This window comes from Cervus canadensis, chromosome X (genome assembly GCF_019320065.1).
Source record: "Cervus canadensis isolate Bull #8, Minnesota chromosome X, ASM1932006v1, whole genome shotgun sequence".
In the NCBI taxonomy this organism is placed as follows: domain Eukaryota; kingdom Metazoa; phylum Chordata; class Mammalia; order Artiodactyla; family Cervidae; genus Cervus; species Cervus canadensis.
This window is the reverse complement of record NC_057419.1, coordinates 32,599,100-32,654,535: the sequence shown is the minus strand read 5'-3', so window position 1 is coordinate 32,654,535 and position 55,436 is coordinate 32,599,100. Positions and strand designations below refer to the sequence as shown.

Genomic DNA, 55,436 nt, shown 5'->3' with positions numbered 1-55,436 from the left:
ACAAAGCAGAGACATAACTTTGCCAACAAAGATCCATCTAGTCAAAGCTATGGTTTCTCCAGTAGTCATGTATGGATGTGAGTTGAACTATAAAGAAAGTTGAGCACCGAAGAATTGATGCTTTTGAACTGTGGTGTTGGAGAAGATTCTTGAGAGTCCCTTGGACAGCAAGGAGATCCAGCTGACTCAATGGACATGAGTTTGAGTAAACTTCGGGAGTTGGTGATGGTGCATTCCATGGGGTCACAAAGAGTCGGACACGACTGAGCGACTGAACTGAACTGAACAGAAAAGCATTTCCAAAACGTTGATTTAAATCTACATCCACTTACTGGGCTTGATAGTGTCTCTTTCAAATGATTCAGAGTATTTGACAAGGTTAATTTTTTTTTTTATTGCTAAACAAGAGAATGATTATGCTTCACAAATATAGCTTTGATCTGTGCGAATAATTACATCAATTAGTAAAAAGTATATTGCCATAGCAAGGGGCTTCCCTGATAGTTCAGTTGGTAAAAAATCCACCTGCAATGCAGGAGATTCCCAGTTCAGTTCCTGAGTCGGGAAGATCCTCTGGAGAAGGGATAGGCTACCCACTGTAGTATTCTGGCCTGGAGAATTCCATGCACTATATAGTCTGAGGGGTCGCAAAGAGCTGGACAAGACTGTGCAACTTTCACTTCACTTTCAAATTGCCACAGCAAAATATATTGTGTATCTGAAGATTCTTCTCTAGTGTATCAGTACAGGGTTTTCATTGTGATGGTTTTTGAAGTAACTTTATATGTAAAAGGTTAATTGGAAGCCTTGATATTCCTAGTGGTAATGTTTTCTTGACAGGAAATTATTTATTTGAGACTGTTTAAGGGAATTGATGAGATCTGTAGAGAAGATGACAGATGAAGCTTAGAATGAATAATGAACCAGAATCAGTAATGGTTAGAAAACATTTTCTCCTTTTGCATTGCAGTCAGTCACACATAGTGCTTTATCCTCACAGGTAAGATTTTGAAAGAAAATCTTTAAAATTTTCTTTGAAAATCTTACTAGGCCTCAGGTTGAGGGAACAAGATTCTTTATGGCATAAGAATGAAGGTAACTATTCCATACCCATAAGACAAAAAGGCACACATACATGTTTTAATAGCAGAGTCATCTAGCTGAATTGCTCTTGCTGGCCTCGGCTGGTGTTTGCTAGGTGTTTTTAGGGAAACAGATCTATTTACAGATGTTCTCATCTCTTTCTCACTCTCTGAAGTTGAGGAAATTGAGGAATAATCACTTCTATTTTTGCTTGATCACATTCAGTTATGTTTGATGGACCTTTGCCAAAATTTCCATTGATGAGTCTCCTAATCCTCCATTTTGAAATAAAGTACTCAGCCATTATTGGATCCCAGGATAAATAGAAGAAATACTTATTGGTCCCTAAGATTTTCCTCCACATATTCGCATAAATACCTCATTTACCAGAGTGGTTATAATGGTGGAAATAAAAGATGAAGCATCAGTTTATAATGGGTGAAAGGAGGTGGGGAGCAGCTGGGTTCAGTGGATTGATTGCTATTCATAACCTTGGGCATTTTCCAGACAGGCCTTTCATATTTACTCTTATCATGTTTCAGAGGCATGGACCCTAAGGGATTGGCACTTAATGTCTCTAGCTGGGAAACTATAGACCAGTTTTCTTGGATGCTCACTGGGATGGACATCCCAGATTTTAGGTCTTAAACTACTAATAACCTATTTACAGTTTCTTTTATTTTGCTTCAGCTGATCTTAGTATATTAAAAAGAGTTCTGCCATCACTAATGTAGTGACTGGTATATAGTAAGGGCAGAGTAAATATTTATTACAGGTAAAATGAATGAGAAGCTTTTGTTTCTTCTTTAAAAAAAAATTGAAATGCAATTCAAGATAAACTTTTAAGCATAAAGCTATTTAAGGTAAAAACCAGTTATTTCTCTTAGTGCTTGTGTATCGCTAATAAATTTTATCATTTTGGCGTCATGCTCCCTGAGTTTTCATCTATCCTAGGAGTTACCCTTTGTGTCTTTTTTTTTAAATTAGCTTAAAAAAAATTTTTTTTGATCCTAGTGTTTCAGGATATTTCATTTTATCACTTTCTTCATACACTTGTTTGTTTGAATCTAATTTTCAGAACCTCTGATATTTTAAAACTAAGATCACAGGCCAAGAATCTTTTTGTCACTTTTAAGTAAACATCCTGATTTTAAATACATGTTATCTAAACATCAATCAATTGAGAAAAGAATAAAAAGCCAATGAGGTCAATTATCCCTCTGCCCAAACTCTAGATTGATACTCTTCAGTTCTGATATTGTTGTTGTCCAGTCACTAAGTTGTGTCCGACTCTTTGCGATCCCATGGACTGCAGCACATCAGGATTCCCGGTCCTTCACCATCTCCCAGTTTGCTCAAACTCATGTCCATTGAGTCAGTGATGCCTTCCAACCAGTTCATACTCTGTTGCCCCCTTTTCCTTTTGCCTTCAATCTTTCCCAGCATTAGGGTCTTTCAGTTCAGTTCAGTCGCTCAGTCATGTCCGACTCTGTGGCCCCATGGACTGCAGCATGCCAGGCTTCCCTGTCCATCACCAACGCCCAGAGCTTGCTTAGACTCATATCCATCGAGTGGGTGATGCCTTCCAACCACCTCATACTCTGTCATCCCCTTCTCCTCCTGCCTTCAATCTTTCCCAGCATCAGGGTCTTTTCCAGTGAGTCAGCTCCTCACACCAGGTGGCCGAAATACTGGAGTTTTGGCATCAGTCCTTCCAATGAATATTCAGGACTGATTTCCTTTAGGATTGACTGGTTGGATCTCCTTGCAGTCCAAGGGACTCTCAAGAGTCTTCTCCAACACCACAGTGCAAAAGCATCAATGCTTTGGCACTCAGTCTTCTCTATGGTCCAACTCTTACATCCATACATGACCACTGGAAAAACCATAGCTTTGATTAGATGGATCTTTGTTGGCAGAGTAATGTCTCTGCTTTTTAACATGCTGCCTAGGTTTGTCATAGCTTTTCTTCCAAGGTGCAAGAGCCTTTTAACTTCATGGCTGCAGTCACCATCCACAATGATTTTGGAGCCCAAGAAAATAAAGTCGGTTTTGTCTAATTATTTAACCTTTTGGCAAAAGTTTTCACAGGAAAGTTGATATTAAGTAATTGTTTTTCTCCCTCCCTCCCTCTCTTCCTTTCCTCCCTCTCTCTTTTTCTTTCTCTTTCCGTCTTCCTTCATTCTTTCTCCCTTCTTTCCTTCCCTCATTTCATTCTTCATTTCACAAGGATTTTAGAGATTCATTTCTTCCAACATCGCAATGCATCAAAGCTTCAGTGTTTCTTAAATGCGTAAAACACTAGCCATCTAAGGCATTTCCATTTAAAATGATGAGACAAAAAGTAGTTTGCTCTAAAGTCCACATTCGTTTTGAAATAAGAATTGTGCCTCCAGAGTGGGAAAAAAACCTATGGATAAGCTTTGGCACAGTGATTATACTCTCAGCCTGTGTGGGTATTTGGCAAAGGCAGTGGTGTTCAGGAGCTGGTGTTCAGGTGGGTGGCTCTTCCGCTCACCTAGTATTATTACTTCCTCACTTTAAAGTCACCTGCTTGACTCCTTGATCTTTAAAGCCACCCAATCTTTCTCTTACACATCACTTAATACTAATTCTCTATGTAGCCCTTATCACTGACTACTTGATATTTTTCTTATTTGTTTCTTGTGACTGTGATCCTCCCAGAATTTAAGCTTCAGAGACTTTATGTCTTTTTCTTTGCTAAATACCTAGCCTCTAGAAGAGAAGCAGGAATATACCTATCTCACCAAATCTAGCGTGATGTCAATTATAAGATACACCATCATTTTACATATGTATGAAAAAAATGCCACCATTTAAGCTATGGCACAATGTCTTCTTGTCACTTCAGATTTTTAATCTCAAAATATTGAAAAGCTCTTTTAGATTTATTTAGAAAGACCATAAATTTATCATACATCTTACTGTACACTTGAAAGATGAGAACATAAGCAAAAATAAATTGGCTAACCTATTCCTGAAACAACTTCTCACTCAGAATCCAACTCTCCAGTATCAATGAAAAGTTGCCAGTACACACAATTTTCCACACAGTATTATTGTCTTTGTCATCAAGAGCATTAGCAAAGCAGTGTTTCTTAAAAGATTGAGCCATTATTGTCTTTGTGATTTTCTTCCCAGAGGGTGACATTTGCTCTGCAAATTTTGATGCTTGTGGACAGTCAATGCCTGGCAGATAGCAACTCTAAAAGTCACCCAGATTTCAGAGATGTCAAAATATGAAAAACTGTACATCCATGAATTGCACCAATAGGGTTATAGATACTCAATAAATAAATGCGGTTTGAATACTTGAAGAAATGAAGCTCTCTGTCCTTGGGCAAGCCAGTTTATTCCTTGAGTCTTGTTTTCTAATATAGAAAATTAAACAGGGAGACTAGTAGCCCTCTAAGATCATTTTTTACTAAAAGAAAAATTCTCTGTTCTTTGTGAGTGGCTTGAGTTGTATAAGGAGAAGGAAATGGCAACCCACTCCAGTATTCTTGCCTGGAGAATCCCAGGGACAGAGGAGCCTGGTGGCCTGCCGTCTATGGGGTCACACAGAGTCGGACATGACTAAAGCAACTTAGGAGGAGGAGGAGAGTTGTATAAATGTAAGACAGTGTAGAACTATTTAAAAAAAAAATCCCCTGGCCAATTCTGGTCTTTAGCATTCAATATTCCAGGTTAGACAGTAAGAATCCCACCCAGCTATTTCTTCAGGAAATTGACGGAAGGTGCAAGAGTTCAGCTCAAAAGATGTAAGTTATGTGGAGGGTGGGGATTCTCATCACACTTAACTGGCCCCTTTGCCTAGCTGCCCGGTTGCAGATGATGAGTGTACAGCACCCAGAACACTGCCATCAGAGAGAGAAAAACATCATTGAGCGTGTTTCCAGACAGGAACAAATATATGCTTAACCTCTATATGGCTCAGGATGTAAAGAAGGGATGACCTGACCAAGACTCAGGTTTCAGACATTGTAAAAGGACTATCTAGTCTGACTGCTGGTGACCCAATGGGCAGAAGTTAAAATATCTTGTCTGTCCAATTTTGTCTTGATTCTGTCTGCACACAGCCCTCAGGGTCTTATATCTCTAGACATGGCTGAATGGCTACTTTGTGAATACAGAATTGCTCCTTCATAAGCTTGAAGGTAGTGCCTACAAATTTGGGGAGCAACTCCATGAACCACCAGATACCCCGTGTATGTACGCACACCATCCAGCTAAATATGTCTATAGGCGCTGCCCAGAATGGCGACCTACACCAAGTAATCTCTATGGCCTTGAAGTTGCTATAAACCTCGCTATGTTTCAGGAGGCCATATCTCAGACAGAGTGACCTCCTGCACATCAGTGAGACGATTGAAAATAGAATAAGGAAAACTTGGATTGGTTTCTCCTTTGTTTTTGTTATTACTGACAGTATCTGACTATTGTAAGTAATTGCTTCCTGCCTGTTTCTTTCTCTAGGTTATGAGATACTCCCCAGAGAACTGGGGAAGAACAATGGAGTACATTATTAACTAAAATCGGCACATTCCTTTCTTTTTTTAATGCCATCCTGGAATAGATAATTTATGGTAGTTTTGGTGCCCCAGGAAACATTCCATTTTTGTTACATGCTGCAGAGAGAAGTTGTCTTAAACTTGCCTCCCAGACCCCTTCTTATATCTGTCATGGTGCTAACACCTCCCACTACCTTGGGACTCTTTCTTTCTCAGCATAATTTGAAATTCTACTTCCAAGTCAAAATCAAAGAAAGATTAGAAAGAAGCCCATTTCAATATTTAAAGACAAGTTCAGGAATACTTATAATATCCCACCAGTTGTGAATGTATTGCATTTACCAAAAATTATTAAGTACCCTGCTAATTTTTTTGTTAATATTATCATCAAAAATATTTAGTTATTGATATTTCTGCAGCCACTGAAAATATCAAGTAATGATATACAGAATATATTTTCTCCTTTGAAACTGCAAAACCCTAGAGGCTCAGACTGATGGCCAAGCTCTTTCAGATACATTATTCATTATATACTAGCTTTCAAGAATCCTACATAATGGAAAGCTAATTACCTGCCACATTTCAAACCACATGTATGCTAATTTACACTATTAGCATTTTGAACAATCACTCTTGGTCAACTGTTTTCTTTTTTTTTAATAATAAAGGCACTAAATTATTATTATTTTTTTTTGGTAAAGCTTAAAGAAAAATAACAAGTTAGGGAAATTTGACTAGCAAAGACATTGACAGAATTCATTATTAGATGCAGGATAAACAAATACAATGAAAGATGGGTAAGAGATTTATGTTCTGGGCCAACTGTTTAAATATGTCTTTTATTGTTTATGGTTCTGTGCAGATGCTAAGGCCTGAAATGGAGGTGATAAGAGATGTCTCCCAACTGAGGATGTGGAAAACATCACTTATCCATTTGCAGCTAACACCTTGGAAAAGATAAGATAAGATGCTTTTTCTAGGTGACTTTCTCCCCATTCTTGGAAGCTTCCCAATGATTGTATACGGAATAATATGCCTGATAAATTTAGGTTTACCAAGACCTATCTGCTGTCCATTAAGTTTATTCTTTTCTACGTTTTTTTTTTTTTTAACTTTTTATTTTGTATTGGAGTATAGCCAATTAACAATGTTGCAATAGTTTCAAGTGAATACCTAAGTGACTCAGCCATACATATACATGTATCCATTCTCCCCCAAACTCCCCTCCCATCCAGGCTGCCACATAACACTGAGCAGCCTTCCCTATGCTATACAGTAGGTCCTTGTCACTTATCCATTTTAAAATATTTTGCTACAGTTTTTAGTGAAGGATATTGAAAAGCATATTAAAATGCAGAGACATTATTTTGCCTATAAAGCTCCATATAGGCAAAGCTATGATTTTTCCAGTAGTCATGTGAGAACTGGACAATAAAAAAAAAGGCTGAGCAAGGAAGAATTGATGCCTTTGAACTGTGGTGCTGGAGAAAACTCTTGGAAAGCAAGTGCCTTGGACAGCAAGGAGATCAAACCAGTCAATCATAAAGGATATCAACCCTGAATATTCACTGGAAGGACTAATGCTGAAGCTGAAGCAAAGATAATCAAGGGAGGAGAGAGTGAGACATATGTATGTATGACTTCTCCTCCCCTGATCTTCTTCACCTGATGGGAAGAGCTGACTTCATTGGAAAAGACCTTGATGCTGGGAAAGATTGAGAAAGGTTGAGGGCAGGAGGACAAGAGGATGACAGAGGATGAAATGGTGGGCTGGCATCACTGACTCAATGGACCTGAGTTTGAACAAACTCTGGGATATGGTGCAGGACAGGGAAACCTGGCGTGCTGCAGTTCATAGGGTCACAGAGTCAGACACGACTGAGCAACTGAGCAGCAAATTAAAAACTCATCTCACATGTAAGTGTTCAAAAACCCTGAAAAGGCCTGAAATATTATCACATATAGAATAAATATAGAGAATAGTTAAACAATAACAACAAACCAGGTATAACTGTATTAGTGAACCTGAACACAGAGTTTTCAAGTCATACTCTCCCCCACTAACCCCTTTACCCTGCTTTTAAGTCTCATTCATTTAGAATGCAATTAAAATCCTGCAAGATCCTACGAGAATTGTCCCCAGGCACCCACTCTGACAGCAGCTCCCAGCCATCTTGGTTTCCTCTGCTTTAAGGTGTCTCTTGTTCATCACTGCATCCCTTACATAGTTGTTCAGTTGCTAAGTCATGTCCAACCCCTTGCAACACTATGGACTGCAGCACACCAGGCCTCCCTGTCCATCACCAACTCCCAGAGTTTACCCAAACTCACGTCCATTGAGTCGGTGATGCCATCCAAACATCTCATCCTCTGTCGGCCCCTTCTCCTCCTGCCCTCAATCTTTCCCAGCATCAGGGTCTTTTCAAAGGAGTCAGCTCTTCACATCAGGTGGCCAAAGTATTGGAGTTTCAGCTTCAACATCAGTCTTTCCAATGAACTCTCAGGACTGATCTCTTTTAGGATGGACTGGTTGGATCTCCTTGCAGTCCAAGGGACTCTCAAGAGTCTTCCCCAACACCACAGTTCAAAAGCATCGATTCTTCGGCGCTCAGCTTTCTTTATAGTCCAACTCTCATATCCATACATACTGGAAAAACCATAGCCTTGACTAGACGGACCTTTGTTGGCAAAGTAATGTCTCTGCTTTTTAATATGCTGTCTAGGTTGGTCATAACTTTCCTTCCAAGGAGTAAGCGTCTTTTAGTTTCATGGCTGCAGTCACCATCTGCAGTGATTTTGGAGCCCAGAAAAATAAAGTCTGCCACTGTTTCCACTGTTTCCACCATGTATTATTGCATGTAAGTTAAATGCGGACTGGATGGCGCATTGATCTGTATTTCTGAAATGTTGAGCTTTAAGTCAACTTTTTGCAGCTCTCGTCTTTCACTTTTCATCTAGGGTTCTTTAGTTCTTCTCACTTTCTGCCATAAGGTTGTGTCATCTGCATATCTGAGTTATTGATGTTCTCCCGGGCAATCTTGATTCCAGTTTGTTGCTTCCTCAGCCCAGCGTTTCTCATGATGTAACTCTGGCATGCAAGTAAATAAGCAGGGCTTGACAATATACAGCCTTAGATGTTACTCCTTTCCTATTAGACCCCAGCGGTCCCTCCAAATGTTGCTGTCTAGGCCAGTTGCTGAACTGTGCTTCCTGATCCTGCATACAATTTCCAAAGAGGCAGGTCAGGTGTCTGGTATTCCCCATCTCTTTCAGAATTTTCCAGTTTGTTGTGATCCACACAGTCCAAAGGCTTTGGCATAATTCAATAAAGCAGAAATAGATGTTTTTCTGGAACTCTCTTGCTTTTTTGATGATCCAGTGGATGTTGGCAATTTGATCTTTGGTTCCTCTGTCTTTTCTAAAACCAGCTTGAACATCTGGAAGTTCACGGTTCACATATTGCTGAAGCCTGGCTTGGAGAATTTTGAGCATCACTTTACTAGCATGTGAGATGAGTGCAATTGTGCGATAGTTTGAGCATTCTTTGGCATTGCCTTTCTTAGGGATTGGAATGAAAACTGACCTTTTCCAGTCCTTGTTTCATTAATATTTACACAGGTCTACAAAAAAAGGTAGAGACATATATACACATATATAAATAATATATTTGGGTGCACATGTATATGTAATTATTTCTTTGTTTTTAATTTGTTTCTTCATTAGGCTGCAATGGGCCTTAGTTGCAGCACACAGGCATCTCTCCAGTTGTGGCAGGAGGACTCTAGAGTGCATGGGCTCAGCAGCCCTGTGGCTTATGAGATCTTAGATCCCCCAACAGAGATCAAACCCCCTTCCCCCGCACTGGAAGGCAGATTCTTAACCACTGGACCCCCAAGGAAGTCCTTGTGTAATTATTTAAATTGCAGTGCTTTATACTTTTCAAATTACCTTTACTTTTCCCCCTTTGATCTCTATCTTGTTTCCAGAAACTTTCTATCAGTTTCTACCAGTTTTCTAAAAACTCACCTATTCTTGATATTAGATTATTAAGAGGTTAGCAGTCAGTAGAAGTAATTCATAAAATAAAGGAGCCAATCCATGTGGCATGCTGGTGCCTTTGAAAAAACAAACTAGTACAAAAATAGATGGGGAAAAGTGTGTTTATTTTCCATTAGGAAATACATGAAAAAGTCAATGGCTTGTTAGAGAAGGCAGACTGGATGAGAGAATTTTAGCCCAGTCTTCCCAGAAACAAGGCAGCATAAAGTGCACAGATGCAGAATGCAGTGACTCAGAGAGCTGGTATTCAATTCGTCTAAAGGAGCTGCATTTAGGGGCTCCTTTAGGCTGTTGCCTGTGATTCTCCTTTGTGAATCACAGACAGCAGTCTCAAATCAGAGCAATAAGTCACACATCCTTAGATTGGAAAATCTGTCTTGTCTTTAAGCCTCTCTTGTATGGATGATGGTTTTATCCATCATGGTGCCATTTAATGAGATTGAAAACCTGGGTCCTTGTGCCCTCAATAGGAAGAATAATTAACACATGGCTTCAGATTCTGTTTAAGCTTCTGCTGTGAATGGAAGTCATTTTCTAGGTTGGATGAAAACAACCTTTATTTTTTAAATTGACGTGTAGTTGCTATACAATATTATACAAGTTACAAGTATGCAATAGAGTGACTCACAATTTTAAAGATTATACTCCATTTACTGTTATAAAATATTGGCTATATTCTTTCTGTTGTACAATACATCCTTGTAACTTATTTTATATCTAATAGTTTTGTGCCTCTTCTTCTTAACCCCTATATTGCCCCCTCCCTTCTCTCAAACTACTAGTTTGCTGTCCATATCTGTGGGTCTGCTTCCTCTTTTTGGTTATATTCACTAGTTTGTTTTATTTTTCTAGATTATCCATAGAGGTGATATCATACAATATTTGTCCTTCTCTCTCTGATTTATTTCATGTAATATAATGCCCTCTAATTCCATTCATGTTTCTGCAAATGGAAAATTTCATTCTTTTTTAAGGCTGAGTAAATGCGAATGATGGCTTCCCTGGTGACTCAGTGATAAAGAGCCTGCAACGCAGGAGACATAGGAGACGCAGGTTTGATCCCAGGGTTGGGAAGATCCCCTGGAGGAGGAAATGGCTGCCCACTCCTGTATTCTTGCCGGGAGAATCCCAAGGACAGAGGAGCCTGACAGGCTACAGTCCATGCGGTCACAAATAGTCAGACGTGACTGAAGCAACTAAGCATGGAAATGTGAATGATGTGAATGGTTTGAGGTAAAGAGGATGAGCCAGTAGTTTTCCTGAAGACCAAACAGGAAGAAATACACTGAAATCAAAGGAGAGGGTAGGACACCGGCTCCATCTGTGTTCTTCATTCCCACCTGAACAAACCACCACAAAAACAGCTGACATTTATATCGTGCTTCTTATATACAGCTACTTCAAAAGCTTTACATCTATTAAATTTTTAACTTTCATGCAGCAGTTCAGGGAGGGATGAATTTTACTCTCCTCATTTTTTATTTTGTGGGCTCCATGAAACACAGAGTAATGAACTCTTTTCCCCAAAGTCACACAGCTAGCAGAGGCAAAACTTGTCATTTCAATTTAAACTCTGAGTCCAACACTGCAATAAAACCTGGACAAAGCGCTCTAAATCTATTTCCCAAACATGAGTGACCACAGCTGCTTCTATTTTTAACACCTTTTTATATGGCTTCCTCTTCTGCCACAAGAGAGGAACAAAAAAGGGCAACTGATACTCTAGAACAACAAGTGTTTCTCCCCTTGGGGTATTTCTTATGCTCCCCAAAGACAGTAAGAACAAGAAATTCCTGTTGCTACTCCAGGGACATGAAGGAGGTGCCTGAATACTGGGTGGTTGCTGGCCTGGGAGCTGGAGGAGGGACGTGTGAGAGGGTTAGAGTGTTTTGAGTGCTTCTTCTGAGTCATCGGTGTTTTGGATATTTACAAATTTTTTAAAAGATTTTTTTTACATAGACCATTTTCATTTATGGTGAAAGTCGCTCAGTCGTGTCTGACTCTTTGAGTCCAGTCCATGGAATTCTCCAGGCCAGAACACTGGAGTGGGTAGCCGTTCCCTTCTCCAGGGGATCTTCCCAAGCTGGGATCGAACCCAGATCTCCTGCACTGCAGGCAGATTCTTTATAGCTGAGTCATCAGGGAAGTCCAATTTTTAAAAAAATCTTTTAAAATTTAAAGTTAAATTTAAAAAATTTTTAATTTATTTTTTAAGTCTTTATTGAATTTGTTTCAATATTGCTTCTGTCTTACGTTTTGATCTTTTGGCCCTGAGGTATGTGGGATTTTAGCTTCCTGGCCAGGGATTGAACCTGCACCCCCTACAAGTGAAGTCTTAACCAATGGACCACCAGGGAAGTCACAGGATATTTATAGTTCTTAGAAAAAACAAAAACAAAAGCAGTGCACATAGGCTTTAATTCCACTCTGGATCACTGGAAGCGCCTAAAATAGAAATTATTGCAAATGCTTGGCAAATGTGGGAAAAGAATCTTCAGTTGGCCTTTTACTGGCTTACACATAAAAGTCATGTCTTGCTGATACTCTTTGTGGAGCATGAGATGTTTTGATATTTATGTTGTTGAAGTTATAAAAAGAGAGAAGTGGATAAATTGTAGAAGTAAATCAACAAGAACCGCTTCCTAATCCTGAAGATACACCCATTCTTACAGACAAAATCTTTTTTTCTGAATGACATGATTTTTCTTCTGTAAATCCAAATCCCTATTTTGTCTTTTTGTTCTTTGTACTGTAGAGCTTGGAAAAGGCGAATCTATTTTCACATTTCAATAATAAGCCTCAACAGCCTCTGTTTAAATACTTCCTGTGATAAGAATCAAACAACTCAGAGGACAGATTTTCCATTTTAAGAAATACAACTTGGAGTATGAGAACATTGATATTGACAGTTGGCAATTGTCAGAGCATGTTTTCATGGTGTGTAAGGACAAAATATTCCTCATGACCTGTGGCTGAGGAAACGTCCATCTGACAAAAGTATATGGAGGATATTGTTTGGGGTCTTAACCACCAGGACTCCACAACCTCTTCTCCCTGCAACCTGTGTCTGGCCCCATATTTAGCCCCTTGGTTGCCCCAATACTAGTGTTCATCCTCTATGCTCACCCCAAACTGGAACCTGAATCTAGGGGCATGTTTAATTATAGTCACTTACTCCATGACACCACTCTGCTGAGTTCTGGCCTAGAGTGATTCTTCTGGTAGAATGTTTAGAATCGCAAACCTCTGTAATTCTATTTCCTAATTTTCTTTTCTTAGAACTGTTATTTATTTACTTGGCTGTGCTGAGTCATGTGCTTCCCTGGTAACTCAGAGGAAGAAAGTGCCTGCAATGGAGGAGACTTAGGAGATGCAGATTCGAACCCTGAGTGGGGAAGATCCCCTGGAGAAGGGCATGGCAACCTATTGCAGTATTCTTGCCTGGAGAATCCCATGGACAGAGGAGCTATAGTCCATTGGGTTGCAAAGACTCAGATATGACTGAAGACTTAGCACGCATGCACGCTGTCTTAGTTGCAGCACGTGGGATCTAGTTCTCTGACCAGGGATTGAACCCAGGCATTAAGAGTATGGAGTCTAAAAAAAAAAAAAAAAAGAGTATGGAGTCTTAGCCACTAGACCACCAGGGAAGTCCTATCTATTTCCTAATTTTCTGCTTGAGACAGTTTTTAATTTTTCTGACCTGAGGAGCCAGGCCTCTAGCACAAAAAGCAAACTTGTTTCGAAATCACATTGAAAAACTGTACTGGTAAACAAGAAAACTTCCTCTTTTAATTATAAAAGTGATATGAACACTGAAAACTCAAATGAGACAAGGGCTGCCTTTTAAAAAATAAAATAGCCATACTTTAGTTCCAAGTGTGGTTCTAAGACAATGGGTACTACTCAACACTCATGTGGGAAAAAGAGCTAAAGAAGTAACAGTTGGAAGTAGATTGTGTAACACTGGATTTGAAAGTCATCCAAGATGTGAGTGTTGTCCTGGAAGGCAAAGTTATGATAGCCCCAAACACCACAAGATAATACTTATTGCAAGTGGTGCTGGAAGAATATGTATGGGAAGAAAACATTATCCATATTTTTAGTTGTTTTCCTTCAAGGGTGAGAGTGTAACAGATACCTACTTGAAAGAGTGATGTATTTTTCTTCCCTTTAAAGTGTGGTGTCCTGGGACTCTCCACTGAATGAACCAGTGGGCTTCAGTGCTTCAGAAGAAGGATGTGTGTGCTGTGTTCAGTTGCTTCCGTTCCGTCAAACTCTGTGCAACTCTGTAGCCCACCAGGTTCCTCTGTCCATGGGATTTCCCAGGCAAGAATACTAGAGTGGGTGGCTATGCCCTCCTCCAGGGTATCTTCCCAATCCAGGGATTGAACCCGAGTCTCTCATGTCCCCAGCATTGGCAGGTGGGTTCTTTTTTTTTTTTTTCAATTATTTTTATTAGTTGGAGGCTAATTACTTCACAACATTGCAGTGGGTTTTGTCATACATTGACATGAATCAGCCATGGAGTTACATGTATTCCCCATCCCGCTCCCCGCTCCCACCTCCCTCTCCACCCGATTCCCCTGGGTCCTCCCAGTGCACCAGGCCCGAGCACATGTATCATGCATCCCACCTGGGCCAGTGGTCTGTTTCACCATAGATAGTATACATGCTGTTCTCTCGAAACATCCCACCCTCGCCTTCTCCCACAGAGTCCAATGGCAGGTGGGTTCTTTACCACTAGCACCATCTGGGAAGCCCCTCAGCGGAAGGCTAGGACACACTACTTAATTGCTTGGATATTTATAGGACTCTTGCAAAAAGCAGGCTCCTGGGAGGCAAGGTTTGATGACAGAGGAAGGCTTTCTACATTTTCAAACTCCTTAAAGATTGGTGGCCTGAACTTCAGCTTTCACTAGGGATTGCAGGAAGAGGGAGCAGATGGGCTGAGATCTAGGAAGGATATTGATTGTGCAGGGAAGAACCAGAGATCCCCAGGGGTGAGTGGAGAAGAGGAAGACAGAGGACATGGTCAGATCCATGACTCCTTCCTCCCCGTTTCACGTCTAGGCCTGAAGTGAGGTATTAAAAACAACCAGGTAGGGGAGGAGCCAAGATGGCGGAGGAGTAGGACGGGGAGACCACTTTCTCTCCTACAAATTCATCAAAAGAATAACTGAATGCAGAGCAAACTTCACAAAACAACTTCTGATCGCTAGCTGAGGTCATCAGGCGCCCAGAAAAGCAGACCACTGTCTTCAAAAGGAGGTAGGACAAAATATAAAAGATAAAAAGTGAGACAAAAGAGCTAAGGACGGAGACCCGTCCCGGGAAGGGAGTCTTAGGCGGCCTTGCTTGGGCTAGGGTCCGGGCCTGAGTGCCCTGAGGACAATCGGAGGGAGCTTCTGTGAGGTACCAACTTGAACTGTGGGAGACCAAAAGAGAGAGAGAGAAAATTAACCGGTCCGAACACACTGCCGGCCGTTAGCAGAACAAAGGGACGGAGAAAGTCCCGAGAAGAGCTCGCAGGCTGCGGACCGGCCCAGCCCCGCCGGAGGCAGGAGGCAGGGGGGAGGGGAAGGTCGCGGCGAGACACAGGGCGCAGGCACCCAACCGGCGCGGGCGGGGACTGGGGCTGGGGACGCAGAGGGCGGAAGGCGCGCGCACCCGACTGGCGCCAGCGGAAACTGAGACTGGGTCCGCGGAAGGGAGTGAGTGCGCCACACCTGGGGATAGTGCGCCCATCAAGCCCCTCGCTGCCTGGACCGATCTGACGGGGAAGGCACAGAGAGCAGGCGCAGCTTTTCCTTCCGCGCTTTAGTGTAACACCCGAGGGCTGGAACCTAGCGCAGGGCGGGGCGCGCTCCATATAGAACAGCCGGGAGCCTGAGCAGCGCAGACGGAGAAAGCAGCGTCAGCCCCTCCCGGCAGCGCCATCCCGCCCCCGCAGGGCCAGCCCCTCCCCGCAGCGTCAGCCCCGCCCCGCAGCGCCAGCCCATCCCCGCAGCGTCAGCCCCTCCCAGCAGCGCAACGGCACTAGCTACCTGAATAAGAGTCCACCTCCGCCCGCCTGTGTCAGGGCGGAAATGAGGCTCTGAAGAGACCGGCAAACAGAAGCCAAATAAACAAAGGGAACCGCTTCAGAAGGGACTGGTGCAACAGATTAAAATCCCTGTAGAAAACACGGACTTCACCGGAAGGGCCCTGTAGATATCGAGAAGTGTAAGCTGGAACGAGGAGCTATCTGAAACTGAGCCGAACCCACACTGACCGCAACAGCTCCAGAGAAACTCCTAGATATATTTTTACTTTTTTTTTTCTAAGTAAGGAAAAAAAAAAAAAAAAATTTTTTCTTTTTATATTTTTTCTTTTTTCTCTTTTATTTTCCTTTAAAATTCCCTATTACTCCCCCATTACTCCTTAACTTTCATTTACATAGATTTTTACGATTTTTTTAATTAGGGGGAAAAAAAATTTTTTTTTTCTTTCTTTTTTTTTATTTTTTTTATTTTTTTTCTTTTTCTTTTTTTTCTTTTTTCTTCTTTTTTTTCCTTTCCGTTTTCTCTTTTATTTTCTATTTTTCTTTTTCTCTTATTTCTTTTAAAGTCCTCTAGTACTCCTCTACTACTCTTCATTTTCATTTTCACTACACTATAACCTTACAAAAAAAAAAAAAAGAGAAGCCCTATCTTTAAACCGAAGATTATTCTCTCCCAATCTTGACTCTCTGTTTTCTACCTCAGAACACCTCTATTTCCTCCTTTCCCCTTCTCTTCCCAATCCAATTCTGTGAATCCTTGTAGGTGTCTGAGATACGGAGAACACTCTGGGAACAGACAGCTGCGTAGCTCTGTCTCTCTCCTCTTGAGTCCCCCTTTTTCTCCTCCTGCTCATCTCTATCTCCCTCCTCCCTTTTCTCCTGTTCATGTAACTCTGTGAACCTCTCTGGGTGTCCCTAACGGGGGAGAATCTTTTCGCCATTAACCTAGAAGTTTTATTATCAGGGCTGTATAGTTGGAGAAGTCCTGAGACTACAGGAAGAATAAAACTGAAATCCAGAGGCAGGAAACTTAAGCCCAAAACCTGAGAACACCAGAAAACTCCTGACTACATGGAACTTTAAGTAATAAGTGACCGTCCAAAAGCCTCCATACCTACACTGAAACCAACCACCACCCAAGAGCCAATAAGTTTTAGAGCAAAACATACCACGCAAATTCTCCAGCAACACAGGAACATAGCCCCGCATGTCAACATACAGGCTGCCCAAGGTCACACCTAACACATAGACCCATCTCAAAACTCATAACTGGGCACTCCATTGCTCTCCAAAAAGAAGAAATCAAGTTCCACGCACCAGTACACTGACACAAGCTTCCCTAACTGGGAAACCTTGACAAGCCAATCGTCTAACCCCACCCACTGGGTAAATCCTCCACAATAAAAAGGAACCACAGACCTCCAGAATACAGAAAGCCCACTCCAGACACAGCAATCTAAACAAGATGAAAAGGCAAAGAAATACCCAACAGGTAAAAGGAACATGAAAAAATGCCACCCAAGTCAACAAAAGAGGAGGAGATAGGGAATCTACCTGAAAAAGAATTTAGAATTAATGATAATAATAAATGATACCATAATCTTGAATAACAAAATGGAGTTACAGATAAATAGCCTGGAGACAAAGATTGAAAAGATACAAGAAATGTTTAATAAAGACTAGAAGAATAAAAAAGAAGTCAATTAAAAATGAACAATGAAATGAATGAGATCAAAAACACTTTGGAGGGAACAAGAGTAGAATAACGGAGGCAGAAATAGGATTGTGAGTAGAAGATAAAATGGTGGAAATAAATGAAGCAGAGAGGAAAAAAGAAAAAAGGATCAAAGAAATGAGGACAACCTCAGGGACCTCTGGGACACTGTGAAACGCCCCAACATTCGAATCATAGGAGTTCCAGAAGAAAAAGACAAAAAGAAAGGCCATGAGAAAATACTCGAGGAGATAATAGCTGAAAACTTCCCTAAAATGGGGAAGGAAATAGCCACCCAAATCCAAGAAACCCAGAGAGTCCCAAACAGGATAAACCAAAGGCGAAACACCCCAAGACACATATTAATCAAATTAACAAAGATCAAACACAAAGAACAAATATTAAAAGCAGCAAGGGAAAAACAACAAATAACACACAAAGGGATTCCCATAAGGATAACAGCTGATCTATCAATAGAAACCCTCCAGGCCAGAAGGGAATGGCAGGACGTCCTGAAAGTAATGAAAGAGAATAACCTACAACCTAGATTACTGTATCCAGCAAGGAATCTCATTCAGATATGAAGGAGAATTCAAAAGCTTTACAGATAAGCAAAAGCTGAGAGAATTCAGCACCACCAAACCAGCTCTTCAACAAATGCTAAAGGATCTTCTCTAGACAGGAAATGCAGAAAGGTTGTATAAACGTGAACCCAAAACAACAAAGTAAATGGCAACGGGACCACACCTATCAATAATTACCTTAAATGTAAATGGGTTGAATGCCCCAACCAAAAGACAAAGATTGGCTGAATGGATACAAAAACAAGACCCCTATATATGCTGTCTACAAGAACCACACCTCAAAAACAAGAGACACATAACAGACTAAAATGAAGGGCTGGAAAAAATATTTCATGCAAACGGAGACCAAAAGAAAGCAGGAGTTGCAATACTCATATCAGATAAAATAGACTTTCAAATAAAGGATGTGAAAAGAGACAAAGAAGGACACTACATAATGATCAAAGGATCAATCAAAGAAGAAGATATAACAATTATAAATATATATGCACCCAACATAGGAGCACCGCAATATGTACGGCAAACGCTAACGAGTATGAAAGAGGAAATTAATAGTAACACAATAATAGTGGGAGACTTTAATACCCCACTCACAACTATGGATAGATCAACCAAACAGAAAATTAACAAGGAAACACAAACCTTAAATGACACAATGGACCAGCTAGACCTAATTGATATCTATAGGACATTTCACCCCAAAACAATCAACTTCACCTTTTTCTCAAGTGCACACGGAACCTTCTCCAGAATAGATCACATTCTGGGCCATAAATCAGTCTTGGAAAACTCAAAAAAATTGAAATCATTCCAGTCATCTTTTCTTGACACAGTGCAAGTAGATTAATCTCAATTCGGAAAAAAAATTGTTAAAATTCAAACACCTGGAGGCTAATAACACGCTCTGAATAACCAAATCAAAATCAAATAGAAGAAATCAAAAAAGAAATCAAAATATGTAAAGAAATGAATGAAAATGAAAACACAACAACCCAAAACCTATGGGACACTGTAAAAGCAGTGCTAAGGGGAAGGTTCATAGCATTACAGGCTTACATCAAGAAACAAGAAAAAAGCCAAATAAATAACCTAACTCTACACCTAAAGCAATTAGAGAAGGAAGAAATGAAGAACCCCAGGGTTAGTAGAAGGAAAGAAATCTTAAAAATTAGGGCAGAAATAAATGCAAAAGAAACTAAAGAGACCATAGCAAAAATCAACAAAGCTAAAAGCTGGTTTTTTGAAAAAATAAACAAAATTGACAAACCATTAGCAAGACTCATTAAGAAACAAAGGGAGAAGAACCAAATTAACAAAATTAGAAATGAAAATGGAGAGATCACAACAGACAACACTGAAATACAAAGGATCATAAGAGACTACTACCAGCAGCTCTATGCCAATAAAATGGACAACTTGGATGAAATGGACAAATTCTTAGAAAAGTATAACTTTCCAAAACTGAACCAGGAAGAAATAGAAGATCTTAACAGACCCATCACAAGCAAGGAAATCGAAACTGTCATCAAAAATCTTCCAGCAAACAAAAGCCCAGGACCAGATGGCTTCACAGCTGAATTCTACCAAAAATTTAGAGAAGAGCTAACACCTGTCTTACTCAAACTCTTCCAGAAAATTGCAGAAGAAGGCAAACTTCCAAACTCATTCTATGGGGCCACCATCACCCTAATACCAAAACCAGACAAAGATGCCACAAAAAAAGAAAACTACAGGCCAATATCACTGATGAACATAGATGCAAAAATCCTTAAAAAAAATCCTAGCAAACAGAATCCAAGAACATATTTAAAAGATCATACATCATACATACATGCTTTATCCCAGGAATGCAAAGATTCTTTAATATCCACAAATCAAACAATATAATACACCACATTAACAAATTGAAAGATAAAAACCATACGATTATCTCAATAGATGCAGAAAAAGCTTTTGACAAAATTCAACATCCATTTATGATAAAAACTCTCCAGAAAGCAGGAATAGAAGGAACATACCTCAACATAAAAAAAGCTATATATGACAAACCCACAGCAAACATTATACTCAATGGTGAAAAACTGAAAGCATTTCCCTTAAAATCAGGAACAAGACAAGGGTGCCCACTCTCACCACTACTATTCAACATAGTGTTGGAAGTTTTGGCCACAGCAATCGGAGCAGAAAAAGAAATAAAAGGAATCCAGATAGGAAAAGAAGAAGTAAAACTCTCACTGTTTGCAGACGACATGATCCTCTACATAGAAAACCCTAAAGACTCTACCAGAGAATTATTAGCGCTAATCAATGAATACAGTAATGTTGCAGGATATGAAATTAACACACAGAAATCCCTTGCATTCCTATACACTAACAGCGAGAAAACAGAAAGATAAATTAAGGAAACAATCCCATTCACCATTACAATGAAAGGAATAAAATACTTAGGAGTATATCTACCTAAAGAAACGAAAGACCTATATATACAAAACTATAAAACACTGATGAAAGAAATCAAACAGGACACAAATAGATGGAGAAACATACAGTGTTCATGAATTGAAAGAATCAATATTGTGAAAATGACTATACTACCCAAAGCAATCTATAGATTCAATGCAATCCCTATCAAGCTACCAACGGTATTTTTCACAGAACTAGAACAAATAATTTCACAATTTGTATGGAAATACAAAAAAACCTCAAATAGCCAAAGCAATCTTGAGAAAGAAGAATGGAACTGGAGGAATCAACCTGCCTGACTTCAGGCTCTACTACAAAGCCACAGTCATCAAGACAGTATGGTACTGGCACAAAACAGAAATATAGATCGCTGGAACAAAATAGAAAGCCCAGAGATAAATCCATGTACCTATGGACACCTTATATTTGACAGAGGAGGCAAGGATATACAATGGAAAAAAAGACAATCTCTTTAACAAGTGGTGCTGGGAAAAGCAGTCAACCACTTGTAAAAGAATGAAACTAGAATACTTTATAACACCATACACAAAAATAAACTCAAAACAGATTAAAGATCTAAATGTAAAACCAGAAACTATAAAACTCCTAGAGGAGAACATAGGCAAAACATTCTCTGACATAAATCACAGCAGGATCCTCTATGACCCACCTCCCAGAATATTGGAAATAAAAGCAAAAATAAACAAATGGGACCTAATTAAACTTAAAAGGTTTTGCACAACGAAGGAAACTATAAGCAAGGTGAAAAGGCAGCCTTCAGAATGGGAGAAAATGATAGCAAACTAAGCAACAGACAAAGGATTAATCTCAAAAATATACAAGCAACTCCTGCAGCTCAATTCCAGAAAAATAAATGACCCAATCAAAAAGTGGGTCAAATAACTAAACAGACATTTCTCCAAAGAAGACATACAGATGGCTAACAAACACATGAAAAGATGCTCAACATCACTCATTAGAGAAATGCAAATCAAAACCACAATGAGGTACCACTACACGCCAGTCAGGATGGCTGCTATCCAAAAGTATACAAGCAATAAATGCTGGAGAGGGTGTGGAGAAAAGGGAACCCTCTTACACTGTTGGTGGGAATGCAAACTAGTACAGCCACTATGGAGAACAGTGTGGAGATTCCTTAAAAAACTGGAAAATAGAACTGCCATATGACCCAGTAATCCCACTCCTGGGCAGACACACTGAGGAAACCAGATCTGAAAGAGACACGTGCACCCCAATGTTCATCGCAGCACTGTTTATAATTGCCAGGACATGGAAGCAACCTAGATGCCCATCAGCAGATGAATGGATAAGGAAGCTATGGTACATATACACAATGGAATATTACTCAGCCATTAAAAAGAATACATTTGAATCAGTTCTAATGAGATGGATGAAACTGGAGCCCATTATACAGAGTGAAGTAACCCAGAAAGATAAACACCAATACAGTATACTAACGCATACATATGGAATTTAAAAAGATGGTAATGATAACCCTATATACAAAACATAAAGAGAGACACAGATGTACAGAACAGACTTTTGGACTCTGGGGGAGAAGGCGAGGGTGGGATGTTCTGAGAGAATAGCATTGAAACAAGTATACTATCAAGGGTGAAAAAGATCACCAGCCCAGGCTGGATGCATGAGACAAGTGCTCAGGGCTGGTGCACTGGGAAGACCCGGAGGGATGGGATGGGGAAGGGGGCAGGAGCAGGGATTGGGATGGGGAACACGTGTGGATCCATGGTTGATTCATGTCAATGTATGGCAAAAACCACTACAATATTGTAAAGTGATAATCCTCCAACTAATAAAAATAAATGAAATATAAAGCAAATTTTTTTAAATGAAAAAAAAATAAGATGAGTAAGTACTAGAGACCTAATGTACAACATGGTAATTATAGCTAGTAATAAAGTATTATACACTTAAAAATTGCTAAAAGAGGAGATCTCAAGTGAACCCATGATAAACACACAAAATTATAATGATGGGAGGTGATGCATGTGCTAATTAATCTGATTGCCATAATCATTTCGCAATGTATACACATATCAAAACATCACATTGCATACCTTAAATATATACAATTTTATTTGTCAAAAAAATAAGAAAAAGAGAAGCTGTTGGGGAGGGGTAAACAGAAGCTCTCCACACTATAGGCTCAACTTTTCTATAAACCTAAATCTGTTCTAAAAATAGTCTATTGGTTACAAAGAAGAGAACAAATGTAGGGGAATTCCCTGACTGCTTTCACTGCCATGGCCTAGGTTCAATCCCTGGTCAGGGAACCAACAGCCTGCAAGCCACAGGACCAAAAAAAAAAAAAAAAAAAAAAACAGATGTGAAAAAGAGAGAGAGGGAACTGTTGTAGACTTGTATTGATAGCTAACTCCCAATGAACCACTCTTCCCAGTGTTTATGCCCTTGGGTAGTTCTCAGTATTAACTCTGGGCTTAACTACATGATTTGTTTTTGCCAATAGAATATTAGCAAGCATGATGCAAATAGAGGCTTGTCTTCTCGGAATGCTCCTTCCTGGAGCCCAGCCTGTACCAAAGCCTGGGCTAATCCTACTGGAGAAAGAAAGAGGCTATTTAGAAAGGCCCTGAGGGACTTCCCTGGTGGTCCAGTGGTTAATACCCCGAGTTTCCACTGCAGGGGACACAAGAGGCCTTAAAAGATAAGACATCACATAAAGAGAGAAAAAACATGAAGGAGAACCTCCCAACTTGAACACCAGCTGAACTCAGACATGAGAACAATTCCAACAAATATCACTGGGAAAGAACCACCCAGACAACCCACAATATCATAAGTAGAATAAATTGTTGCTTTTTAAAACCACCAAGTTTTGGGGTACTATGTAGTATAGATAACTAAAGCAGGAAGCTTTTCTTTAAAAAAAAAAAAAAGCTTTTAGAAAACTGAGGTATTGATAGCACTTACAAAACAATAGTATGGTGGATGTAAGCACAGAGTTGTGTTTTAGACGTCTTCCCTGTGTGAAACTAACTTCAATGAACAAGGAAGAAAGCAAGATATTGGCCTCATTAGCAAGCAATATTTTTAACAGAAATTCCTTACATTGATATAAATAAATGACTTACAGATAGCAAGGTAATTTCCTATAAATTCTGTATTCTAACAGTGAAGCCTTGGAGACCAGAATAAGAATTTTGGAATTGAGGCAATATAAGGCCATAACTTATTCTTGAGTAAGAATGATATGATGAAAATCACATTTGAAAATAATTCTTCTAGTATCAATATATAGGATCATTTGGAGCAAAGAATCTTGGAGTCCATGAAGCAAACCAAGTTGTATAGCAAGTGGAAAATTTCAAGATAAGTTATGACAAGAATCTGAGAGATGTGGCTGAAAAGAGATTCATAAGATGTATCATTTAGTTAGATATGATAAAAGAAAAAAGTCAAAATTGGTTTTGTGTTATTGCTGCTATAAGAAATGACCAGAAACTTGATCAATTAAAACAACATATATTTATTATCTTACAGTTGTGTAGGTCAAAATTCTGGTGTTGTTCTCACTGGGTTAAAATCAAGATATAAACCAGCTGCCTTTCTTTTTGGAGGTTCTAGGTGAGAATTCTTTTCCTTGCCCTTTCCACCTTTTAGAAGCTACCCACATTCCTTGCCTGATGACCCTCTTCCTCCACCTTCAAAGCCAGCAGCATTGCTTCTCTCTGAACCTCTAGTCCCACTTGCCTGTAACTCTCCCCCTGCCTTCCTCTTCCACTTTTAAGGACACTTGTGATTACATTGGGCCCACCAGATAATCCGGAAGACTCTCTCCATCTAAAGGCCAGCTGAATAGAAATCGTAATTCCTTAACTCCAGCAACCTTAATTCTTTTTCATGTATCTTAACATATTCAAAGCTTCTGAGATTAGGGAACAAACATCTACAGGGGTTTGGAGGAACTATTCTACTTAACAGGAGCTTCAGGGGTTAGAACTTGGGAGGTCACAAGGATGGTAAATGCCACTGATGATAACAGAGATGATGAGAGGAATCCATTTTGATGGGAATACAACAAAGTTGTGCCAAGTTAAGTGGAGTGTCCAAATAGTAATGGCACCCAGAGTTGTTCCTCTTAAGGATCTAGATCCCAAAAAACACATCATGATTAGGGACATGAGCTTAGGGAGACTTACACCTGGAGGTAAATTCTGAAAGCCCTTGAGCCACTGATCCCTTCATCATTTTAGAAAGAGAATAAATAACACAAGGATGAGAAGCTTAAAAAGGAAGTGCCCTCATCATCTCTTATCTAGGCTCAACACTGGGTAAACACTCATCTTATGAAGACCTGAAAGGAAACAAGGGAAGTCCTAGAGGGGCCTGAAGATGGTTCCACAAAATTCCAGAGGGGACAATTTAGCTGGTCCCCTCAACCACATCTGTAGCCCAGATGTTCCATGTAACCAGAGTACATGCCCACACCAAAAAGCCAACATTATATACTCCACAAGGTCTGTGGCCAGTGTAAAAGTATGGAGGAACCTGTCCACATGGCAAACCAACTTTGTTATTTGTATCACATCAAAGCCAGAGCCTCAACAAATTACTACTCTCTGAGGTCATTTAATTATGATTAAGTGAACTATGAACCAGTATAAATGACATTTTATACTCTAGTGAATTAAGATATGAGATGTAGCCGAAGTGAATAAGATTTATGGCCCAAACTCATGCAACCTTACAGTAATTTCATGACACTTTTACTATGAGGCAAGCAATGCCAGCTCTTGAAATAATTAAAAGTACATACCAATTCCAAGACTGGGCTTCAGTCATTTATGGGAAGCCAGGAGACAGAACGAGAAGCAGGTTTCTTTGTGACTAATTTACTCTGGATAGCAGGAGCTGTTTCTTTTACCTGCAGCAAAAGTCTTAATTAGGGTGAGAAGACTGCCCCTGAGCAGGCCATGCAGGCTCCAGGGGGTCAAACCACACCACACATCCCCAGAAGCCAGATTCCTCCCCAAATGAATCAGTCCCTCTTCAAATGAGAAATGCTTCGTAGACAAGTAGCTTTTCAAATCCCTAGGCTCATACACCACTACCCTCTGCAGATCCCTTTGTGACCTTGAGATTACCTTAGTCTCGGTTACCATCCACAGAAGCAAGGAATCACTGTCCACAGATCTCAAGGGAACTGGCAGAGCAGAAGAGGAGTCAACCAGAATATGTCTCATTTATCTTGGGTACTTTTTCCCCATTGCCAGCTATCTCTTGTGCTCTGGCACTTCTGCTTCTTCAGGTTTATGCACCAATTGACATTTTCCTGAATTCTGATTTTGTGTTCTATCTCAGGTATTCTGATCCTACCTCTCCCATTCAATGAAGGGGTTCCCGTGGACAGAACCCAGAGCCAATCATAAGGGAAGACCTCCATTACCTTCAGTTTCTCATATTTCTAATTTAAGAAACTTTAGGTGTGAGGGTGAACGTTTGCCATTGTAATCAATTAAATTCAAATATGAAAAAAAATTCAAATGTGAAACAAAATCTTCTCCTTGCAGCTCCTGACATTCAGGACAGTGCCTCATTTTATCAGGCATAGAGAAAATAGAGGGATAAGGAAAGCGTCACTAACCTCTAACTCTTGAATAAAACAACGTATTTTTATTTATCAAGCCAGATGAGTTGAAGAATTTACTATTGCAATATTCTCCTAACAAATCTCCCCGTTTTCAATCTTGCCCCTGCTCTAATCCAGTCTCTTGTAAACTGAATAATTTTTCTAAACAACAAATCAGTTCAAGTCACTTTCTTCCTAAAACATTTCAGTGGATCATTGCCTATTAGACAAAATCTGCACTCCTTTTCATAGTCAACAGCAGAGCTTCCCAATCAGTGTGCCCGAAATGAATTATAAGTGTACCCAGATATTGATCACCTCAGCCTAGCAGAGAGACCTAGGGCAACTGAGCCCTAGAGACTCTGGCCTTAGGAAGAGAAGTCTTTCAAATTATGAGAAAGACTGAAGAGTTAGCTCCTAAATGCACACACACACACAAGTTCACATTCATATTATTTTTCTTGATACACGAATGTATGGACGCTTACTGTATAGACTAATAGAACATTATAGTGCATCATAATCACCAAGAAAACAAATTGAAATCCAGATTTACAGATGCTACCACAGAGATACAGTAAATCTAGAACTCTTCATTTTTTTATTAATTTTTATTGGAGTACAGTTGTGTTAATTTCTATTGTACAGCAAAGCAAATCAGCTATATGTTTAAATGTATTCCCTCTTTTTTGGATTTCCTTCCCATTTAGGATCACCACAGAGCGCTGAGTATAGTTCTTACAGTAGGCTCTCATTAGTTACCTATTTTACACATAGCATCAATACTGCGTGTGTGTCACTCCCAATCTCTCAATTCATCCAGCTTCCCCCACCCCCGCAAGGACCCTTCATTTTTTTAAGAAGCAGCCCATGTAACTCTGATGCAAATGGTGTGTGGATCACACTTGGAGAATTACAGCCTACTCTAGTTATACTGGACCATACCATAATTCTCCAAATATATGTCTTCTCTTCCTTGTTTTTACTCAAACTATGTTCCCTGTGCCTGGGATGCCTGTCATGCATCAGATCACCTAGCTAACCCTCATTTGTTCTCCAGGCCTATGCTTAGACCTTGTTTCCCCTGGAAAGCTTTCCCAGATTCATAAGGCATATTGGGTGTCTCTCATATATTCTCTCTGAGGCCCCATACTTCTCTTACAGCATTTAAATAATTACCTACCATAAAGGTAAGGGTCATGTCAATGTTATTTATCATTTTATCCCTAACACACTCTAGCATATGGCCAAGTTTATTATAGGCATTCAGTAAACAATCGAATGAATGCCTTATCTTGAATACAGGTCACAAAGGAAATTTAACTACAATTGGTCATTTCAAATCTAGGTGTGATAACCTCTATTAGCCTCAAAATGGAGTGAGTCACCAATCTAGTTCTACACTAAGAGAGCCAGGAACCCAATCTTACCCCATTTCCTAGTTTATATGAGCATTCCTTATGCTCTGAAGAAAAACTGCCACTGCTTCCAAAAATTTCTTCTATGGATTATCACTTATAAGGTCCATGTTTATACTAAAAGACATTCCTTGTCATCCCTGACAGTTTCTCATTCACCGGCATCTTGACAATGGCTTTAATTGCCCAATAAACCTCAGAATTTTTTCCTTCTGGCTTCCTTTCTGAATGGTTTTCTGCTATCCCAATTAGGGATAACATATGACTTTCATCTAAGCAAAGTGTTATAAAGCATTCCTCAGGCCCTGTCACCCTATCTGCTAAGAAGGATGCTAGTTTTAGAGCAACTTGGTTTAGGACAACTAGACCCAAGACATTCTTACTTTTAACATTGAAAGTCCCCCAACTGACATTTCCCCCACCTTCAGCCCATGGTAACCACCACTGTAGTCTTTGGTTCTGTGAGTTTGACTTTTTTAGATCCCATATATAAGTAATACAGTATTCATTTTTCCATGTCTGGTTTACTTCACACATAATGTCTTCCAGGTCCATTTGTTTGTCACAAATGGAAGAATTTCTTTCTTTCTCATGGGTGAATAAAATTCAATTTTATAGTTATACCACATTTTCTTTACTCATTCATGAATTCATGGACACTTGGATTGTTGGTTAAAGAGTGAAAACTTTCTGTTATAAAGTGAATAAGTTCTAACATAGAGCATAGTGAATTTACAGGCATATCTTGTTTTATTGTCCTTTGCTTTACTGTGCTTCACAGATACTGTGTTTTTCACTAATTGTGAAAAATATGGCAACCCTGCATCCAAGCAAGTATATTGGCACCATTTCTCCAAAAGCATTTGCTCATTTCATGTCTGTCATATTATCAAAATAATTCTCTTGATATTTCAAACTTTTTCATTATTATTATATTGATCATGGTAATCTGATCAGTGATCTTTGATGTTACTATTGTAATTGCTTTGGAGCACCACAGACCATGCCCATATAAGATGGTGAAGTTAATAGTCAATAAATGTTATGTGTGTTCTGACTGCTCAACCAACCAGCCATTCCTTCATCTCTCTCACTCTACTCAGGCCTCTCTACTCCCTAAGAGACAAAAATTTGAAATTAAGACAATTAATAAACTTACAATGGCTTCTAAGTGTTCAAGTAAAAGGAAGAGTCAGAGCTTTCTCTCCAGGGGATCTTCCCGATCCAGGGATCAAATGCAGGTCTCCCACATTGCAGGCAGATTCTTTACAATCTGAGCCACCAGGGAACCTCCCTGGTGGAGTAAAGCTCCACACTTCACTCATTTTAAATCAAAAGCTAGAAATGATTCAGCACATTGACAGTAATTTCAAAATATTACTTATTCTTTGTCACCTACGAGCTCAGGTGGAAATGTACAATGAGATTAATGCTGTTTTTACTTTAAATTTTTTTTGTACTTTTAATTTGTTTTTTAATTGAAGGATAATTACTTTGCAGAATTGTTTTGGTTTCTCTCAAAACACCAACAAGAATCGACCATAGGTATACATATGTCCCCTCCCTCTTAAACCTCCTTCCAAACTCCCTCACCATACCACCCCTCTAGGTTGTTACAGAGCCCAGGTTTGAGTTCCCTGAGTCATACGGAAAATTCCCATTTGCTATTTTACATATGGTAATGTAATTTTCCATGTTACTCTCTATATACATCCCACCTTCTCCTTCTTCCCCACTCTCCCATGTCCATAAATCTGTTCTCTATGTCTGTGTCTCCATTGCTGCCCTGCAAATAATTTTATCAGTACCACCTTTCTAGATTCCATATATATGTGCTAGTAAACGGTATTTGTTTTTCTCTTTCTGACTTAACTTCACTCTGTACAATAGGCTCTAGATTTATCCACCTTATTAGAACCTCATTAGAACTCTTTATCCATTCATCTGTTGATGGACATCTAGGTTGCTTCCATGTTCTAGCTATTGTAAATAGTGCTGCAATGAGCATTGGGGTACATGTGTCTTTTTCAATTTTGGTTTCTTCAGGGTATATGCCTAATAGTGGAATTGCTGGGACCTATGGTGGTTTTACTCCTAGTTTTTTAAAGGAATCTCCATACTGTCTTCCATATTGGCTGTATCAATTTACATTCCTACCAACAATGTAAGAGGGTTCCCTTTTCTCCACATCCTCTCCAGCATTTGTTGTTTGTAGACTTTTTGATGGTGGCCATTCTGACCAGTGTGAGGTGATATCTCATTGTAGTTTTGATTTGCATTTCTCTAATAATGAGCGATGTTGAACATCTTTTCATGTATTTGTTAGGCATCTGTATGTCTTCTTTGGAGAAATGTATGTTTCAAAAGCAGAAATATAGACCAATGGAACAAGATAGAAAGCCCAGAGGTAAACCCACACACCTATTGCTACCTTATTTTTGACAAAGGAGGCAAGAATATACAATGGGGCAAAGACAGCCTCTTCAATAAGTGGTGCTTGGAAAATTGGGCAACTACATGTAAAAGAATGAAATTAGAACACTTCTTAACACCATACACAAAAATAAACTCAAAATGGATTAAAGACCTAAATGTAAGACCAGAGTCTATAAAACTCTTAGAGGAAAACACAGGCAGAACGCTCTATAACATAAATCACAAGATCCTCTATGACCCACCTCCTAGAGTAATAGAAACAAAAACAAAAATAAACAAGTGGGATCTAATTAAACTTAAAATTTTTTGCACAGCAAAGGAAACTATAAACAAGGTGAAAAGTCAGTCCTCAGAATGGGAAAAGGTAATAGCAAATGAAATAACAACTGATGAAGGATTAATTTCCAAAATATACAAGCAGTTCATACAAGTCAATATCAGAAAAACAAACAACCCAATCAAAAAGTGGGAAAAATACCTAAACAGACATTTCTCCAAAGAAGACGTACATATAGCTAACAAACACATGAAAAGATGCTCAATGTTACTCATTATTAAAGAAATGTGAATCAAAACTACAATGAGATATCACTTCATACCAGTCAGAATGTTCATCATCAAAAAGTCTACAAACAATAAATGTTGTTTTTAAATTGCTAACACAGCATCCATTCTGCAACCCATGGATCAAGGAGTCGTTTCAACTTTCAAGTCTTATTATTTGAGAAGTACATTTTGTAAGGCTATAGATGCCATAGATAGTGATTCTTCTGATGGATCTGGGCAGAGTCAATTGAAAACTTCCTGGAAAGGATTCACTATTCTAGGTACCATTAAGAACACTCATGAGTCATGGAAAGGCATAAAAATATCAACATTAACAGGAGTTGGGAAGAAGTTGATTCCAACCTTCATGGACAACTTTGAGGGTTTCAAGTCTTCAGTGGAGGAAGTCACATCAACTGCTGTGGAAATAGCAAAAGAACTAGAGTTAGAAATGGAGCCTGCAAGAGGGAGGTGATGTAAGTATATTTCTTGCTGATTTGCATTGTTGTATGGCAGAAACAAGTACAGTATTGTAAAGCAATTTTCCCCCAATTTAAAAAAATTAAAAAGAAGTGGAGCCTGAGGATGTGACTGAATTGCTGCAATCTCATGATTAAACTTTAATAAATGAGGAGGTGCTTCTCATGGATGACCAGAAAGTGGTTTCTTGAGATGAAATCTGTTCCTGGTGAAGATTGTGGAAATGACAACAGATGATTTAGAAAATTACTTAAACTTAGTTGATAAATCCAAGGCAGGGTTTGAGAGAATTGACTCTAATTTTGAAAGAAGTTCTACTATGGGTAAAATGCTATCAAACAGCATTACATGACACACAGAAATCTTTCATGAAAGGAAGAGTCAATTGATCCAGTGAAGTTTATTGTTGTCTTATTTTAAGAAATTGCCACAGGCACCCCAACCATCAGCCATCAGCCCCAACCACCACCCTGATCAGTCATTAACCATCAACATGGAGGCAAGCTCCTCCACCAGCAAAAAGATTACAACACACTTCAGCAAGATGATAGACAGCATTTTGAGTGATTATTTTTTTAGCTGTACCACGTGGCTTACAGACTAAAAGGCTTCTGAATAGCAAGGGAGACCATCAACAAAATGAAAAGGCAACCTACTGAATGGTAGAAAACAATCGAAAATCATATATCTGATAAGGAGGCTAATATCCAAAACACATTTTAAAACTCATACAACTCAATATTTTAAAAAACTGATTAAGAAATAGAAGGTTGAAGTGGGCATTTTTCCAAAAAAAGCAAACAAATGGCCAACAAGTTCATGAAAAGATGCTCTACATCATTAATGATCAAGGAAATGTGAATCAAAGTCACAGTGAGATATCACCTCACACCTTTTGGAATGACTATTATCAAAAAGAAGAAATAGCAATGTTAGCAAGGATCTGGATAAAAGGAAACCCTTGTGCACTTGCTAGTGGAAATGTAAATTGGTGCAACCACTACAAAAAAACAGTATGGAGTTTCCTCAAAATATTAAAAATAGAGCTATCATTTGATCCAGCAATTTCAGTTTGGATATTTATTTGAAAACACTAATTTAAAATATATCTGATATATCTTGTTTTATTACCAAAAGGGGCAACTCTAGCTAGTTTTATATAAATAAAAAACAAATGCATAATTTTCTTTAATAACTGCTGTAACTGAACCAAACTAAATTTCTACTATGGAAATGTTTAATGTTAGCTAAAAGTAATAAAGGACTGTTCTACATGAAAAAAAAAGATATCTGCAAAGTCTTAAGATATAGAGTGGGCTGCTACCTCCTGACCTAAGTGAAATTGATGTTGAGTTGAATTCTGATGATGAGATCATATAAGAGAACTCTGAACTTAACTTATAAGAGGGTAAAGAAGATGAAATCTTTACAAAGACAGAGATCTCAGATATTCCTACATATGGACCAAACATTGGAGCAGAGGCAAATGTAAATGCACATGAAGAGTGTCCCTCTGGAATTCCCTTAAATAATGGAATAAATTTCAAGAGTTGCATAAAATGCATTCTGAACAGAAAACCTCAACTTCAAGATCAGGAAAGGAAAAAAGAAAACACTCCAGAAAAAGCAAATTAAAGAATGAAGAAGAATCTTGTAATGAACAGTCTTCAAGTGAAACCCAGTGGAAGAAACTTAGTATTTTGGAGTCAATGAGAGCTTTGACCTCCACTGTTAAAAGGGGGGAAAAAAATTGCAAATTTGGGCCTTGAAAAGGGCATAGACCAGGCTGTGGAAGTGGGGAACATTGAGAAGGCCGAGAAACTCAACAACCAGCTAGCTACTCTAGAGCTTGGTGTAAAAATTGCCAAAGCAATTGCCTGCCACAACTTTGTAAAAGCCAAAAAGGATGCTGAAAATTCACAGCTTTCATGAAAAAAAGGAACATGCTTGGGGATTTGAAGCAAAGAAGAGGTGGGAAACCAAAAGCAACATGGGATATACGTGACTTGTCAGAGTTCTTCAAGAACTTTGAGGCTTTACTTGAGTCTTCAATTGCTCGATTTACTGAGATTTTCCTGCTTATGCCAACTATGTCAAGAAATTGATGGAAAGAGAAAAAAAAGCATAAAATTTGGGAGTTGATTATCAAATCATTTTTCATTCTTTTTCTAAAGAGTTCATCCCATTGAAGTGAATGAAACAGAACATTCAGTTATTTGTACAAGTAATCGAAGCATACATACAGGGGAAAAAGAATTTTTTAATTTATTTATATAGACCTCCAGTATAAAATCAATTTTACTTTTCATCCATTTGGTGTAGCATAGCCAATGAGCGCCTTACTTTCTTATCTGCACACAGTGTAACTACACTTATTCTGGAGTTGTGTTTTTTTTTGTTTTGTTTTGTTTGTTTTTTTTTATGGCAGGGAATAGAAGGGCAGGGAAACTTCACCACAGAAAAGATGATTACACTGAGTCTTGAAGTATATGTAGGAGTCTTTCAGGTGGATAGGGATTCTAATCAAAAAGAAGAATGGAAACAAAAACATAGAGGCATGGAGCAGAATGGTGTGTTCAGGAGACTTCAAGTAGTTTTGTATGGGTGGAGTGTGAGGCATGAAGGGAAAAATGAAAAGGTGGTACTTATAGGGTAGGTAAGGGCTAGACCAGGCAGGGCTTTATCTACTGTGCTGAGAAAGCTGTGTATCCTAGCAGCAATGGGGCCTCACTAAAGGGCAAAGCAACAACTACAAAATTAGATTTGCACTTTAGCAAAAACAGTAAGAGAGAAAATGATGAAGGGGTTTACCAAGTAGATTTGGCAGAGGGTAATGAGAGTGGTCCATGGAAAGAACAGCATGTGAAAAGGGACAGAGGTGTGAAAGTATATGGTATGTTTGAACATTACAGCATACTAACACATATATATGGAATTTAGAAAGATGGTAACGATAACCTTATATGCAAAACAGAAAAAGAGACACAGAAATACAGAACAGACTTTTGAACTCTGTGGGAGAATGTGAGGGTGGGATATTTCAAAAGAACAGCATGTATACTATCTATGGTGAAACAGATCACCAGCCCAGGTGGGATGCATGAGACAAGTGCTCGGGCCTGGTGCACTGGGAAGACCCAGAGGAATCGGGTGGAGAGGGAGGTGGGAGGGGGGATCGGGATGGGGAATACATGTAAATCTATGGCTGATTCATATCAATGTATGACAAAAAAAAAAAAAAAGAATACTGGAAAAAATTAAAAAAAAAAAAAAAGTTGGCAAGGCACATCCAAACACGGAGCTGACCTGTGACACCTAACAGAATATGAACCTTCCTTTCCTTCATTACCCATACCCAACTCTTTCCTAATTTGATCAATTTGCCTCCAAATTCTTTTTCACATGTGGCCCTTACTCTTTACATTTTTGTCACTGTCTTTAGTGAAGCCCTCCTCTTTCTCCTAATACTACTTCATGCCTCTACTTTCTTTCCCATGGAAGCCATCCTCCTCACACTGCTACTGAGTCAATTTCCCTAAAACACCACTTTGTGTATATCCTCTCCATCTAAAAGCCATCAGAAAACTCCCAGCTGAAAAAAATGAAAAGAAAAAGAAAATTAAGTTTAAACTTCTTAACATGGCCAACAATAATAAGAGGAACTAACATTTACATAGTGCTTCCTAAATACCGAGAACATTCTAATTGATTTTTACATATTGAATGATTTCATCTTCAAATTTTTGGGGTAGTTGTTGGAGTTGTGTTTTAAGATTGGCATTTCTTTATAATGGATTAGTCATAAGTACAAGAAAGATATTGTGTTTACAAATGACTTTAGTGTTATAAAAGTAATTATTGGTTCTTTATTTGAGGCAGTAGAGTTGATATTTCACAGTCACATAATAAAAGCAATTGATTTTTTAAAAAATAATAATAAAAGATATTTGCACCCCCATGTTCATAGCAGCAGTATTTACAATAGCCAAGTTATGGAAGCAACCTAAGTGTCCATCAATGGATGAATGGATAAAGTGTGTGTCTATATATAGAACAGAATATTATTCAACCATAAGAAAGAATGAAATCTTGCCATTTTCTACAATATGGATGGACCTTGTGGGCATTATGTTAACTGAGATAAGTTAGACAAGGAAAGACACATAACATAACATATGATATCTCTCAAATGTGGAATCTTAAAAAAATTTCATAGATACAGAAAACAGATGGTGATTGCAAGAGGTGAGGTGAGGGTAGGAGAAATGGGTGCATTTTTTGAAATGTAAGTAAATTGAATCTAAAGTTTTTTATTGAAGGATAATTGCTTTACAGAATTTTGCTGTTTTCTGTCAAACCTCAACATGAATCAGCCATAGGTGGGTGAGATGCATGGAATTTAAAATTTTTTAAATATTCATGGCACTTTGGAAATCATTCATGAACAGACACAGAGCAGTGAAAATTTTGAGTTGTCCAAGGTATGTGATCCCGGTTGAGGTTGAACAGGACAATACTCTGTCTTCTTGTTTCAGCTCTCATAATGTAAACAAGAGTCCATTTTGCAATTACCTTATGAAAAAACCCAAATGAACTTTTCAGCCAACCCAGTATTTACTGCCATATTTTCTCCCCCTTACGTGCTTTTGTGTGTGTGTGTGTGTGATTTTGCTTTAAAATGGCCTTCATGCATAGTGCTGAAATTCTGTCTAGTGTTCCTAAGCACAAGAGTGTGATATCTTACAGAAAAATTATGTGTGTTTGATAAGTTTCATTCAGGCTTGAGTTACAATGATGCTGGTCATGAGTTCAATATTAATGAACTAACAATTTATATTAAATAAATTATCTTTAAACAGAGGCACACATTAAACAAAGCTATATACTGATCAACTGATCACAGGAACTTAAGTTTGCATTTTGCTGGGAGCAGTGATTCAGGATTCACTAATTTCGTGTTAGCAGCAACTTTATAGAGTGTAACTACTGTGAATAATGAGAATCAAACATACTTTGGTCTTTTCCTTACAGCACTGATCACACATTATAAGTATATGTTTATTTGTGTAACTTTTAAATGTCTATCTCCTCCAGCAGACTGTAAGCTTCAGGGGAACAGGGACTAGGATTTTTTTTTATTTGATTAGACCCCCAGTACCTGTTACCCCAGTGCCTAGTACATAGCTTGTGCTTGGTAAAAATTGTTGAATGGAAAATGAAAGAATGAATAAGTAAAGTGCCTGTAGTTATGTGGCACAGAGGAATACCTGGGCAAGGAGCCAAGCAGATCATTACAGAGAGAGCTTGCAGACTGTGGTAAGAGGGACCATTGATTTGTTCCCATTTTCTATTATAGTAACTTTTGTCCTATAGTGTTGACTATACTCAATGCATAATTGAAGGATTTTCCATTGAGAGTAAGACATTTCGGGGGTCAAAGCAAAACACCACCTTCCTCTAAGTAGTTTAACATCCTTTCATTGTGCTGATAGTGAAAGCAGTCAAAAGCAGTTCCTGTAATCTGGTGGCTACAAATAGCAGACAGATTTAGAAGGGGCATGGGGTATTCTTCCCCCTTCCCCCTTAAGGGAGGCCTTAAATTGGCTCTCAGATTCAGTCACAACTCTTTTGGGGGTTTAGGTCTGTTAACATTCCCCATGCAGAAGGCTGGAATGCATCTCTACATCATGTGTATTGAAATTGAATCACTCAGGCCTTTCTAGGTGTCCTGACATAACACGGCTAGACAGATATGTATTCACTTAGTAACCCCAGACAATGGATGATAGAACATAATCCACCTATCAGAAAGCCATCTTGAGGAGGCAGCTAATTGAGCCATTGTGGAAAGGAAGTCAAAATAAGCACAAGGACAAGTTAAGGAAGGCTTTATCCAACTTAATAAGGAGTGTTTGAAAGCTGACCTTATGTCTAGGCAGACCTTATGTACACCTACGGCTGATTCATGTTGAGGTTTGACAGAAAACAACAAAATTCTATAAAGCAATTATCCTTCAAATAAAAAATAAATTAATTAAAAATAAATGGTAAGTAACCCATTCTATGGTCACCTCTGGAGAATGATTTGAGGGTCATCAGGAAAGGTACTCCCACCCTCATGAGACCTTGTTTTACACCCAAACTATGTCTCAGTTGTTTTGCTCCTCTGGATTAACCTTCCTTTTTTTCTTTCAGCCTCATTAAATCTCACCTATCATTCAAGGCCCTGTTCCTCCAAGAAGTCTCACTGGACATTAGATCTCAGTGCCCTCTCTGAATTCAACTGTCAGACGTTCCAGGAAACATAGGACTTCTTTGCATGAACTGACTGCTTTTATCAGTGATAAACAGTGATGCAACTAACATTGTATGGCTCTGTTGACATGTCTTCCTAAAGGATTTTATATGCTATTGGAAGACAGGGACAATGTCCAGCATTTCCTCTGTATTCTCAACATTTCTTGGCACAATCTTCTGTACGTTTTGACCTTAAGTAAAGATCTATTACACATGAAAAGATGCTCAACATCACTCATTATCAGAGAAATGCAAATCAAAACCACAAGGAGGTACCATTACACGCCAGTCAGGATGGCTGCTATCCAAAAGTCTACAAGCAATAAATGCTGGAGAGGGTGTGGAGAAGAGGGAACCCTCTTACACTGTTGGTGGGAATGCCAACTAGTACAGGCCGCTATGAGAGAACAGTGTGGAGATTTCTTAAAAACTGGAAATAGAACTGCCATATGACCCAGCAATCCCACTTCTGGGCATACACACCGAGGAAACCAGATCTGAAAGAGACACATGCACCCCAATGTTCATCGCAGCACTGTTTATAATAGCCAGAACATGGAAGCAACCTAGATGCCCATCAGCAGATGAATGGATAAGGAAGCTGTGGTACATATACACCATGGAATATTACTCAGCCATTAAAAAGAATTCATTTGAATCGTTCTAATGAGATGGATGAAACTGGAGCCCATTATACAGAGTGAAGTAAGCCAGAAAGATAAAGAACATTACAGCATACTAACACATATATATGGAATTTAGAAAGATGGTAATGATAACCTTATATGCAAAACAGAAAAGAGACACAGATGTACAGAACAGACTTTTGGTCTCTGTGGGAGAAGGCGAGAGTGGGATGTTTCAAGAGAACAGCATCGAAACATGTATATTATCTATGGTGAAACAGATCACCAGCCCAGGTTGGATGCATGAGACAAGTGCTCGGGCCTGGTGAACTGGGAAGACCCAGAGGGATCGGGTAGAGAGGGAGGTGGGGGGGGGGGGGGGGATCGGGATGGGGAATACATGTAAATCCATGGCTGATTCATGTCAATGTATGACAAAAACCGCTACAATATTGTAAAGTAATTAGCCTCCAACTAATAAAAATAAATGAAAAAAAAATGAAGTCAAGATATCAACTTCTGTGAAGGCTTCTCTGCTCATCTTACCTGGAAGGGACTTCTCTTTCCCTAGAGAACTATATTGCACTAAGAGTTTACTATATTCTAGAGATAACTCTGGGTAAAAAAAGTTTGGGTGGTGGGGCTGATAGATATATGATCATGACCTGGGATTTACCTTCTCCATTGACCAAGCAAGAGTTGTTTTTGGCACCTGGATCAGCCCAAACACATTTGGAATGCAGGTAGAGATGGTCTTTAGTGTCCTGAAATCCCTTTTTGGCCCTTTCACCTCTGAGATTCAGTACCTTCTTTCTCATGATCCTCTTACCTGCCACTGCTGTCCATTCCATTTAATTGTGTTTACACAGTCCAAATACATGCAGGTTGCTATCATTTCCATCCTCATGGTTGCCCCAGTCCAGATTGAGTTTCTTTCACCTATCTTCTCCAATTGTCCTGGCTGATTCTCCAGGATCATATTTCAAGATCTTCTCTAGGTCTCTCACTGCCAGTCTGCCAAAAGTCAGGGTATTTTTCCTAGTGACTAGAACCCTGGATAGAGAGCTAGATTTCTATGTGCCCCAGTTGGACCTAGGAACAGTCCAGGCATCACCAGAATGACCTCTGCAACTCACCACAGGTTAAGGTCAACCCGTGGCTCATTGGTTAGCAAGGCCAGATAACTCTCAACCCTGGTGTTCTTCAGCTTCCTCCTATTTCAGAAACATTTGACTTTTTTAGATTAATTTTTCCCAGTTACACTACTATTTTCTGAGCATCCAAGTAGAATCCCTTTTGGCTTTTTCCTGTACATATTCTGAGGCTTGTTCTCTCTGTGTGGTACCCATGTCTCTGTTTTTGTTTCTCCACTTTATTTCTCCATGTCCCTTTCTGCTGAATCTTCTCTCCTTTGTTAGGGTAAGGTTACTCTAACCGATAACTCATAAGTCACTCTCACTCATAAGTTACTCTCACTCAACATCAGGAAGCTTCCACAAGCCTCTTATCCTTATCCATTAGAGGGCAGACAGAATGGCAACCACAATTACAGAAAACTAACCAAGCTGATCACTTGGATCAGGGCCTTGGCTAACTCAGTGAAACTATGAGCCATGCTGTGTAGGGCCACCCAAGACAGACAGGTCATGGTGGAGAGTTCTGAAAAAACATGGTCCACTGGAGAAGGGAATGGTAAACCACTTCAGTATTCTTGCCTTGAGAACCCCATGAACAGTATGAAAAGGCAAAAAGATATGACACTGAAAGATGAACTCCCCAGGTCAGTAGGTGTCCAATATGCTACTAGAGAAGAGCGGAGAAATAGCTCCAGAAAGAATTAAGAGATTGAGCCAAAGTGAGAATAACACCCAGCTGTGGTTATTACTGGTGATGGAAGTAAAGTCTGATGCTGTAAAGAGCAATATTGCATAGGGACCTGGAATGTTAGGTCCATGAATCAAGGTAAATTGGAAGTGGTCAAACAGGAGATGGCAACAAATACCGACTAAGGAATCAGTGAACAAAAATGAACTGGAATGGCAAATCTAATTCAGATGACCATTATATCTACTACTGTGGGCAAGAATCCCTTAGAAGAAATGGAGTAGCCATCATAGTCAACAAAAGAGTCTGAAATGCAGTACTTGGGTACAATCTCAAAAACGACAGAATGATCTCTGTTCGTTTCCAAGGCAAACCATTCAATATCATGATAATTCAGATCTATGCCAAAGAAGCTGAAGCTGAATGATTCTATGAAGACCTACAAGACCTTCTAGAACTAACACCAAAGAAAATGTCCTTTTCATCATAGGGAACTGAAATGCAAAAGTAGAAAATCAAGAGATACCTGGAATAATAGGCAAGTTTTGCCATGGAGTATAAAATGAAGCATGGGAAGGCTAACAGGACTTTGCCAAGAGAACACACAGGTCATAGCAAACACCCCCTTCAAACAACACAAGCGGTGACTCTACACATGGACATCAACAGATGGTCAATACAGAAATCAGATTGATTATATTCTTTGCAGCCAAAGATGAAGAAGCTCTATACAGTCAACAAAAATAAGACCAGGAGCTTACTGTTGCTCAGATCATGGACTCCATACTGCAAAATTCAGACTTAAAGAAAGTGGGGAAAACCACTAGACCACTCAGGCATGACCTGAATCAAATCTCTTATGATTATACAGTGGAAGTGACAAATAGCAATTGGGGATTAGATCTGATAGATAGAGTACCTGAAGAACTATGGACAAAGGTTCATAACATTGTACAGGAGGTGGTGATCAAAACCATCCCCAAGAAGTAGAAATGCAAAAAGGCAAAATGATTGTCTAAGGTGGCCTCAATAATAGCTGAGAAAAAAGAAAAGCAAAAGGCAAAGGAGAAAAGGAAAGATATATCCATCTGAACGCAGAGTTCCAAAGAATATCAAGGAGAGATAAGAAAGCCTTCCTAAGTGATCAGCGCAAAGAAATAGAGGAAAACAATTGAATGGGAAAGACTAGAGATCTATTCAAGAAAATTAGAGATACCAAGGAAATATTTCAGGCAAATATCTGCTCAATAAAGGACAGAAACAGTAAGGACTTAACAGAAGCAGAAGATATTAAGAGGTGGCAAGAATACACAGAAGAACTACACACACACACACACACACAAAAAAAAAATCTTAATGACCCAGATGACCAAGATGGTGTGGTCACTCACCTAGAATCAGAAATCCTGGATTGCAAAGTCAAGTGGGCCTTAGGAAGGATCACTATGAACAAAGCTAGTGGAGGTGATGGAATTAGATCTGAGCTATTTCAAATATTAAAGGATGGCACTGTGAAAGTGCTGCACTCAATATGCCAGCAAATTTGGAAAACTCAGCAGTGGCCACAGGACTGGAAAAGGTCAGTTTTCATCCCAATCTCAAAGAAAGGCAGTGCCAAAGAATGCTCAAACTACTGCACAATTGCACTCATCTCACATGCTAGCAAAGTTATGCTCAAAATTCTCCAATTCTCTAAGCTAGGCTTGAATGGTATGTGAACTGAGAATGTCCAAATGTTCAAATTTGTTTTAGAAAAGACAGAGGAACCAGGGGTCAAATTGCCAACATCAATTGGATCATCAAAAAAGCAAGAGAGTTCCAGAAAAACATCTACTTCTGCTTCATTTACTACACCTAAGCTTTTGACTGTGTGGATCACAACAAACTGTGGAAAATTCTTAAAGAGGTGGGAATACCAGACCACCTTAACTACCTCCTGAGAAATCTGTATACAGGTCAAAAAGCAACAGTTAGAACTGGACAGGGAACAACAGACTGGTTCCAAATTGGGAAAGGAGTCTGTCAAGACTGTATATTGTCACCTTGCTTATTTAACTTATATGCAGAGTACATCATGCAAAATGCCAAACTGGATGAAGGACAAGCTGGAATCAAGATTTCTGGGAGAAATATCAATAACCTCAGATATGCAGATGACACCACCCTTATGGCAGAAAGAGAAGAAGAACTAACGAGCCTCTTGATGAAAATGAAAGAGGAGAGTGGAAAAGTTGGCTTAAAGCTCAACATTCAGAAAACTTAGATCATGGTATCTGGTCCCATCACTTCATGGCAAATAGATGGGGAAAAAATGGAAACAGTGAAAGACTATATTTACTTGGGCTCCAAAATCACTGCAGATGACGACTGCACCCACGAAATTAAATATACTTGCTGCTTGGAAGAAAAGGTATGACAAACCTAGACAGCGTATTAAAAAGCAGAGATATTACTTGCCAACATAGGTCCATCTAGTCAATGCTATGGTTTTGCCAGTAGTCCTGTATGCATGTGAGAGTTGGACCACAAAGAAAGCTGAAGAATTGATGGTTTTGAACTGTGTTGTTGGAGAAGACTCTTGAGAGTCCCTTGGACTGAAAAGAGATCCAACCAGTCAATCCGAAAGGAAATTAGTCCTGAATATTCATTGGAAGGACTGATGCCAAAGCTGATGCTCCAATCCTTTGGCCACCTGATGCAAAGAACTGACTCATTTGAAAAGACCCTGATGCTGCAAAAGATTGAAGGTGGGAGGAGAAGGGGATGACAGAGGATGAGATGGTTGAATGACATCACCGTCTTAATGGACATGAGTTTGATCAAGTTCTGGGAGTTGGTGATGAACAGGGAAGCCTCGGGTGCTGCACTCCGTGGGGTCAAAAAGAGTCGGACACGACTGAGTGACTGAACTGAACTGAATTCTCACTCATAGTAGTGTGAACAGTTCTAAAAGTTGATGGGAACTGTGGTTCTAAAGAGTTCTTTCAAAAATTCCAGACAAAAGAAGAATTGGTATATCACTTTGGGCTCTTGAGCAAAAGGCCTCCACAACTTTGTGAGATCCCTTTGGGCAGGAGCTGGACATTGTGGTGTGGGCCCTGACCTTATTTTCTACCTCTTTCCTATAATATTCCCTATTTTTTTAGCTAAAATAAGCATAATCTCCCATCTTCAACCATTTTCTTACACTCTAGGTCAAGGTTTTATAACCTTAGCATTCAACGTTTTGGGCCACATAATTCTTTGGTGTGTGTATGTTGGCAGGGGAGGAGCTCCTATCCTGTGATTATAGGATGTCTAGGAGCATCCCTGGCCTCTACTCATTAAATGCCAATAGCACTCCCTACCCAGTTGCAGACTCTGCCCCCGTTGTGACAATTTAAAATGTCTCCAGACATTGTGCAATGTCCCCTGGGGGACAAAAAATGCCCACATTAAGGATCACTTCTCTAGATTCTCTTGCCTTGGTCCCTAGTCTCTGCCTGATATTCCCTTCTACTCCAGCCCTCCCCCAGCCTCACTGGGAAGTCACCATCATTTGGCTAATAAAGTCATCAAGGAAGTAGCAAGGGGAAGTCTAGACTTAGGAGGCTTGCTTTCCATTGCTGGGTCCATAAGTTAGTAGCTATATGACCCTGAACAAGTTACCAAATCCTCAGTTTTCTCATCTATAAAGTGGAGACAATAATACTCCCACACCACAGAAGATTTGTGAGGATTAAATATCTTTCTTCTTCCTAAAATCATTATTGTTAACCATTGCTTTTACCATTCATGGCTTCGAAAATTAAGATGACAGTGAATGGAGCCAAGGGTAGAGCCAGCAGCCCTCAACAGTGCTATAATTCACAGTGGTATAGGAGAAGAAAGCCACATACCTGGAAGGAATAAAATAGAAGGATTGATTTCCAAGGCTACTTGAGTATCAGAATCATCTGGAGACATTTTTTGAAAGTACAGAGTCTTGAACTGTACCCTAAGTGTTCTGAATGCTGATATCTAGGTGTGGGACACAGGATCTGTACCAAACAAACTTTCTAGTGCGTTCTTTTAATAAGACATGTTTGGATACCACAAAATGATATGATCTCTAAGGTTCCTTCCGTCTCTAATAGTTGGTGATTGTACATTGCTATTTATCCTGGAAAGTACTATACAAACTGAAATTGTATCTCTGAGCATGATATAGGGAATTTTCATGGAATTTTTTTCATAGATTGGAGTTTAAAAATGTCACCTTACTCCAAGAGAATAAAGCAGCTTCTGGAGGCATATTTGATCTGATAATCAAGGAAAGAGGCAGCTTCAAAGCTATAACTGGCAGTTGTTTTCACTTCACTAAAGAGCATAAGTCTACAAACTGGCTGGTGAATAAACTTCAGTCAATTGTCCACAGACCAGAGGGCAGACCAGATAAAGATAGAAGGTAAGATTTCCAGTGGCCAAAATCCTGAAAATCTCTCTGATTGGCTGGAGAAGTGACTGCAGGTTTGGTGCAGAAGGGTATATAACCCCAAAGACTAATCTTCAGGACAGAAACAGAAAAGGCCTTTCTGTCCAAGAAGGCTAGGGAGACTTTGGCTTTAAGTAAAAAATATGACCCATAACCTTAGGTTCTATGTCTCAGTGACTTACTTTCGCACTGACTCCTTCACCCCCGGAGGTAGCGCTGAGGTATAAGAAGAAGAGACTGGGATGTTATGTCTCATTTGCTATGTCAGACAGGCCAACCTGTCTGAGTTATTTTGGGATTAGAGTTCAATGTTATATAGAATCAGCTGGGCCTGTGCTGGTGTTTGTTTTGTTTGCACTTGTCTCCTGGTAAAAACTCTTTCTGACAAATTCCAAACTTGTCTTCACTGAACTAAGGGAAAAGAAGAATTTTCCACACTGTATTAGTTTCCTATTGCCTTGTAAAAAATTACCACAAATTCAGTGACTTAAAACAACACACACTTATTATTCCACAGCTTCCACGGTTAGGATCCAAGTACAGATTAGCTGGGTCCTCTGTTAAGGGTCTCACCAGTCTATCATCAAGGTGTCCACAAGGCTGCAATTTTATTTGAGGCATGGGGTTCACTTCTAAGCTCACTAATTTGAGGCAGAAATTTTTTCCTTGTGGTTGTAAGATTGAGGTCTCTGTTTTCCTTCTGGCTATCAGTTGGAGATGACTCTCAGTTCCTATAAGTTGCTCCCCATGTCTTTGCTATGTGGCCTCCTCCACAGGCACTTCACAACATAGCTGCTTGCCTCTCCCAGACAAATAGGAGAATCTACACGGATTTGAATGCCTCTGACATAGTTTAAGTGCTCACTTGATTAGGTCAGGCCCACTCAGGATAATCTCCCTAAAATAAAGTCAACTGATAAAGGACCTTCATTGTTACCTGCAAAATCTCTTCACAGAAACACCTAAATTAGTGTTTGATTGAATGAGTGGGAGAAGATGTGTACACCAGGAGCCAGGAATCTTGGGGGACCATCTTAGAATTCTGCTTGCCATATACAACTTGGTCAAGAAGTGTGGCAATGGGGCCCAGAGAGAAAATTATTCAGGGAAGTGGATGAATTGTGTTCCTTTGGCCTAAGACTAATCTCACTCAGTTATATATAAGAACAAGGAGTGAGATTGGATTGTTAGGCAAGTATCTTCAGCAACATGGTTCATCTTGGAGAGAGGAGGAATGCCTTTGGTCATAATCTGTGCCACCCCCTCCTTGCTACCCTAAATTGTTTATTTGGCTTACAGGGCAAATATTCCAGCCGGTTTTTCCCCTACCTGTGATTTTCAAGTTAGATTGGACTATGATTTGAAACAGAATCAAGGACAGTATGGTGTAAAAGAAAGATACTTTTTTTGACAAAGACTTCTCTAGCCCTTAGTGTTCTGTCCAAGTGACCCTAACTAGGATGCAGCAAAACAGATAAGAAAGGAGTCACACAGGCAAGAAGGAAGCTCTAGGGCTTCAGGTCATTGCAACTGAGTGCCTAGGGGTGTGAAGGTTGAAGAAAGCTGTCTCTTTGGGCAAAAAGGATAAACTCCTATTGGTGTCTTCAGAAGACCTAGAAGACAATTGATGAATTTGTTTGTATGTGGCTGTAAGAGAGAAAGGAGGAGGTGCCGTACTGGCACACTGGCCTGCTCCTCTTAGAAGCAATTGAATAGGTGGGATTTACTAAAGTAAAACAGTAATAACTTTTTTGACTACTTTCTATATGCAGGCACTACTCTAAGTGTTTACATGTATTAATCCTCCCCCAAAGCTTTTGAGGTAGCTACTATTATTACCCCTGTTTTTTATAGATGATGAAAGTGACACAGAGAAGTTAAATGCAAATTATTCTAAATAGTTAATAACATGCATACTAAAGTGTTTCAGAGTAAGTATGCTATTGCCTGCAACATACTATGAGATACAACAACAAGAACAAAAGGATGATCTGATGGATAGAGGGATGGTTAATAAGTGTGTGTGAGAGAGAGATTAAACAAGTATAGCAAATGTTAATGATAAAATCTAGTGGTAGATATACGGGTATTCACTGTAAAATTCTTTCAACTTTTGTATACGTTTGGAAATTAAAAAAAAAAAAAGTTAATTGTCCAAGATCACACAGTTAGTAATGATACAGTCAGGATTCTAATTCAAATAATCTGGCTCCAAAGTATATGCTCTTAGCAAATATGCTAAACTTCTACTCAGAAGCTGGTTTTCCAAGGATTTATTAATATATCAAATACTTGAAATCAGGTTTCTATCTCAAATCATTTGCTCTTTATAAGCTTTGCTGTGGAAACTATGGAACAATGTAACACAGCCTCTGCCACAAGGAGCTCAGGGTCTTGTTGAGGAGACAAGATGCACACATCTAAATCAGTCTGAGAGGGGATAAAATGAGAGAGCAGAACTCTGGAGGGAAATTAAGAGGAGCTGAATTGAAGGCATGGATTGGGACACTGACGTTCTCAAAGACAGGAGGAAAGAGGAGAGTGAGAAGGGTTTGAGATATCTGACATAGAGCAGAAGGAGTTTGGGCCTGATAAGACTACCTTGTAGGTATAGCAGGTGAAATTATCTGCCAAGAAAGAATAGGTGAAGGCCAGTGAGTTAAGAAAAGTGGACAAGAATTGAAACCATCACTTTGGGGAGTAAACGTGAAATAGCTGGTAAATGTAGGCAGATTCCAGGTGGTATCAGAAGGCAAGTGTTTGCTGTGGTCTTATATTTATTCAGTCAAGTTCATTGTAGCTTATTGGAAACAGGACAAAACAGGGCAGGAAGTGGGATAAGCTCAGAAGAAGGATACCAAGGAGTTTAAAGTGACTTTGATAAGAAAATGATAGAAAGGACCAAAAGTTCAGCTCTCTTACCCCTTGAAAGTCCTCTGCTTGATATTGCTATTCATGTAAGAATCTGGCTGTTCCCACCATCCTATCATTGGTCCACAAATCTTTCAGACCTGGATACCAGCTCTGGTAACCCTACCTCTTAGATACTAGTTCTCTGCTGTCTAGATTTTTCCCTCAAGGCTTAATTCTTTCAAAGCTTACCAAATCAAATAACTTGTATTCTGTGTTCATTTCCTTGACCACTTTTCTCTGTGCTTCCCTTCTTTCTAAGAACTTCCCATGATTTTCGTGGCATTCTCTTAGTTTCCCTTCTACTTTCTAACTGCTCTTTCTCAGTCTCCACAGTTGAACTATTTTACTTCTTCCTCCCATTTCTCAAAATAACTGGGCTCAAGAGTCCATCCTTGACCCTCTTCCATTCTTGCTCTAGAAGGTATCCCTCGGATCTCTGACAGATCCTATTTACTCCCTTGGCTTTGGCAATCATCTCTTTGAAGATGAGTCTCAAATCTCTAACTCCAGACTTTACCTTTTCTTGGAGCTTCAGATGTTCAATTGGGTGGTGAAACTCCATTTAGACATCCCTTAGATATCTCAAATCAAACATGTCTTAAACAGTGAGACATGTCTTCAAGTCTATGAGTGTCTCTTTCCCTCATTACAGGTATGAACTCCTGGAGGGCAGACCCTGGGCTCCTTGGCTGTCTTCATAGATTAGAGCCAAGCCAGCATCACAATGAGGAGGGGCCTTTTCCCTGCATAAACCTCAGCAAAGGGTGTCTTGTTGGAGGAGTTAGTTAATAACAGGCAGAAAAGAGGGCTGGGTGAGAATGGGCACTTCTGTGCTTTGTACATGAATGTGACTCATATACTTTAGGCACATTAGTCATTATGCTTCTTGGCATCCCAATTCCCCTACTCCAATGCTTGCTCATACACAAATGGACTCATGCCCAGACCTTTCTCGTATCGACTTGGGAAGCACTCTACATACACATTGTCTTCACATGCCACCTGCAACAGCCTCAATTTAAATAACCTTCAGACTCAGGGGACAGAGTGGAGGGTTCTGGAAAGGCACTGGATGTTTTAACTCTTCCATTGTCCTTGGAGCACTCTTGTTCCCTAATCAAGGATTGAGTGTGCCTTGGGACTGAGGCTAATGGATTGTGGGCTTAACAAATTTATTCCATACTTTATGTAATTTGTAATAGGATTTTTCATTTCCTGTGTAAACCCTGTAGAGGCAGGTTGGGAAGCCACTATTACCTTTGATTTCTAGATGAGAAAACTCAGACCCCACAGGGAGTGATCTGAGATAGAGGTGAACCTAGGAGTGCTTATCTCCAGCCCAAGGCACTTATCACTGCACCCACACAACTAAGTTCAATCAGTTCCTGGAGACCCTGGTTGCTATTTCAGGTAAGCAGTCAGCACTTAAGGGAGATGTTGCTGGGGTCAGGCCAAGCTAGGATTCTGTTTCCATTGCTTAGGAGATGGTCTGGCATTCAGAGAACAAGGGCCTGTGAGTTTCTATGAGAAGGGAGGAGGGGTTGGGATTTGGACCCAGGAATTCCCATCAGGAATGAAACACTTTCCACCTGCTGCCGCCTAAAACGCCTAACTCCGTCATGGAATTTGAATGCAGACAGTTAGATGGGACTTTGGAAAGAGAGGATGAAAAACGAGTTTCCTTCTTTCTGTTCACAGAGGCCAGCCAAGAGCCAGAGCTGGAGCCAGGTCTCTGGTCATGAACTAAACAGAACCAGTTATTGGTTTCAAGTCTGACTGCCTCCTCTTGTAAGGACTTTGGAACTTGGAGAGGATCCCTGACCCTTTGTAAACCAGCAGAAAGAATTATGATTGTCAAGACCCCAGATAGAATGGCAGGTATACTCAAAGGTGGAGTGGGAGGCTGAAAATGCTGCTTAGAATGTATTTAATAATATTATTTCTCTATGTAAAACTTTCTGGGAAAGACTTAATTTAGGGGGTGGGGCGTGTGGATTGGACAGGCAATATCAAGGCACTGGATGCCTTGGAATTAGGGGCTGGGAGCATAAAAAGATACAAATTCCTTGGCCCCGGGATCCCATAGCTAACTATCACAAGACTGTACCAGGAGACCAACCCTCTAGTCAAGTTTTAACAGGATGAGAGCTGGATAATCAACATGTGTCCCTGTCAAGGCACCTGTCTTTTACTTGGCTCTTCCACCTAACTCTGGGACAAAAAACATTTCTGGTCACTCTTCTGGATCTTTATTGCCCTTTATATGTTTAATGGGGATGATTTCTACAGAACAGAAACAGATGCACAGACATAGAGAAACATAGAGAGACATAGTGAAGTGAGTGAATTCACTCAGTCGTGTCTGACTCTTTGCGACCCCATGGACTGTAGCCCACCAGGCTCCTCCATCCATTGAATGTTCTAGGCAAGAGTACTGGAGTGGATTGCCATTTCCTTCTCCAGGGGATCTTCCCTGCCCAGGGATCGAACCCAGGTCTCCCGCATTGTGGGCAAATGCTTTACCATCTGAGCCACCAGGGAATCCCTTATTTGTTAAATGGGGATGATTTCTACAAAACAGAAACAGATGCACAGACATAGAGAAACACACTTGTGGTTGCCAAGCAGTAGTGGGGGGGGGGGGTTAGGGAAAGAAGGATTGAGAGTTTGGGATTAGCAAATGCAACTACATATATAATAATTTGCATCTACTAATAGTTTTATATGTGTGTGTGTGTGCGTGTGTGTGTGTGTGTGTGTGTGTATAGTGGAGAAACAACAGGGAACTATATAAAATATCCTGTGATACCATAACCAAAAATAAACTCAAAATGGATTAACGATCTAAATGTAAGACCAGACACTATGAAACTCTTAAAGGAAAACATAGGCAGAACACTCTCTGACATAAATCACAGCAAGATCCTCTATGACCCATCTCTCAGAGTAATGGAAATGAAAACAAAAATAAACAAATGGACCTAATTAAACTTAAAACCTTTTGCACTATAAGGAAACAATAAGCAAGGTGAAAAGACAGCCCTCAGAATGGGAGAAAATAGTAGCCAATGAAGCAAATGACAAAGAATTAATCTCCAAAATATAAAGCAACTCATGCAGCTCAATACCAGAAAAACAAACAACCCAATCAAAAACCGGGCAAAAGAACTAAACAGACATTTCTCCAAAGAAGACATACAGATGGCTAACAAACATGAAAAGATGTTCAACATCACTCATTATTAGAGAAATGCAAATCAAAACCACAATGAGGTATCATTTCATGCCAGTCAGAATGGCTGCCATCAAAAAGTCTACAAACAATAAATGCTGGAGAGGGTGTGGAGAAAAGGGAACCCTTTTACACTGTTGGTGGGAATGCAAACTGGTACAGCCACTATGGAGAACAGCGTGGAGATTCATTAAAAAACTGGGAATAGAACTGCCATATGACCCAGCAATCCCACTGCTGGGCATACACACTGAGGAAACCAGAATTGAAAGAGACACATGTACCCCAATGTTCATTGCAGCACTCTTTACAATAGCTAGGACATGCAAATAACCTAGATGTCCATCAGCAGACAAATGGATAAGGAAATTGTGGTACATATACACAGTGGACTTTTACTCAGTTATAAAAAAGGGATGCATTTGAGTCAGTTCTAATGAGGTGGATGAAACTGGAGCCTATTATACAGAGTGAAGTAAGTCAGAAAGAGAAACACCAAGACTGTATAGCAACACATATATATGGAATTTAGAAAGATGGTAGTGAGGATCCTATATGCAAGGCAGCAAAAAGATACAGATGTAAAGACTTTTGGACTCTGTGGGAGAAGGCAAGTGTGGGAAGATTTGAGAGAATAACATTGAAATATGTATATTACCATATGTAAAATAGATGACCAGGGCAAGTTCATTGCATGAAGCAGGGCACTCAAAGTGTCTGCTTTGTGATGACCCAGAGGGATGGGGTTGGGAGGGAGGTGGGAGGGGGGGTTCAGGATTGGGGGACACATGTGCATCCATGGCTGACTCATGTCGATGTATGGCAAAAACCATCACAATATTTTAAACTAATTATCCTCCAATCAAAATTAATTAATTAAAAATACATATCCTGGGATAAAATATAATGTAAAAGAGTATGAAATGGAATATATATATATATACACACATATGTGTATATGTATAACTGAGTCACTTTGCTGTACAGTAGAAATTAACACAACTTTGTAAATCAACTATACTTCAATAAAATATTTTAATGGGGATGATGTTAATCTGCCTCACATGGTTGTTGAGAGAATTAAAAAGCCATATAAAGACCAGTACAGATATGAGGAGCCAATGTTATTACCACGTGGTCTGGTTTCTACCTAGCATCTCTAGGAGAAAATAAGGAAATCCCAAGATCAAGAGAGAAATATAAAGGAGTCTATTTTAGTCTGGGTGACCTCTAAAGAGGAGAAATGTATGGTTGGCTGTGGCTAGAGCTCTTCCAGTGTTATCTACTCTCCTGGGTATATTTTCACCTTGTCCTCAGGTGCCAAGTTGGGCCATCAGTTTGGGTCATAACTCTCTTTTGGGTTCATCTTCAGTTGCCTGTCTGCCTGATTGGAATTTGAGCAGGCAAATAAAACTAAGTTCAGGAGTTAGAGTCTTATCAAAAGCCAATCAGCTTTATATCAAAATGAAGATTGACTCTATAAACACTCGCTAGGTCAACAATCAGCCCAGCCAGAGAAGCAGCATAAATTCAGGGAAGAGAATTTGACTAGGAGTCAAGTCAGAGGTTTGGCTCTGGCTCTGCTCTTAACCAGCTGTGAGACCTTCCATAAGCCTGAGAGTTATATGAGGGAAAGGGACTATGTGAGAACTCCTTCTGGGCTGTAAGGTGACATATAAATGGAAGCAGGTAACACTATTGCTTATATTATGTAATGTAGGAAAGTGTTATTTTTAGTAACCTAACCTCAGATGTGATGTCTTTGGTTGCAAATGGGATATAGCATGTTGGATTGGTATATCCCATTTCCATTTAATAAACAATTGAAAATGCAAGATCTATTATTTTTATCATTATTATCACATTTGAAAACAAGTTTATTCAATAGTGGTGGGGGACCTTAAGGATCTCTTCCCACATACAAAGTTTATTTGAGGGGTAATGGAAATGGTCTGGAATAAAAAGAGGTGATGGTTGTAAAACATTGTGAATATACTAAAAAAAAAAAAAAAAAACACTAAAATCACTTTTAAATGGCAAGTTTTATCTCAGCTTTTAATATTACAACAACAACAAAAACTCTTGCCCAGAAGTCATGAGGGCCATGAATCCTAGATCTGAAGCAATGAGAACAGACCCAGAGCAGATAAGTCAAACATTGCTTCTTACTCCATGGACTGTGTACTTGTGAGAGATAGAGGAGTTTTTTGAGTGGTGTGTATGTGAGAGAGAGACAGACTACTTAGATATAAAAGCAGTACCTCCCAGAAATAGTTGAGATGTATTAATAATGATAATGGGTGAGGAAATGGTGTCCCCAGAATGGTTTTGAGGATCTTGACTGGAGGATCACTATTGGCTCTAGGGACTAGTAGCCCAAATTTATTTATCTGAGAGGTAAGGTAAATGACAAAGGATGAGATGGTTGGATGACATCACCAACTCCGTGGACATGAGTTTGAATAAACTCTGGGAGTTGGTGATGGACAGGGAAGCCTGGCATGCTGCAGTCCATGGGGACGCAAAGAGTTGGACACAACTGAGCGACCGAACTGAACTGAAAGTAAATGCAAACTTAAATTGGCCAACCATTCTGATTTGCCCAGAATTGAGGGGTTTTCTGAGATGTGGCAATGTAGTTTCTTTCTTTCTTTTTGCAATGTTCTAAAAGATTTTATTTTCAGCTTTAGTGAAGTATGATTCTCAAATAAAAATTGATATATTGTGTTGTACAATGTCATTTTTAAGGTATATGATGTGATGATTTAATACAGTGTGAAATTAGTACCACAATCAAGTTAACACATCCATCACCTCACATAGCTACCATTATTTTTTGTGTGTGGTGAGAACACTTAAGATCTACTCTTATAGCAAATTTCAAGTATACAATACAGTATTATTAACTATAGGGACACCTCAGAGATATTTTAGGATTCCAGATCACTGCAATAAATTGAATATCATAATAAAGTGAGTCACATGAATTTTTGGCTTTCCAGTGCATAAAAAAGTTGTCTTTACACTATACTGTAGTCTGTTAGGTGTACGATAGCACTATGTCTAAAAAATCTACATACCTTAATTTAAAAATACTTTATTACTTTAAACAATGCTTACATCATCTCACTGAAGCAAATTGTAATCATTTTGCTGGTGGAGGTCTTGCCTCCATGTTGATGGCTGCTGACTGATCAGGGTGGTGGTTGCTGATGATTGGAGTGGCTGTGGCAATTTTTTTTTTCTTTTTCCTTTTTTTTTTTTTTTTTTTTTTTCTGCACCACAGAGCATGTGAAACTTCCACAACAAGGGATGGAACCCATGCCCCATGCAGTAGAAACTTGGAGCCTTAACCACTGGACCACCAGGGAAGTCCGTGGAAATTTCTTAAAATAAGACAACAATGAAGTTTGCTACATCAATAATGGCTCCTCCTTTTGTGAAAGATTTCTGTGTATCATGAAATGCTGTTTGGTAGCATTTTACCCACAATAGAACTTCTTTCAAAATTAGAGTAAAAACTCTCAAACCCTGCCACTGCTTTATCAATCAAGTTTACTATATATTTTAAATCCTTTGTTGTCATTTCCACCACAATCTTCACAGCATCATCACCAGGAGCAGATTTCATCTCAAGAAACCACTCATCCATAAGAAGCAACTCTTCATCCATTAAAATTTTATCATGAGATTGCAGCAATTCAGTCACATCTTCAGGCTCCAATTCTAATTGCAGTTCTCTTACTATAATATTTCCACCACAACAGCAGTGATTTCCTCCACTGAAGTCTTGAACCTTTCAAAGGCGTCCATGAGGGTTGGAATCAACTTCTTCCCAACTCCTGTTAATGTTTATATTTTGGACTCTTCCCATGAGTCACAAATGTTCTTAATGGTACCTAGAATGGTGAATCCTCTCCAGTTTGTTTTCAACTGACTGTCCAGACCCATCAGAGGAATCTCTATGTCATCTATAACATTACAAAATGTACTTCTTAAACAACAAGACTTGAAAGTCAAAACGATTCCTTGGTCCATGGCCTGCAGAATGGATGTTGTGTTAGCAGGCCTGCAAATATAATCTCATGGTACATCTCCAACAGAGCACTTGAGTGGCCAGGGGTATTGTCAATGAGCAGTAATATTTTAAAAGGAATCTTTTTTCTAGTCAGTAAGTCTCAAAAATAAGCTTAAAAGACTCAGTAAACCATGCTATAAACAGATGATCTGTCATCCAGTCTTTGTTGATCCATTTATAAAGCACAGGCAGAGTATATTTAGCATAATTCTTAAGAGCTCTGGGATTTTAAGAATGGTACATGAGCACTAGCTTCAATTTAAAGTCACCAGATGCATTAACCCCCCAACAAGAGTCAACCTGTCCTTTGAGGCTTTGAAGCCAGGCATGGACTTTCTCCTCTCTGATGATTAAAGCCCTAGATGGCATCTTCTTCCAATATAAGGCTGTTTGTCTCTATTGAAAGCCTGTTGTTTAGTGCAGCCACCTTCATGAATTATCTTAGCTAGATCCTCTGGATGACTTGCTGCAGTTTCTACATCACCACTTCCTGCTTCACCTTGTCCTGTTATGTTATACAGATGGCTTCTTTCCTTAAACCCCTGAACCAACCTCTGCCAGCTCCAAACTTTCCTGCTGCAGCTTCCTTGCCTCTCTCACACTTCTTACAATTGAAGAGAGTTAGGGCCATGCTCTGGATTAGCCTTTAGTTTAAGAGAATATTGTAGCTGGTTTGATCTTCTATCCAGACCACTATAACTTTCTCCATATTAGCAATAAATAAGCCTTTTTCACTTTCTTATCATTCATGTGTTCAGTGGAGTAGCACTTTTAATTTCCTTCAAGAACTTTGCATTTGAATTCATAACCTGGCTAGCTGTTTGACTTTCAATGTTTTCCTCATTAAGCTTAATCATCTCTAGCTTTTTATTTAAAGTGAGACACAAGTGAGTATTCCTTTCACTTGAAGACTTAGAGGCCATTGTAGGATTACTAAATGTCCTGATTTCAATGTTGCTGTGTTAGTGGATAGGGAGACCTGGGGAGAGGGAGAGACACAGGGGAAAGGCCAGTCGGTGGATC

The 55,436-nt window shown here is 39.4% G+C and overlaps 1 pseudogene; it reads left to right on the top strand.

Moving 5' to 3' along the window:
- The first annotated feature begins 31,483 nt into the window (after positions 1-31,483).
- Positions 31,484-32,995, top strand: LOC122435507 (annotated as a pseudogene).
- Positions 32,996-55,436: the final 22,441 nt, after the last annotated feature.